The 72,089-nt window shown below is 43.5% G+C and overlaps 1 protein-coding gene across 1 annotated transcript; it reads right to left on the reverse strand.

The window, feature by feature from the left end:
* Positions 1-23,949: 23,949 nt before the first annotated feature.
* On the reverse strand, positions 23,950-56,145 carry BATF3 (basic leucine zipper ATF-like transcription factor 3). Its single transcript, XM_077485746.1, has 3 exons — positions 55,548-56,145; positions 30,267-30,371; positions 23,950-24,928 (listed from the first exon to the last, which is right to left on the reverse strand). Exons 1-3 carry the CDS (start codon positions 55,632-55,634, stop codon positions 24,740-24,742), a joined length of 381 nt encoding a protein of 126 aa, XP_077341872.1. The 5' UTR covers positions 55,635-56,145; the 3' UTR covers positions 23,950-24,739.
* Between the last annotated feature and the right edge of the window lie 15,944 nt (positions 56,146-72,089).

A 72,089-nucleotide genomic window follows, 5' to 3' on the forward strand; every position in this document is an offset into this window, starting at 1 on the left:
CTGCCCTATACCCACCCCTTCTCCAGAAGCACTGTGGAAAAAAATATTTTAAAATTATTTAAATTATGTCTCCCACTGAGCTGTTGTATTCTGACAGCCCCCCCCCCCCCCCCAGAACACTCCCATCAGTGCTCTCTGTCATTGGCTGAGAGTGTTGATCGGCAGTCGTTCGGCTGCTGCCTTTTCAGCATTCGGCTGGCTTCTGTCGGACAGACCGACATACACGCGGCTGGAGGTTGACCGTTTTTTGGGGGGTTTTTAACCGACAAATGTCTGCTGACATTCTGCCTGTGTGTACGGGGCTGTACATTACATTGTTAATGGTAGATCTAATGGAGATTGTACAATCAGACTGTACGGCCACCCTAACATAGGGAAGGATTACAGGCGATTTAATTTAGAAAGTATATATTATTTCCCAGCATATACAAATATGCATTTTTTTTATTTCGATTGCCACAAAGCACATGTTTATGTCCCTCTAATATTGCAATCATTCATGACTCATCAGTCATTGTATTGCTGACCAAGAGATACTACAGACCACTTCTTCTTCTGCTCTCCTCTTTTCTTTTATTATAAATGGTTTAATTTTCTTGCATTGCAAAATTCCTTATCTATAAACATAGTGTGAAGTGTCATCTTCTGGGAAGGTATAATGTGACTCTTCTTTCTATAATTGTATGTCCAAGCAGATTTCAATTGGGGTGGTCATTACCAAATGACACTATTGAGTAAAAATGTAACTCATGCTTACCACATAAAAATATAAATCCTGTTCACAGGCTTTTTCATGTCCTCATCCGACCTAAGCCTAGGTAGACAAGATCACATGGTGTCTGGAAACCAAAGTCATTGTGGGTGCCTGATCCTGTTCCAGCCTTTTGTTTTCAATTAGACAATTTCTAAAATAAGAGGAACAGCAAAGAGCATCCACAGATAATAGGATCCGAATCCAGCTGAAAGGTGATAAGGTCAGTTAGCCACATGGGGAGTGTGTGGGTTTTGTTTCAACTGATAGAAATTAATTGAGGGAAATAAGAAGCATGTTCATTGTGAAGGGCCAGGAATCAGAGCCTGTATGTGAGACTATAAGAAAGAACGGGTTTTATGTGTGCCTTGCAAAAGTATCCCCCCCCCCCCCCTGGCATTTTTCGTGTTTTGTTACCTCACGCCGTGGAATTAACATGGACTGTTTGAGGATTTGCATCATTGAATTTATAGAACATGCCCACAACTTTTTATTTTTTTATTGTGATGCAAACAGCAAATAGGACAAAATAACAGAAAAAGTCAATGCGCATAACTATTTACCCCCCTAAAGTCAATACTTTGTATAGCCACCTTTTGCGGCTATCACAGCTCCAAGTCGCTTTGGATAAGTCTCTATGAGCTTGCCACATATTACCACTGGGATTTTTGCCCATTCCTCCTTGCAAAACTGCTCCCGCTCCTTCAAGTTGGATGGTTTGCGCTTGTGAACAGCAATCTTTAAGTCTGACCACAGATTTTCTATTGGATTGAGGTCTGGGCTTTGACTAGGCCATTCCAACACATTTACATATTTCCCCTTAAACCACTCAAGTGTTGCTTTAGCAGTGTGTTTGGGGTCATTGCCCTGCTGGAAGGTGCACCTCCATCCTAGCCTCCAATCACACATAGAGTGGTACGGGTTTTGCTCAAGAATATCCCTGTATTTAGCACCATCCATCTTTCCCTCATCTCCGACCAGTTTCCCAGTCCCGACTGCTTAAAAACATCCCCACATTAAGATGCTGCCCCCACCATGTTTCACTGTGGGGATGGTGTTCTTTGGGTGATGTGAAGTGTTGGGTTTGTGCCAGACATAGCGTTTTCTTTGATGGCCAAAAAGGTAAATTTTAGTCTCATCAGACCAGAGCCCCTTCCTCCATACATTTTGAGAGTCTCCCACATGCCTTTTTTCGCAAACTCAAAACGTGCCATTTTGTTTTTGCTGAAAGTAATGGCTTTCTTCTGGCCACTCTGCCATAAAGCCCAACTCTATGGAGTGTACGGCTTATTATCATCCTATGTACAGATACTTCAGTCTCGGCTGTGGAACTCTGCAGCTCCTCCAGGGTTACCTTAGGTCTCTGTGCTGCCTCTCTGATTAATGCCCTCCTTGGTGAGTGAGCTTTGGTGTCTCTTGGCAGGTTTTCTGTTGTGCCATTTTCTTTTTCTAAGATTTGTATATTTTTTTTATAACCTTACCCTGACTTGTACTTCTCAACAATATTGTCCCTTACTTGTTTGGAGAGTTCTTGTTGTCTTCATGGCAGTGTTTGGTTAGTGGTGCCTCCTGCTTAGGTGTTGCAGCCTCTGGGGCCTTTCAAAAAGGTGTGTATATGTAATGACAGATGATGTGACACTTAGATTGCACATGGGTGGACATCATTTTCACTAATTATGTGCCTCCCATCACTGCTCCAAAGATGCTGCTAGCGGGACTTCTGGGGATCCTAATGTAAGTAGGGAAGCTCTCTGAGGATCCTGATGTTAGGGGAGGCTCTCTGGGGACCCTGATGTAAGAGGGGGGGCCCTCTGGGGACCCTGATGCAAAGGCAGGCTCTCTGGGGACCCTGATGTGAGGGGGAGCTCTCTGGGGACCCTGATGTAAGGAGGGGCTCTCTGAGGACCCTGATGTATGGGGGGGCTCTCTGGGGACCCTGATGTAAGGGGGGACTCTCTGGGGATCCTAATGTAAGTCACCATGCATTCTAGCCCTTTCCCGCCTGCGCTATAGCTGAAAGATGACTACAGTGCAGGCCTTAATTGCCGGGAGGGCATCAAAAGACATCCTCCTGTGTCTTAGCTGCTTGCACACACCCCGCAGGGTCAATGAGACTCGGGTAATCTCAGATCGGTGTAGGGGGAAAATCCAGCCCCTTACCACATGATGAGCTGTCAGCCAATGACAGCTGATCACATGATGTAAACAGAAGATTGGTAATTGGCTTTTTTTCTGCTCACGCTGACAGCGTGACCAGAAAAAAAAAGCAGATCACCGGCTTCTGTCAAAGGGACATCGGCCCCCGAACAATGAGAGCCATCGCTGCCTCATCTGTGTCCACCATTGGAACCTTTCAGTGCATATCAATGCCACCAATCAGTGCCCACCAGTGCCACCTACCAGTACCCACCAGTGCCACCTATCAATGTCCACCAGTGCCACCTACCAGTACCCACCAGTGCCACCTATCAATGCCCATCAGTGCTGCCAATCAGTGTCCATCAGTGCCACCTATCAGTGCTGCCCATCAGTGTCGCCTACCAGTGCCCTTCAGTGCCACCTATCAATGCTTTTCAGTGCCCATTCATGCCCCCTCTAAGTGCCACCTATCAGTGCCCACCAGTGCCACCTATCAGTGTTCATCAGTGCTGCCTTATCAGTGCAGCATATCAGTGCACATCAGTGCAGCCTCATCAGACCAATGAAGGAGAAAAATTACCTGTTTGCAAAATTTTATGACAAACTATAAAACTGTTTTGTTTTCGTTTTTTCAAAATTTTCTGTATTTTATATATGTCCCTCTTTCTTCCTCATTTGTCCCTCATTTTCATCTGATCTATATAGATGTATATAAAGTCAAAATGTGGTTCCCAGTGATAAACTTTTCATCAGATTTTTAAATTGCTGTATTTGTAGATTCCAAAAGCCAAAATAAAGGAATATAGTGGTAAAAAAAAGCACTCGTGGGTTTAACCACTCTTATTTTTTGTACAATTCTCCTTTAAGGGGGTGTGGCAAGGGGTGTGTCCTATGCCTGCATACTTTTGCTGATAGGTGTCCCTCATTTCCATCTCAAAACGTTGGGTGGTATTCATGTAGCAGTGCCCCCCGTCACAATGTGTTTTTTTTTTTTTTGTATGTGCATCCACACATTTCACCCTGTTTGTCAGACATCCATTTTGGCACACTTTCCCAGACAATGAACAGTTTCTTGCTTGTTTTTTGTTGTTTTTATTAGGGGATTAAACTTGGATGGGGAAGGGGACATGGGATGCCCAGATAACGAACCAATGAAATCAATGTTGGTTGAGTCTAAATTTGACAGTCTCTTCCACTGCACATCTCCTCCAGCACACTACTTGAGATTACTTGCTTCACTTCACTGTCCAAATCTAGGTTCCTGTCACCATTAGCATATAGTTAGGTCTCACTCTGAATAAGTCCTAACGTTTTTCTAATAGCCCTTTACAGGCAGGGGTCTGCAGACCCCTTTTGTGGTAGCAACCCTTTTAGTTGAGAAGAATGAATGTGCTGACACTTGGTGGACTACTGATCCCAGCACGTCCAATGAAAATCATGCCAGCCCTCGTGGCCCTAATGACAGTTATAGGACACTATTCATCCTCCCGCTGACCACATGTACGCTATCTTTTTTTCTTTTACTCCCACTAACCACTAAGCCTGAGGCAATTTTTATGTCCACTGACACTGGGGCATTTTATACTCCATCTAGCCACAGTTTGCCCCCCCCCCACCCCCAGGACTAAAGGACAGTAAACTGGCTCTTTTTTAGAAAGCTTGTAGAACCCTGTTTTTACCGGTAGGGGATGCACAGGTGCTGCATGCCACAAGGTGATCATACAACACCGTTGAATAAAAAATGACCATACAAACAACCAACATAAAATCTACATACATTAAAATGTTCCCAGACCGGCACCAGCTCGATCAGCCTGCACAATGCCACTGGCAATCAAAACCTCGCTCCAGAGGACCGGTCGCCCCGCCATTACCTTGTAGGACCCGGGGTGCGTTGCACCAACATTTCCTGATGATGCCTCTATAGGCGAAATGCAAAGAGATAGGGTTGCTGTCTGTTGTTGTCTGTTGCTGTGGATAACCATTTACATCATAACTGGTCTTCTGTGGAATGCACCCCAGGTCCCACAAAGTAACGACGGGGCGAGCGGTCCTCTGGAGTGAAGTTTATATTGCCAATTGGCATTGTGCGGGCTGAACGAGCTGGTGCCAGTCATGGCACATTTTAATGTAAACAGATTTTATGTTGGTTGCTTTTATGGTCATTTTTTATTAAACGGTGTTGTACAATCACCTTGTTATTTGTTCATTTCCTGCCAATTGGGGCCACTTGTCTGATAGGAGAGCAGCGCCATTGGAAAAGCTTTTGAATCACCATTGTAGAAATTACAGATTAGATGAATACATTTTATATATATCGATAAAAGGCTTAATTGGTACGAGTGACCTTGAGGCTCTGGTGAGTGCATTTATATTGTCGCACATGGTAGAGCACTTGTTCTTATTTGGAGAAGAGCACAATACAAGTCCTTAGTATTGTTTTTTCACACAGTATAGTGGATGGGCTGTAAAGACTGAGAGAAAATTATTGTGGACTATATTGGTTTTGTGAGGTTTTTTTTTTACATTTTCATTTTTCAATTTTTGCATCTTGTATGGTACTTACTCAGGAAAAAGTATATGCACTTGGAAAATATATTTTGAATGTACCGCTGATGTGGGGTTCATTATCGGCATATTATTATGGTATGTCAACCTGCTTTAGTGGATTTTACCTGAAATGAAAAATGTACTATGGAGAAGGGGGGATCACAATAATGAGAGGAAAACAGGTAGGATGAAAAGGAGATAAGGGGTCCCGAAGGTAGGTTACCCCCAGAGGGTAATTGTATATCTACCTGTTATAATGTTGACTACCACGGTAACAGTACTTGATCTTTGAAGTCTGGTGGTGAACAGTGTTTAATCCATGGTTTCCATAGACTATTAAACTTAGTTAAACAGTTTTTATCTAATGCCTCGTACACACGGGCGGACTGTATGGCGTACTTAGTCCGTCGAAACACATTTCAGCGGACAGTCCGCTCGTGTGTGGGCTTCAGCGGACTTTTTCAGCGTGCAGTCCGGCGTACTAAGTATTTCGGATTTTTCGAAATTCTGTCCGTCGTACTTTGGTTTCAGCGGACAATCCGCTCATCAGTAGGCTAGTTCGACGGACTAAGAATGGCGCATGCTCAGAAAGGATTTACATGGCGGAAGGGTGCTTTGCTGTGTATTGGACTTCCTATTTCTAGTCCCGTCGTACGTGCTGTACACGTCATCGCGCAAGCTTTCGACGGACTGTTTGTGCATCCGTGTGTGGTCAAGTCCGTTCAGTCGAAAGTATGACGGACTGTCCGTCAGATTGTATGACGGACTAAGTACGCCATACAGTCCGCTCGTGTGTACGCGGCATAAAGCTTCCATCTTTGCGTGTAACAGAGATTGGTTCATGCAATGTTTGGTTTCGGCTATATTCAGGGTAGGCATTTTCCAAGCTTTAGCTATAGTTTGTTTAGCGGCTGTTAAGAGCTGTATTAATAATTTAAACTGTTTCCTTTGTATAAACTCCGGCCTTAGGTTTCGAAGGGCCAAAGCTGGGTCTGGAGAAATAGTGCTTTCGAACATATCTGAGGCCAGCCTAAAAATATATTTCCAAAATTCTTGAACCCACTGGGCATCTCCACCAAATATGAAAATGTGTGCCCAGCTCTGAACAGCCACGGAAACAAGAAGCCAAATATTCCGGAACATATTTCGAAATTCTAGCGGGGACTAAGTACCAACATGTTAGTACTTTATATACGGTCTCTACTGCTGGTACATTTGGTGAGGAAGATTTTGTGATTGACCATATTTCGGACCATTCTACTGTATCAATAGCATGACCCAAATTGTGGGGATGCATCTGATTTATTGAGCAATTGGGAATAGAGTGTTGAGATCCTTCCCTTACAATCATAATTTTTTTTTTTTTTTATGTATTCCAGTTATACTAGCGATCATACATAACATTTACATATAAGGTAGACTTTTGCTTAGCTAAGATTAGTATTTATCTACTGCATGGTTATGTTTTGTTTCCATCTTTAACCACTTCAGCCCCGGAAGATTTTACCCCCTTTTTGACCAGAGCACTTTTTACAATTTGGCACTGCGTCGCTTTAACTGACAATGGCACAGTCATGCAATGCTGTACCCAAATGAAATTTATGTATTTTTCCCCCCACAAATAGAGCTTTCTTTTGGTAGTATTTGATCACCTCTGCAGTTTTTATTTTTTGCACCATTAAACAAAAAAAGAGCGACAATTTTGAAAAGAAAAAACAATATTTTTTTACTTTTTGCTATAATAAATATTTCCAAAAATGTTTTTTTTTTTTTAATTTCTTCATCAGTTTAGGCCAATATATATTCTACATATATTTGGTAAAAAAAAAAACCGCACTAAGCATATATATATTGATGGGCTTGTGCAAAAGTTATAGCGTTTACAAACTATGGGAAAAGAGTTATGGCATTTTTATGCCATTTTTATTATTTATTTATTTATAGAGCTATAAAAATGCACTCATTACTGTGTAAATGTCACTGATAGGGAAGGGTTTAACACTAGGGGGTAATCAAGGGGTTAAATGTGTGTTCCCTGGATGTGTTCTAAATGTATGGGGGATAGGACTGACTGGGGGAGGAGACAAATCGTTGTTCCCACTTCGTAGGAACAAACAATATGTCTCCCCTCCCCTGACAGAACAGGGATTTGTGTGCTTACACACACAAATCCCCATGCTGTCTCTCGTGTCTGCGATCGTGGGGGTCCGTCGGGAATCGCGATTGCCGGCCACACCCATCGGGTCCTCCGCGGCACGGCAAGTTCTTTTGATGACATGACATTGAGTTTATTTTGAGCATTGAGTGGAAGAGGGTTAAATTATCCAGCACATAGTAAGGTTTATGTCTATTTCGCTAAGTAACAGCGCCTGACTTTACCATTTCACTTTTTTTGTTGGTGTGGTTCACACTTAAAGGGGCAGCGGTTTTAAACACACAGAACTAATTTAAGTTGGCACCTTTTTTCACTATAAGACTTGTGTCACTAGTGAGACCCTGGCAGATGGTGAGAGTCTACCAAAGGGGAAAAGATTGGCATCAAATAGAACTTAGTGTATTAGTTCTTGCCATGGCTTTTCATACATGGGGGAAAGAGAGGGGACATTTTAAAGCTGTTGTTTCTTGTAAAAAGTATGTTATGTGACAACGATTCTACATCACAGTTCAGCTTTTAGTCAGGCTTCAGTGGTAAAGATCGATCTTTTCAGTTTGACAGATCCAGGCTGAATCTTTAAAACTGCTCTTTAAGAAGAAAATTTTGTAGACAAAAAATAAAAATAAAGTAAATCTGTCAAGACAGAAATATTGCTGCCGCTGCAGCCTTCACTGGGGATTCTCCGCTAAGTCCTTAGAGCCCCAGGAATGGCTGAGGGCCACATACAGTCCTTAACCATTTGTTCTGCCATCTACTAGATATTCCTATTTTATCTTATCTAGGTGCTCACTCACAACCATGAGCCCACAGTCTTCAACCACCTCCGGTTATATGTCTGCAGGCATTAACAGCTTTCCATAGCTTGACATTTTATTTTAAAGTGAATGTAAACTCTAACAATGAACTTTTCTTATTTGATCTCTATTTTTTCTGTTAAACATGCCATTGAAAGAATTTTTGGTATATCAGTTAGATAAGTGCAAAAATTACCTGTTGATCCTGCCAGATATCTTGCAGATAATAACTTCATGTGTTCTCTATCAGTACTGAATTCAGTTCCATTGCTCCCAGCTATCTCTGTAGACTACAGGACTTTCTTATGTTTTGCAGAAGAGGACAATGGAAGGTGTTCCATAGTCCTTTCCTGACAAAACTACTCCGCCCATACAGTGAGTGAGTGGTGTTGTGGCATCATCCTAGCATAGGAAGTAAAAAAAAAAAGTGAAAAAAGCCTGAAAACAGGAAGGCTAATGCAGTCTCTACATCTAAGGATTAGTAAATTGTAATATTTTACCTTTTTTTTTTGTTTAGATATACTTTATATTTTATAATTATGCTTTTCAGACTATCAAAATAGCTGAAATTGTAAATCGTTTATCTTTTTATTTCTAAATCTTATTATTTGGGTGTAGATATACTTTATTACTATTTATTATTATTATACAGGATTTATATAACGCTGACAGTTTGCGCAGCGCTTTACAACATTAGGGCAGACAGTATAATTACAATACAATTCAATACAGAGGGGAATCAGAGAGCCCTGCTCGTTAGAGCTTACAATCTAGGAGGGAGGGTCAAGTTATACAAAAGGGTAATAGCTGTGGGGGATAAGCTGATGGAGAAAATAGAAGTGCAGTTGTTAGATGGAGGCAGGATAAGCTTCTCTGAAGAGGAAAGTTTTCAGGGATTGCCTAAAAGTGGATAAATTTGGAGACAGTCTGACAGATTGGGGTAGGGAATTCCATAGGATGGGTGAGGCTCGGGAGAAGTCATGGGGGTGGATATGGGAGGTGGCGATGAAGGAGCTAGAGAGGAGGAGGTCTTAGGAGGAACGAAGAGGGAGATTAGGTTGGTATTTTGAGACTAGGCTAGCTGGGGGCAGAGTTGTGGATGGCTTTGTAACTTATTGTTAGTACTTTGAATTTAATTTGTTGGGCGAGTGGCAGCCAATGGATGGATTGGCAGAGAGGGGTAGCAGACACTGAGCGGTTGGTAAGGTGGAGGAGTCTGGCAGCAGCATTCATAATGGACTGAAGGGGGCATAGTCTATTTAAAGGTAAGCCAATGAGGAGGACGTTGCAGGAGTCAAGGCGAGAGATAACCAGGGAGTGAATGAGGAGCTTTGTGGTTAGAAAGGGACGAAGGACATTGAGGTGACAGGCGTCCAGGATAACACCTAGCACCCTGACATGTGGGGATGGGTGGATGGTTGTGCCATTGCTCTTGACAGTCAGGGGAAGAGGCACGTTGGGGAGGAAATATTATAAGCTCTGTGTTGGACAAGTTGAGTTTGAGGAAGTGGTGTGACATCCATACAGATCTGTCTGTTAGTAAGTTAGAGATGCGTGAGGAGACTGATATAGTGAGTTGAGGGGTGGAGAGATAGATTTGTGTGTCGTCAGCGTAGAAATGATATTGAAAGCCATGAGTGGCTATCAGCTGACCCAGGGAAGAGGTGTAGATTGAACATAAGAGAGGTCCAAGAACAGAACTTTGGGGGACCCCGACAGAGAGGGGAAGAGGAGTGGAGGAAGTAGAATTGTAAGTGACACTGAAGGTGCGTTGGGATAGGTAGGATGAGAGCCACTGAAGAGCACAGTCACGGAGACCAAGGGAGTAACTTTTTTGAGGAGCCGTGTCAAAGGCAGCTGAAAGGTCCAGAATTAGGAGTACCGAATTGTGTCCATTGGTTTTTGCAGTTAGTAGGTCATTTCTGAGTTTTAAAAGAGCAGTTTCTGTGGAGTGTTGAGGGTGAAATCCAGATTGAAGGATCTAAAAGGTTATTCTTAATGAGGTTGTAAACCAGGTGTTCAAGGAGTTTAGAGGAAAAGGGGAGCAAGGAGATAGGGTGTAGATTGTTAAAATTGGTAGGGGCCAAGGGCGGCTTTTTAAGTATGGGGTTTTAAAGAGGAGTAGTAAGACTGACTGCTTAAGGGCTCATGCACACAGCTTCAAGGGGGATGTACAGCACACATAAGCATCCAGAACCCCTGTAAAAACTTCCTAGGGGCCAATAGCTGCCCATAGAGGTCAATTATAAGATGTGGCCGTATATGGGTGTGCACCAGCACCTAAGTACAGCACATGCACAGACTAATGCCCTGAACGCAGAATATTTTACACATCCAGTCCGCGTTTGGTTGATGTGTTTTAATGTAAATTGGGCTGGCTCTCTGGCAGTGCTCTGTAACTCAACATAAGACTGGCTGTAGGGACCATAAAAATCATCATGATGTTCATTAGGACATATCTTCCAACTTCCTGAGGTGGGAAAGAAGGGCACATTAATGTAAGAAGTATATAGGCAAAGAATGCATCTGTGTTAGCTCTGCAGTTATGGCATAAAAATTACTGATTAAAGCGATTGTAAACCACTGAACATTTCTTTTTTTGTACCTGCAAGGTAATGTCATAATGTGCTAGTATGCATTGCATACTAGCACATTATAGTAAATTTAGCTTAAAAAAAGCTCTTCCAGCACGGAGATGTCCACGCTGCAGGTGCTCTCATCTTCACCCGTCTTGCTTACGAATTCTCTGACTCCGGCTCTGTGACTGGCCAAAGCCGCAATGACATCACACCTGTGCATGCGCGTGGTAGCCACTGCTCACGGCACAGGGCTATGAGGAAATAGCATGGTGGTTGTTCCTTCAGAGCACATGCACCTATGATGTCACTGGCTGCTTGTACAGTAAATATCTCCTTAACGGTGCACATTTAGGAGATATTCACACTGCCTATTGGCATAGTTCCCAACTGTCCTTGATTTGGAGGGACTGTCTCTGATTTGGAGCAATGTCCCTCTGTCCTCCTCATTTGTCCCTCATTTTTGTCTGATCTATATGGTATATAAAATGCACTTTTTATCTTTCAAAAAGTGTTTGCCAGTGCTAAACCTTTCATCTGAAATCTAAATTGCTGCATTTGTAAATTTCAAAAGCCAATATAAATGAATTGTAGTGGTTAAAAAAAAAAGCCCTTGTGGGTTTAACTAATATTTTTTCTAGGTTAATTTTCCTTTAAGGGGGCGTGGCAGGGGCGTGTCCTATGCCTACATGCTTTTGCTAGTAGGTGTCCCTCATTCCCATCTCAAAAAAGTTGGGAGGTATGCTATAAGCATGGGTGTCTGCAGGTAGGGGCAAGGGGGGGCAAGTGCCCCCCCCCCCCCCCGGAATCAGGGATCAGATCAGGAGCGATGACCCCCATCACACCTCTCTGTCACCCCCTCTATCTCTATCTCACCCCTCTGTCTTTTTCACCCCCTCTCTCTCTGTCACCCCCTCTGTCTCTTTCTGTCACCCCCCCCCCCTCTCTCTCACTGTCACCCCCCACATGTATGCAGTTTCTGACAGTCTCTTGTGCCATGTTCACAGTCTCTTGAGCCATGTATGCAGTTTCTGACAGTCTCATGGGCTATGTATGCAGTCTCTGGTCATCTCTTGTGCCATGTCCGCAGCCTCTTACAGTCTCTTGAGCCATGTATGCAGTCACTGACAGTCTCTTGAGCCATGTATGCAGTTTCTGACAGTCTCTTGGGCTATGTATGCAGTCTCTGGTCATCTCTTGAGCCATGTATGCAGTCACTGACAGTCTCTTGGGCTATGTTCGCAGTCTGACAGTCTCTTGGGCCATGTTCGCAGTCTGACAGTCTCTTGGGCCATGTCTGCAGTCTCTGACAGTCTCTTGGGCCATGTCTGCAGTCTCTGACAGTCTCTTGGGCCATGTCTGCAGTCTCTGTCCATCACCTGTACTACGTCTGCAGTCTATAACCGTGATAATGTGATAATGACATTGTCGAAAAGGGTCAGAGCATGGGTGACCTTAAAAGGATGCCCCTCCCTGAAAAAAGTTCTGCGGACGCCCATGGCTATAAGTAAGCATTATTATACTGTAGGCTTACCTATAGATACAAACATGCGATGGAAGTTTACTTCCACTTTAAAGGGTGGCATTTTTTTACCACTACTTCTCCTTTATACTGGGTTTTCAAAAGGTTTATTGTAGTATACCACTTTTGATTGTCAAATAGTACATGAAACCCAAAAGAACCACAAAATAAAGAGAAGAAGGCCTTTCACATGTCAGCCCAGTGGAGAGAGCATAATTTTGTGTTTGAAATTCAAGACAAGTGACCAGTTGGAGAAGGAATCTATAACGGGATTTCTTGCTCTCATCTTTTTAACAACAAGGAGATGTTTAGTCTCAAATATTTATGGGGGAGACCATAAATAAGCCAGTTCTTTCGTAATCCTCTGTAGTGTCTGTAATTTGGAGAACAGGAATACCGCACATGAATTGTGACATACACTCAGCTACCACTTTATTAGGTACACCTTGCTAGTACCCTTTTGCCTTCAGAACTGCCTTAATTTTTCATGGAATAGATTCAAGGTGTTGGAAACATTCCTCAGAGATTTTGATCCATAGTGACATGATAGCATCATACAGTTGTTGCAGATTTGTCGGCTGCACCTCCATGATGCGAATTTCCCGTTCCAACACATCCCAAAGGTAAGGTGACCAGATTTTTAAAATGAAATCTGGCGACATTTTTTTTACTAGTAATGGCAGCAATCACTCATAGCGGGACTGCGATATTGCGGTGGACAAATCGGACACTAGTATGTACTGCCAGTGTACTAATGACACTGGCTGGGAAGGGGATAACATCTAGGGCAATCAATGGGTTAAATGTGTGCCTAACAAGTGTTTTCTCACTGTGGGGGAGGTGTTTTTACTAATTGGCTGATTGGCTCTGAGACCCAGAAATGCAGGATCATGTATATAAGTGATCCTGCGCAGCGCGATCGCCCTGTAGCAGTAAATCAACTATCAGGCGATCAGAAACTGGTTAAGATCATCAGCATTATGATAACTCACAGGCAGCGGGCACTCTATCATGGCTCTGGCTGGCTCTGTCACAGTGTGTCACATAACATGACTGCTGGGTGCTGATTTTGTTAACTTATGACCAATAAGTGCCCCCCGCTGCCTGTGAGTTCTGATACCATCCATTATGCCAGAGAGACAGACAAAATGTAATCTATTCACCGACACCCCCAAAGCACACCTGTTGAAGCCTTGAAGGCACTGGCAGCCCCACGATTGGATCTGCTTCCCCTCTATTCCTGCTGCTGGACATCATCAGTTGAGCTCAGTTGAGCCCATTGCAGCTGCCACCTGCCTCACAGCCTCTCAGGTCTCACTCTCCGGGCCCCGGCTACTACTGGGTGGGGAGCGGAGGAAAATGACTCTGCCAGGGAAGGCAAGGAGATAAGGAGATAAGCAGGCAGGCGGCTGGCTAGGATTTGAGCCGAGGCAGAAGAACATGTGAGCGGAGCTGAATGGGCATGTGCCGGAAACTGAAGAAATAGTCCATCCACTCCGACCAGCACATCATCATCAGAAAGGGACACAGATAATGGAAAAAATACACCTCCCTAAGCTAGTAGGAGCAGGGGGTGTAATTCCGATTTTTTTTTTTATTCTGCACTGACTGTCTTTGAAAATTGTCCCAACTCCTGTTGAAGTCAAATCCGGGGACAGACTTGGTACGGGGACAGTGCCCTCAATCCGAGGACTGTCTCCTGAAACCGGGGACATCTGGTCACCCTACCCAAAGGCGCTCTATTGTATTGAGATCTGGTGACTGTGGAGGCCATTGGAGTCCAGTGACCTCATTGTCATGTTCAAGAAACCAGTGGTGAGATGATTTGAGATTTGTGACATGGTGCATTATCCTGCTTTCAGGGTGCTTTGCAGGCGCTATTTTTAACTGTGATAGGAGGTCTGCCTCCCCCTCCTCCCTCTGGTTGGGGGGCCTATAGCATACTCCCTGTATTACTCTCCTCTTGGTTTCCTCCCTTTGTAGTTCTACCCATAAGGATTCCTCCTCCTCCCTTGCTCCATTAGTGATGTTGTTCCTCACATATTTTTGCACATCATTTGTAATATATAGGCATACTCTTCCCAATTTTTTACCCTCCCTATTTCTTCGATATAGGCAATACCTTTGAATGATTTCCAGCCAATCATGACAGCTATTGAACCAAGTATCTGAAATTCCCACAAAATAAAAATCCTCCTTATCCATTAGCAGCTCTAGTTCTCCCATCTTGCCCGCCTGTTCGAATTGTAGCCTCAGTTTCCTGTTCTTGTGGTCTTCTGCTGCGGTAGCCCATTTGTTTCAAGGTTCAATGTGTTGCGTGTTCAGAGATGGTATTCAATAGATAGATATCGAGAGGTATGGTCCCCCTATATTATATATAGGGAACAAAATTCTTAAAGTGGTTGTAAACCCTTACAAATCACTTTGACCTACAGGTAAGCCTAGATTAAGGCTTACCTGTAGGTCCAAGAAATATCCCCTAAACCTATACGGTTTAGGAGATATTTACAAAAAGACAGGCACAGCTGTCTACGGCGCATGCGTCGTAGACAGCAGCGCGCAAGCGCACTGAGCAGGCCGCATATCACTGCGATATGACCCTCATGTCAACTCCCGTGCACATGCGCGGGAGTGACGCCATCGCGGCTCCGGTGAATCATACATAGCATACATGGCAGCGGCGAAGATGAAGATGGAGGACCGCTTTGGGGGCTTCATTCTCAGGTAAGTTATTCATAATGAGCTAGTATCATACTAGCTAGCATACTAGCTCATTATGCCTTTGCCTTGCAGGTTGCATTTTTTTTTTTTTATTGCCTTTACTTCATCTTTAAAAGTAATAAATCTTGTACTTAAGAATGCCTATGCAAGACGTGGGGGGGGGGGGGGGGGTATGGGTGAACGAGAGAGAGAGGGGATGATTTGGAGAGACAGAGTACAATCATTTTTGTGTTTTTCATATATATATATATATATATTTTTTTTTATTTATTTATTTATTTATTTATTTATTTATTTTTTTTGAGAGAGACCTCTTGGAGAGGAATATTAGGGGAGTCCCTGGCCAAGGGATAAGGGAAAAAAAAACAAGGGAAGAATAAAGTGTCTTTCTATCTTTTTCTCTGGGGTATATCTGAAGAAAGGATGAACCAGTGGCAGAATTTTTTTTATATATTATTATTTATATTATATATAATATTTATATATTATAATTATAATTATTAATTTATTTTTTTCATTGATGTATGTGTTAAAGAGGGAAGATGCTAAATATAAGATAAGATGTATGGATATTCTGATGTATAACTATAAATCTATCCTTGTGAAAAGAAAAAATAAAGAATTTATAAAAAAAGAAAAAAAAAAAAAAAAGAGATGGTATTCTGCATACCTTGGTTGCAATGGATGGTTATTTTAGTTCTTTTTTGCACATCCATACAATATTGTTGAGCCCAAGGAGGACAACTTAAGCCCCGTACACACGAGCGGACATTTCAACATCCAAAGTCTGACGGAATTATTCCGGCAGACTATTCGATCGTGTGTGGGCTGCAACGGACTTTTGATTCGCAAAAGTCTGACAGACTTTAGAAAATAGAACATGCTTCAAATTTTTCAGACGGAACTCCGCCGGACCCAGTTCCTACCGAAAAATTCGCTCGTGTGTATGCTATTCCGACGGACTAAAACCGACGCTAGGGCAGCTATTGGCTACTGGCTATGAACTTCCTTATTCGAGTCCAGTCGTACGTCATCACGTTCGAATCCGTCGGAGTTTGGTGTGATTGTGTGTGGCCAAGTCCGCTCATTCGGAAAGTCCGTCAGAACTCTGTCAGAACTCCGGCAGAACTCCGGCAGAACTCCTTCGGAAGTCTGTCGAACATAAGTCTGGTCGTGTGTACGCGGCATTAGGAGGACACAAGGGCAGAGGAATTTGTCAAATGAGGTACAGTCTTTCCAAATGGGGAGCAGTTGGGAGCTATAATTAAAGCTCTAAATTCATGTAAAAAAAATAACAAGATAAAAATGAATAGCGCAATAAAACATAAAACAGTTAAACCAGATTTTGGTGCAATATTCAACCTCAATGAAAGTGGCAGATGGATTAGAAAGTATGTAAAGTATGTAAATACAACTATATTAGCTGAATAAACAGGGCATGTACCACCATGTTTGCTTAGGGCGTGTACCACCATGTGTGCTCAGGGCATGTACCACCATGTGTGCTCAGGGCATGTACCACCATGTTTGCTTAGGGCATGTATCACCATGTTTCCTTAGGGTGTGTACCACCATGTGTGCTCAGGGCATGTACCACCATGTTTGCTTAGGGCGTGTACCACCATGTGTGCTCAGGGCATGTACCACCATGTTTGATTGGAGCGTGTACCACCATGTGTGCTCAGGGCATGCACCACCATGTGTGCTCAAGGCATGTACCACCATGTTTGCTCAGGTGCTTATTATTCTACAATCATTGCATTCATCTGAACTGAGTAATGTATAGTATAAACATTTCATTTTTAAAGTAAATTATATTTTGCCTTTTTTTGGTTCCTTCTTTCTTCATCATCAACATGCTAATGACTTTTTAAAATAAGATCTTTCTGTTTTCATTTAAAACCTTATTTTAGATTCAGTGACATCATCATTGGGACTCTTTGCCTCTGCATGCAATGCAGGCAGATAATGACTGATGGGAGAGGCCAGCAGGGTGTTGATGTCATAGCTTTCTGAAGACATCTCAGCTTCCTGCCTCTGTACTCCTCTCAAGAGCCCTCAGTCCTGATGCAAGCAGTGGGCCAACTCTTGGGAGGTGTTGTGCAAATATTAACATATTAACATGCCTGCATGCATACCTCCCAACATTTTGAGATGGGAATGAGGGAAACCTACTTGCAAACGTATGTAGGCATAGGACACGCCCGCAACACACACCCTTAAAGGAGAATTAACCAAAAAAAGATTAATTAAATCCAGAAGGACTTTTTCTTACCACTCCTATTCGAAATTGGATGAAAGGTTTAGTATTGGGAAACAATTTTGAAAGATAAAAAGCGCATTTTGGATGCAACTATATGGATCAGACCAAAATGAGGGACAATGAGGGGCAAAGAGGGACAGAGGGACATTGCTCTAAATCAGGGACAGTTGGGAGCTATACTCGATGGTTAGATGTCAGTGTGGAGGAGAGGACGTTCCTAACAGGTTGTATTTGCATTCAGACCATCCTAGGTAATGTCCATGTGTGATGTTAAAAGAACTGAAATCCAATAAATGAAAGGCGTGGGCCAGGGACAGCCAGGCAGGACAAGAAAATGCTGGATAACCTCCAGCCAGATAATGACTTGCTGCAACTTCTAATGCATGCTGTGAGGCACTCGCAGTGTGCAGTGCAATAAAAGTAAGCAATTTCAGTGCAATAGAGGAGCCTGTACAGTTGCACAAGACTGAGGGGATGTCTGGAGTTAAACCTTAACTAATTACCAGGGTAGTGGTGGTGCTTCCTGTCTGTGGTTTTCTGGACAAGAATAGCAATACTTGAATGATGTACATGGTTATTCTTGTAAGCTTGTGCTTGGTTGTGGTTCCATTCTGTGGCCTGGGACCATGCTGCTATTGGGTGCATGCATAGATGGGGCTCTTTATGCCCCCTCCCTACTGCTGTGAAGCTTGGGTAAAACCATCATCGATCTGAAATAAACAGGTCATTTACATTTCAAACAGGGAAGTTCCTGAAATGTCATCACTTTGTGGTTGATTCAAGGAAGCTCTCTTGGTGTTGGACTTCAATACTATGGTTCAAGCTTTCCAGTGAACCATCACATCTATTCCTTCCACTGCTCTGCTTCTATATGACCAGACTGCTAAAAGTTCAGTATTGGAAATGCTTCCTAAAGTACATTTATATGGCCAAAATTATGCGGACAGCCTTTCAAATTATTGAGTTCAGGTGTTTCCGGTGAAGGGCCACGGCTAATGCTACATCATACAAAGACATTGTAGATAATGATACACTTCCAAACTTGTGGTAACAATTTGGGGAAGACCCTTTTCTGTTCCAGCATGACTGTGCCTCTGTACACAAAGCCAGCTCTATAAAGACATGGTTTGGTGATTTTGGTGTGGAGGAACTTGTGTGGCCCGCAAAGAGCTCTTACTTCAACCATACTCAACACTATACTAAAAAGCGCGTGACCTGTTTGGACCCCAATGCAACATAAGCATGCCTCCATCCCTATAATGATAAAAGAAAAATTAAAGTGGATTGTGGGACTTTAAATGAGGCATGGATATGTATTTGAAATGGTCTGGGATACCTGAAATATTATTCATTGTCACTGTCCCTGCAGGAAAATCTGTATACCCATAAAGAATTGCTAATCAATCCAATAAATTAAATACAAATACTGAATAGTAGGTATATATAATGTATCATAATATATAATACATGGATCATGCAACAAGAAGCATAATTAATTGTAGTAATAATCATATTGACATATTTAATGTATATAATGGATAGACATAATTGGTACAAGCAATCACAATTAAAAAATTGAATGGACATACAGAACAGGTGAACATGGTTATCCTAATAAATATAACAATAAATTAATAAAAGAAATTCATGATTGTAGCAAACTTGGCTTGGCATCCCTGAGTATGGACTCTACGCGTTTCATGGCGATTTCAGCCAATCATCAGGAGTGGGATGCATCAAAAAAAAAAAAAAAAATCGCTAAATAGAGAGATTAAATAAATGAATAAATTGGTCGGTCACAGTCTCAAATGAAAAATTATTGCTTTCTAAAAGAGAGCAGGTGTTGAATGTAAATGCATTACCTTTGGCCACGTTCAGATAAGTCACCCAGCAGACCCAAAAAGGGAATAGGATGGTGGCACTGAATGAACCGTCTCCCCCGGGGTTGAGGCAGGGACACATCCCCCTCACCCTAAGCCATAGCTCTCCAAGGAACCTGGAGGAATGGAGAAGGGGCAGTGGGAAACAGCGGCCAACGGGAGAAGCGAACAGCCACACCACAATGCCAGAGTATGAGGTATGCACATATGGGCCACAGATCAGAATCTAAAAGAGTAAATAAATAAAATAAATGAAAAAATAAATATAGTGAAATAAAATAAATTAAAAATAAAAATTGGATGATGAAAGCTATGATGAATAATGACGTTTTAAGGGAGGAAAAAAAAAAAACGTGTTGTAAAATGTGTGTGAAGTAAGAGGAATTGCAAAAAACAACACTGTCCACCTAGGCTTAAACACCTATCAAGAAGTGACTAGGTGATAAACATTACAAATAGGTGAGTGTATATATAATGAAATAAACTAAGTAGTAAGTGATAGAAAAAAGGGTTAAATAGCCTATATATACAAAAAAGTCTAAGTGTTATGCAAGCATGTGTCTAGATTGATCCTTAAATAGGACCTCCTAATTACCTAGAGTGTAGATCAGAGCCCATAGAACCTCTCCTCCTGATGGAATGTGTGAAGTGAGCTGCTGGCCTGACCCTGCCTTTGTATCCACAGATATGGGGCGGGTCACCGCCAACGTCATGCGATTGGACAGAGTGGACAACCACCCGCGGTGCAGAGACCACAGCTGTAGTCCATCCCGTCCATATAGCCTAGCTAGATGGAAAAAGCACTGCCACACAAACCGGCATCAAGCAAGATGCCGAGCATGCAGTGTGCTGGCATGACGCCGAAGCATCAAGGTCCCACTCTGCACCCATCATCTAACAGGGATGGGCAGGGGAGAGGGAGCTGGATGCCTCCCAACCCCAGGAGAGAAAGACCAAAATAAACAGGACCACCCATCCAGTGGGCTGGACGAGCCAAAGGGCATGAAAGGAGGAAGCTGATTAGCTGAAATATCAGAACATTAATAAAAAGAGACTTTCATATAATGACCCGTTAATGAAAAGAGAAATATTAATATAGATCCTAATGATAATACAAACTAGTGGGGGGAGATGCCAAAAATATAAATTAACTCAGAAATCTAAAAACTGAGGGTATACAATCATTTGGATATATTGGGTTTTTGTATTTCCATAGCAGGTCACAAGGGGAATGGGTGTCTTCCACCCTGGTATATGTATACTAAAAAGCGCGTGACCTGTTTGGACCCCAATGCAACATAAGCATGCCTCCATCCCTATAATGATAAATATAATTTATTTTATTTATTTACTCTTTTAGATTCTGATCTGTGGCCCATATGTGCATACCTCATACTCTGGCATTGTGGTGTGGCTGTTCGCTTCTCCCGTTGGCTGCTGTTTCCCACTGCCCCTTCTCCATTCTTCCAGGTTCCTTGGAGAGCTATGGCTTAGGGTGAGGGGGATGTGTCCCCGCCTCAACCCCGGGGGAGACGGTTCATTCAGTGCCACCATCCTATTCCCTTTTTGGGTCTGCTGGGTGACTTATCTGAACGTGGCCAAAGGTAATGCATTTACATTCAACACCTGCTCTCTTTTAGAAAGCAATAATTTTTCATTTGAGACTGTGACCGACCAATTTATTCATTTATTTAATCTCTCTATTTAGCGATTTTTTTTTTATGCATCCCACTCCTGATGATTGGCTGAAATCGCCATGAAACGCGTAGAGTCCATACTCAGGGATGCCAAGCCAAGTTTGCTACAATCATGAATTTCTTTTATTAATTTATTGTTATATTTATTAGGATAACCATGTTCACCTGTTCTGTATGTCCATTCAATTTTTTAATTGTGATTGCTTGTACCAATTATGTCTATCCATTATATACATTAAATATGTCAATATGATTATTACTACAATTAATTATGCTTCTTGTTGCATGATCCATGTATTATATATTATGATACATTATATATACCTACTATTCAGTATTTGTATTTAATTTATTGGATTGATTAGCAATTCTTTATGGGTATACAGATTTTCCCGCAGGGACAGTGACAATGAATAATATTTCAGGTATCCCAGACCATTTCAAATACATATCCATGCCTCATTTAAAGTCCCACAAACCACTTTCATTTTTCATACTCAACACTAAATGGAATGAACTGGAATGAGTCAAGTCTTCTCTTCCAATCTTACAATTGCTCCTTTGACTTTTTAGGCACGAATTCCCACACACTTCAAAATCTTGTGGAAAGTTTTCCCAGAGGAATGGAGGTTCTTAAATTCACAAAAGTGTGTGTGTGTGTGTGTATGTCTGTGTGTCTGTGTGTGTGTGTGTGTGTGTGGAGTAACTTCATATGAATATCAATTGTTGGGAATGGGGTTGTAAAAGTGTGAAGGTTCAGTTTCTACTAATGTTTGGCTGTATAGTGTATAGCTAAAGCCATATTCTTTAGAATTTGATAATAATAATAGACTAGGGAGTGGTTAAAACCCCATAAGGCTTTTTTTGTGTGTGTCTGTGTACCAATTAGAGGATGTAGGCAAAACTGCAGGGGTGCGGCTGGTGTCGGTTTAGCTGTGCTGGGAAGTGAAGTACATCACTTCCCCTTGTCTTTCAGTAATACACAGTATTACATGACTGCTGCTCACTTCTGCCACTAGAAGGAGCCCATCATAGAGCCAATGTTTCCTCTGCATTGGAATACAGACACCATCTTGGGAGAGCCTGTGTCTAGATTTGGCAGCTATTTTTGGACAAGGATGTGTATAAACAAAGCAATTTTCGTCATCAGGGGCCCCAGGTTCGGATGTATATATAGGTACAGGAACCTGTTTGGTAGGTTCAGGCAGGCTCTGGAATGGATGCACATAGACAGTTGGGGTTGAGTGGAAGCCCAAGAAATTCTGAGAAGTCTAGGAGTTGGGTACCCTTTGGGAAGGGAACTGAAGACTTTTAATCTGAACTTGTGTTGCTGTCAAATTTATCTTACTGTTGAGAAATGGAATCCAAAAACCTCTAATGCCCTGTACACATGGTCAGACTTTCCGACAACAAAATTCGTCTGATTTTGGCCCAAACTTGTTTAGCATACACACGGTCGCACAAAGTTGTCGGAAAATCCGATTGTTCTGAACGTAGAACACGTATGACGGGACTATAAACGGGCCAGTAGCCAATAGCGTTCGTCTCGTAATTTATTCTGAGCATGTGTGGCACTTTGTCCGTTAGAATTGGTTAAACACAATAGAAATTTAAACGATCAGATTTTGTTGTCGGAAAATTTTAGATCCAGCTCTCAAACTTTGTGTGTTGAAAATTCAGATGGAAAAAGTCAGATGGAGCCCCCACATGATCAGATTTTCCGACAACACGATCCGATCGCACATTTTCCATGGAAAGTCCGACCGTGTGTACGGAGCATTAGGTTTACAGTACTTTATGACTGTTGGGATAAAAACTGCTGAAAAGGAATAGCTGGGGTGTATTCTTTCCTTGTTACTTCCACTACCCAGTTGGTAACCATTACAGAGATTTCTCTTAATTTTAAGTCCTGGAAACAACAGGAAGTGAGGGCAAATCTCTCAGAATTTACCCATTGAAAGATTTCCCCTCACTTCCTGTTTTATTGACAGATTTAAAATGTGTGAAAGCTTGTAACTGGACAGTGAAGGATCAGCAAAAGACCAATGAGGTCATCTTTTTCCTATTCTCTCATCATTATGTTCTTTTTCTAGCACACATGACTCCTGATTGGCTCTAAGTACCGCTTCTTTTTCTCCTAGTTTGTGCTTTTTTTTTTTACTTCTGGATAAAGTTTAATGACTTACATTTCCTCCTAGGTAGATTTTCCATCACTTCCTGCACAGACAGAAAGGCGCAGACAACAAGGAAAGCCTTGTCAGATGTTCTAAGGCTCAAGTCACATCTCTGCAGTTTGCTTTTGATCCGTTTTTTTTGCAGTGCCCTTTGCTGTGCATTTTTGCACATGCAATTTTACAGAGATTTTGCCACGAGTTGCACTTTGTATTTTTTATGCTTTTTTTTTTGGCCAGATTAAAGAACGCAAAATGCAAATCGTGGTAAAATCGTGGCAGAAACGCACTACATGCTTTTCTGCAGCTTCTCTATTGAAGTCTATTTAACCAAAAAAAAAGCACAGAATTAAAAAAAAAGTCTGTGACCCTTTCCAGAAACGCACCTGAAAAAAGCATAGATGTGAATGTGTCCAATAAGAAACCATGTTAAATGGACTGTAGTGCATTTCAGCAAAAAGCACCAAAAAACGCATAGGTATGAACCATAACTCTTCCCTGCGCTACTAAAAATGTCTGTGTCCCTGTTGACAGGAAGTAGTGATAAATCTCTTCAATAGAGACACAGACAACAGATTTGAGCCTTCCCTGCATTAAAAAAAAAAAAAAAAAAAAACTTGTTTGATTTTGGGTTTTAATTGTAATTACAATTTTTTTTTTGCCTGAAAGTTATCTACAGATTTGCCTAAAAGTTGAAACAAATTGAAAACGGAAACGGAAGAATCCTCTCTAAGGTTTTTAGAAAAAATATTTATTAATAACAAAAAACATTTAAAAAAATGTAACAGTAATCATAATTCATATTTTTAGGTAGGGTGGATTACGATTTGTAAACACCAGACATACAGTGGGCAGTAGTAGTAAAGAATGTCCAGAGATGTCGGGGGGGGGGGTAATACAGAATCTTCAGGTACCATCCTGATTCTTCTAATCTCACGTGCAGGTGATAGCTGCCACTTAGTAAATCCCATTGGGTTGTTCAATTGACTTAAAGTTGGACTCCAGGCAAACAATTACATAGACGGTACTATACATATAAGAGATATCTTCTATGATAAAGTGATTTGTATTTCTGTCCATCTAGTCCTGATATGTATATAGCCTGGTAGAGGGGAGGAGATCTGATCTTTCTCTGCTGCAGTTTCACTTTCACTTACACTCCCACTGTGTGGTAAAAAAAATGAAGCAGCACTGTTAAAGTTGTATCTCTGACACTCTATCGTCTCCTCCAATCAGCATGTCCCTTCCATTGCAACGCACTGGCTCCTTAGGCTGCTTCTCCTTCCCTCAGTCCAAGCTCTGCTGTGAAGGGACTGCAGAAGGCTGATACCAAGTCAAATTCGGGTAGTTACACCACATGTATTAAAAACAAAAACAGACATATTAATAAATACGGAGTGCATTCATTTGTGTCTTTTATATCTGTCTTGAGTTGGGCTTCAAGATACTCTGGAAAGAAGATCTGGTGGATTCCATTAGTTGGGCTGGGAAAATCTTAGTTTATTTCCAAACAGTAGTGGTCACCGGGGCAAGCAGCCAGACAGGGCATCTGCCACTCTGGGCACAGTCACAAAGTTCACCGGGCAGCGTAAGTATGGACATATCTGTTCATGGTCCTTCAAAGCTTGGCTCAAGTTTTTCAGGTCCTCTGTGAGTTTTCCAATCTCCCTCTTAAGAGAGGAATTCTCCTGTTCCAGGCATTCATATTCCTGCAGAAGGAAAACATAAAGATGAAGACCTTGCTGGGAGGGAAGACCATTTCCTACACACAGCAGATTTCCTTTCTAGTAATGCCAAAGAAGAGTAACCACTAACTGATATAAATAAGCTTCTTCTAGACTGAATTTAAGAGTGTAAAGGTTACGCAACACAGATAGTAAAACTTTAGTAATTTTTTTTTAAATGTTTTGTGTAATTGGTCTTTTCCCCTTTTCCTTCTGTTTAGCCGTATTTAGTACAATAGTCACTAGACAATCCCAGCCTTTACAAAACTGCTTTCATTTCAAGGAGCGGGACCAGGAAGCTGGCCGCAGCATCCTTAACCACTTCGGCCCCAGAAGATTTTACCCCCTTCCTGACCAGAGCACATTCTTCAATTTGGCACTGCGTCGCTTTAACTGACAATTGCACGGTCGTTCGATGCTGTACCCAAACTAAATCTGCGTCCTTTTTTCCCACAAATAGAGCTTTCTTTTGGTGATATTTGATCACATCTGCGGTTTTTATTTTTTGCGCTATAAACAAAAAAAAGTGCCCATTTTGAAAAAAACAACAACAATATTTTTTACTTTTATAAATACCCCCAATTTAAAAAAAATAACAATAATTTCTTCATCAGTTTAGGCCAATATATATTCTTCTACATATTTTTGGTAAAAAAAATGCAATAAGCATATATTGATTGGTTTGCGCAAAAGTTGTAGTGTCTACAAACGATGGGAAAGATTTCTGGCATTTTTATTATTATTATTATTATTTTTTTACTAGTAATGGCGGTAATCTGCAATTTTTAGTGGTACTGCGACATTGCAACGAACAGATCGGAGACTTTTGACACTTTTTTGGGACCATTGGCATTTATACAGCGATCAGTGCTATAAAAATGCACTGATTACTGTGTAAATGTCACTGGCAGGGAAGGGGTTAACACTAGGGGGCGCTCAAGCGGTTACTTGTGTGTTCCAACTGTATGGGGATAGGATTGACTAGGAGAGGATACATATAGTTTTTCCTACTTAGTAGGAACAAATGATATGGCTCCTCTTCCCTGACAACACAGGTATTTGTGTGTTTACACACAAATACCCATGCCAGCGCTTGTGCATGCGATCGCGTGTGGCTATTGGCGATCGTGCCCGCTGGCCAAGCGCAGTGGGTTTCCTGCCATGCAGTGGGCACGCATACCCTCTGGTGGCCAAAAAGGGGAAAGATGTACCCGTACGGGATTTCGCCCAGGGGAGGCATTCTGCCACAGTATATTGGCCGGTCGGGAAGCGGTTAACAAACGATGAGTCATCACCTGTCAATGGGCTTCCCCGTGACCTGGTGGCACCACCTCCTTGTGATGCCACCAATCCAGCATGCACTGTTCCATGATGTCAAGGGGCGGTGCCACGAGGTGACGTCGCCAGGTGGCCACGCCCTTACCTATATAAGAACCATCAAACGGCGGAGCCTGCAGTAGGCGGCCAGTATTTAAGGATGCCCACATACTCCCACAACCACCGGCCAAGGTTGTCCCCTTGTCCCCAGAGCAGGGCCCCCCGCCCCAAAGCACCCAACCCCCTATGTTGAGGGCATAGGGTTCAACTTAAAATCCATACCAAAGTCGGGTCTGGTATGGACTGGGGGTGAGGGGCCCATGCCTTTTTTTTTTTTTTGGACTGGTGCGCCGGAAATTGAAACCACAAGTCAATTTTAAATGTAATTTTTCTTTACGAATGTCATTTTTATGTAGGTTAGGCAGGATAGGTGGGGGGGGGGGGGGGTTTAAGAATAGTTATGGTTAGGGTTTTCTTCTATTTTAAATATTATTCCAAGGGTTTCTCCAGGAAAAGAGTTGAGAAAGGCAGCAATATATATAAAGCCGAATGTTAGTATTTGCCCTTAATGTTCCTTCGATGATTGGTTGTAACCTATTCTTGGTATAACTCTACTATTCTTATAACAGTGATTAATCATTATTGCATCAGACCAAATTTAGGGACAATGTAGGAGGATTAGATTCAAAAAGAGGGACAATCCTTACAAATAAGGGACTGCTGCAAGCCATTTTATGCAAACAGCAAAAAAAAAAAAAGAATAAAAAAACCTAAAAAGGGCTCTAAACCTTCACCACTCTATCCAAAAAAAATAAAAAAGTTTTGGATAGAGTTGGCCTTTTAACTCTGAAAGTGGTCAGGTTTACTTTAATTCTTCCTAGAATTGCAGATTGCAGACCTGAGTTTGCTTGCACCGCTATTGCACCACTACAGCTATTGAGGAAGCTATTGGGATCCCAGGCATATTGGGAAATACTGGAGCTTCGGCTCAGAACCCAACCTATTGTTGGGACATAGATGGTTTTATTTTTCAGTTTTATTTTCATCTTCACTTCCCAACTGACTGGGGCAAACTGCCAACAGTGATTGTGTGATTTGCAGAGCAGATATCACACGTGTGCCTGCATAGACTTCTGCAAGAAAAAAAAGAACCTCTCACCCCATAAAATACATTATACAGACTGCTTCCTATTAAAGGAAGTATAGATTTATTTATTAAAGTACAGGAAGCAACAATTTCTATCTAATGGATAGAGTCTCAGCCCTTATACACACAGTCGGACATTCCGACAACAAAAATCCGTCGGATTTTGTCCGACGGATTTTGGCCGAAATTTGTGTTGCATACATACAGTCGGACAAAGTTGTCGGAAAATCCGATCGTACGTAACGTGACGACGTTATTTCGTTACGACAGGACTACGTTCAGGCTAGTAGCCAATAGCTTTGGTCTAGGAATTTGATCTGAGCATGCGTGGCACTTTGTTCGATCGGAATTCTCTACACACAATCGGACAAAGTCCGATCAGATCATGTTGTCCGAAAGTTTTATAGCCAAGCTCTCAAACTTGGTCCGTCGGATATTCCGACAGAAACAGTCCGATGGAGCCCACACACTGTCGGATTATCCGACAACACGGTCCTATCGGACATTGTCCATCGGAATATCCGACCATGTGTACATCATACCTCATTGACGCGGAACATACTACAGCATACACCCATGCAAGCTCCATGTTTACCCCCACACATGTTCAGTGCACCCACATGCAGACAGTCCCATTCATGTCAATTAGGATGCTTTAGAGGCATAACTAGAACCTTTAGGGCCTTGTGCACGCAACCACAAAGAGCTCCCCCCTAGCTCCTGGCCGGGGCCTTTCCTACTAATCCTGGGGCCCTTTACTCCCATTGTGGGACCCTTTATTATGGTCCTGCTGCGGGTCACCTTCCTGCAATCCCCCCACAGTGGCAGAACGCCAGTAACCAGTGGCAAGTGCGACCTTTGTGACCCTGGTAGTTCCGCCACTGGTGTCTGTAGAACAATGGAAAGAGAGTGGTGTCAGTAGTTTTATATTTTTGTTGCTTTATTTTTTTTATTTTTTTTATTTTTATAACTTTTTTTTTACATAATTTTTAGGACCTCTTTGTGGAGATTTGAAATATCAGGGGGCTAAACAGACCTCTGATGTCTCAGACAGAGAAAGGGGCTGAGGCCAAATTCATCAGTCCCTTTCTCTGCAGCCTCAGCTGCACAGAATGAATGAACAGGAATAGCTCTGAATAGCTCTGTAGAAAGCTTTCCGTTCTTTCATAAATGGAATCATAGTAAACACACTTTTCTATGCTGCAGTGATGAATCAATCACTGACTCTAATCATTAAGACAAAGAAGGAGACGGAAAATAACTAATTTACTGGCCCCTTCCCCACTTTTAAATCAGATTCCCTGCAGCAGCTGGCAGGGGGTGGGAGGGGTATACCCGGCAGCAGCGAGGGGGACCAGGGAAGCACACAGGGGCCCGCAGCAGCAATTCAATGGAAGGGAAGCAGCAGGAGTGGCGTGTAAAGGAACCAATGCCCTCCATTTCCCTCCTGCAGCCGCTGAATGCCCAGTCTACCTAGAGGGATGGGTTCCTCTACATACAGTTGCACAGGAGGACCACATGGGCCCCCTGGAGCATGGGGCTGGGGCAAAATGGCAACCCCTGCATATATGAATGCCACATGAACAAAACCACTGCTCCAAATCTGGCATCCAAGCAAGTGTGGGTGCACGGCCGGAATGCACACTGCATGTGTTCAGGGCTGTGCACCTGCATGGTTCTCAAGTTGGGAGCAGTGGCTTTGTCCATGCAGCTGCTGCACCCTATTTGACATGAATGTGACTGCCTGCATAGTGATTTATGAAACATCTTTGCATGCCCATATAGGCAAACAGGGCCCTTGCATGGGCGTACACTGTAGTATGCCCCATGTGAATGAGGCCTTAGGTAGAGCGGTGAAGGTTGGGTCCTCTGTTTCTTTCTGTCCTTTGTGTCCCAGTTTGGGGAATTTACCCCCTGTCCCAGCGACCACTGTCACCAGAACAAAAAGTAAATGGAATCTGAACATTCTGCATCTTTCATCTGAGCAGGTGGTGACGGTAAAATCTCCCAGAGAGGACGACAGTGAAAAGATGGGTCTTCACATTCAGGAGATTCCCTCTCACTTCCTGTTGTGTCTGCAAGACAGGGAATGATGGTACATCTTCGAGAAGGGGACACAGAATAAACTTCTTTGAATAGAAAGCCAGCACCCAACCAGTGGACCTCAAGATTTTATTGGGGTCATATTGCAAAAACCCCATGTAAATATACAAAGTAAACCATAACACACCATAACACACCATGTTTTGGGAATCAACAAGGTCTGTCACCTTGAGAAAGGGGTCCACCGTGGCTCCGAAACATCTGTGTTATGGGTTACATATCTGCACATTGTTTTTACAATATGACCCCAATAAAATCTTGAAGTCCACTGGTTGAGTGCTGACTTTCTCTTCAAATGGTTATTGGCGGTGTCACTGTCATCCATGCGATCCGACTAAGAAAACCGAAGAGTGCAGTGCTGGATGGATTTATGATAAAGCAATACAATTCTGGCAGAGGTTCTAACCCTTTCTTTTTTTATTAAAAACAGCTTGAGCTTGAGGGACATTGATTGTTTGTAGAAAAGACAATATAAATGGCATTTTGCTGTGTTCCAAGCCTAAGCAGACAAACGTACAGCTTCCCCCAGAAACAATCTAGCCATTACACACAGTGTGATTCCATCCACTCCACCATTCACAAAATGATTTGCCTAGAAACTATCTTTCTGCTGCAGATAACTGAATTTTAACTTCAGTGCAGGTACTGCTGAGGGTCAGTGTCAGAAAAAGATCTACCATGTTCACATAACCTGACATTACGGACGTTTATTATTATTATTATTTCTTTTTTATGGACCATTCAATTCAGACTTACCTCATGTAACTTGTCCGCCTTTTGAGTCTGTTTCCGGCGACTTCTCTGGGCGGCCACTCTGTTTTTTTCCCTTCTTCGTACTTTTCTGTTGCTTACGTCAGGGCTCTGGACGAAAAAGAGACAGTGTTAAAAACAAAAGTCTAAATTTAAAGCTGAACTCTATGCAAACATCTGAGTCCACAGGTTAAGCCCATATACAAGAGCTGTTTTAGCTGGCAATGGATTTGTGTTTCTGTCCATCGAGCCCTGAGATTTACACAGCTCTGCTGCACAGCACAGCCCTGTCTAGAAGAGTAGGGGACCTGATTTTACAGGTCTCCTCTCCACCCCCACCATGTAACTTGTCAATGGACAGAGAAGCAGCAGACTGATAAGCTCATCTCGTATTCACTCTGCTCTCTCCTCTTATCAGCATGGCTTCTTTTGCACTGCAACACTACTGATTGGCTGTGTGTGCTTCTTCTCCTTTGTTCTCTGAGCTCTGCTGTACAGACTGTCTAGAAGACGGCACAAGGCTGTTACCAAGTCAGATTTAAGTTCTGCTAGCACTAAAGAAAATAAATGTAATAGTGTATTGGCTCCTTGTGCTGCTTCTCCCTTAAGTTCTCTGAGCTCTGCTGTACAGACTGTCGAGAAGACTGCACAAGTCTCATAACAAATCAGATTTAGGTATTGCTTGTATTTAAAAAATACATGAAATTGTGTATGAGTGGTGTAGTGGTACTCCTGCCCTCTAGTTGCCTGAAGGTGACCTCTAGAGTCAAGGGCAGCTAACATTCCTCCTCAGGGTGCAGGTCACTGGGCATGGTGGGTGTAATGGAAACATGGGCGCCAATGAGTGGTAACAGTAAGTTGGCATCCTAAAACCATCAGTGAAACAGATGACATCAAAATGGAAATGTAATAGAAGAAATATTCTTGTGAAAAGAACCGCCACTAATTTGACTAAGGCTTACCGGGGTATAAGCCCCTTTAAGTCCATTGATTCCGGTAGCCTTCAATGAAATTGGTGGCGGTTCTTCTCACAAGAATATTTCTTCTATTACATTTCCATTTTGATATCAAAAGAGATTTTATTGTCTCTTAAGAACTGGAGCAGAGAAGGTTTAGGGCCAGGACACCCTTAGGCAAATGTAATAGCAATTGGCAGACTCTGCAGACCAAAAATAGTAATAGGCAGGCAGCTATACAGTAGAAGGCCTTTAAGCTGAATGTAGCACACTGTATTTTATAGAACTGCTGTCTCCTATGGCAACTGAACTTTCAAAAGTCAATATAGATCTGCAAACGTAGCTCCCAGTATCCCATTGTAGATCTTCTCTCACATCTCACAGTATCCCACTGTAGATCTTCACACTGAGCTCCCAGTCTCTCACTAGACTTCCAAGGTCCCAGCCAACACTGGATCCCGAGCTCTTTCACAGCTAACCCACTGTATGCTTCTCAAGCTTCACCCATGCTACCCACTGGGTCCCTGATTTGACTCTGCTGAAGCTTTCCCACTTCCCCAGCTAGTGAAAAGGGCTGCTCTGTTACTTCTTCAGACCTCAAGCACTGGCTTCTAATAACAGGAGTGGTTGTCTCTTGCTGGCAACTGCTTCCCCTTTACCTCTGACATTGATCCTCATTTGCCTCTGGGAACAAGAGTGGTCATACCTTATGGAAACTGCTTCTCCTTCACCTCTGGCAACATTTGGTTCTCCATATGGCTAAACTTCTGTAACTTGGTTAGGCTCCCAACCTGTAGCCCCAACCCCACGTTGCTTCTCACAGTCCTGGATAGGCCTCAGACAGTCTAGCCGTCGGGTGCTCCCAGATAGGCCCCAGGCTTCTGGCCTAGCAACCAGGACCAATACAACACACGTCCACCCAGACAGCCAGCCAGGTGGCACAGAACCCCGATCACGTGACTCCTCCCAAATAAATAGGCTCTCCCAGCAGTACATGGGGCCAAAGAGACTTCTACCAATTCACTGGGACAACCTATCCAATCCTCACCCAAATTCACTATGCCCTTATCATTCTAATACCACAGGCGGCAATGCTACCTAGTAACAGATGAGAGAAGTTCACTAAATTCAAGTTTAGGGCAAAAGTCAATGGACCACCCTAAAATTAGCCAGGCTAGTTACCACCTAGCAGACTGAATTTATGAGCAGCCCTGTTTACGATCAGGGTGCTACAGTGATTATGTATCTGTTTAAAGTCCATCTTTGAAGAAAATTACCATAAAACCATAAAAAAAAGCTTTGTAAATAACAAATTAGGTTTTGGATAGAAGGGAAGGCTTTCTTTGATGTCTGTGTTCCCATAAGGGAAATGTTTCCTCACTTCCTCTCTCAAGTTGCACCATTCCTTTGATTGGGAAGACAGGAGAAATCAACCCAGTGAGTTCATATATAGAAATAAAAAAAGTGACACAGATCCTAATTGTTCCTGCTCTACTAAATAAAAACAATCTTAATTGCTTTCTTTGCCCCTATTGGAAAGCTCTTCACCCACTTGTCTCTGATGGCACCAGTCATTGGGACAAAAAGCTATCCTGTTGGGGTAAAGACAGCCAATAATCTCAAGAGGTTTACCGATAGCTCTGGTTCCCAGTGGAAAAAAAATGTTCCTGCAGAATTAAATACCTTTGAATGTGTTAAGCATTAAACAAGCAGGTCATATATACTGAAGATTCTACAAGAACACTCTGGAGAGGAACCACAAAAACAGGAACGGCGTAACAAACCTAAGGAAGACTGAGATCAATTCCAAATAAAGAGCCAACACGTTTCAGGAGATAGAGGCCCCTTTACCAGGCCTGGAGATGTATTTATACAAGTGGGAGATGGGAATAAATGGTGGAGTGAATAAATATTTCAGTGTCCATAGACAAGTGCCAAAGCAGCTGGAGCAATCCATTTGCTTGGAAGGGATCTCACTATTTTAATGAAACGGTTGGGTTTGGCACTCCATTTTTGTTTCTGTAGCAAATAAAACCCAACAGGTTCTAGCCCTTCCCTGAGCTACACAAAGCTAAAAATTCTTCAACTTTAAGGGCTCATTCACAAGAGCATATATGTATTTTCACAGGTTCTTGCTGGCAGAGCTAACAGAAGATCCTTCATAAAATACGTGCCTAAAGTACTCACGCTCAGACATGCTCAGATGCATGTACACGCACAATTCTAACAACTTTCCACATATAATCGTGTAAGCGTTTACATGTGTTTATACTTATACTGGCATAAAATGTGCAACTTCCACTCATCGGAACCCTCCCCCCCTCCGGTGTCACAGTTGGCACCTTTCAGGGGGAAGGGGGGTGCAGATACCTGTCTGAGACAGGTATTTGCACCCACTTCCGGGCATAGACTCCCACGGGAGTCTATGCTGTTTCCTGTCCCGCCGCGCTGTCTGCTGGGACACACACGGGTCCCAGAGACGGCGCGGACCATTCCTAGTGTGCTTCGCGACTCGCGCAAGCGCAGTAGGGAACCGGGAAGTGAAGCCGCAATGCTTCACTTCCTGATTCCCTCACCTAGAATGGCGGTGCAGCACCCGAGAGCCGAGCGATCGATCGGCCTCGGCTGCCGACATCGCTGGACCCTGGGACAGGTGAGTGTCCATTTATTAAAAGTCAGCAGCTGTAGTATGTGTTTATACTTACACTGGCATAAAATCTGCAGAGATGTAAGACCCCCGCATGCATCTGTGTCCTACTTTATTTGTATGCCGATAAATGCAACGCACACTCTCCTTTCTAGATGCAGTTGTATGTATGGCCTCATTGATTCCTATAGTGCTGCATTTAGATGCATACAAATCTATACACTGTATGCATCTAAATTTTAAACGCAGTATTTTAAACTCTGGTGTAAATGAGACCAGCAGGTAACTTCTGACTTAATAAAATGATTCCTGTTTACATTTCTGCAATTGCCTTATATGAAAATAGGGTACAACACACTGCCACAATCAGTTTATTTGTTGTTGTTGTTTTTGGTTTTGTTGATCATCTTTGGGGAACTCACATATTTCTAATATACATTTCCTAACTTCTGAAACTTTGTTGAAGGAACAGAAACCTTCTTATAGAAGCCTCGTGATCAGTGCAACTTCAAATTGTTATCAATTTATATTATGTAACTATTTAAAACATCACATTTCAATCTATGTTATTAATTGTGAGCAGTTGCCAGGAAAAAAGTTTGTGAAGCCTTAAAAGAGAAGTAAAGCCAAAGCTTGTTTGGCTGTACTTCCCCTATGGATCACAGGAGTGCACTTCATTCTGCACCCCTGTGACCTGTTTTCAGCAGACGGCGGGCTGAAGTCCGCTTTTGGTTAATGTCACAGTGCCGGTTCAGGCTCGGACAAGATCGCAATAATGAAGTCAGGATCCACCCACATGCCTGGACCGACATCCGGCTCAGCCTCTCAGCGAGCCGCTGAGAGCCCGAGCCGCTGCTCCCTCCCATATATGGTAGCACTGTCCCAAGGTAACCAGAATCGGGATCAGACTTTTCAATTTAATTTGGTCAGTAACGGGAGTAAACGTCCCCAAGATCATCTGAAATCCCTCTTTCGGAAACTGGATAATGAAATCCCTATAAAAGGCTGAAATTTTGAGTTTGATTAAAAATGCGAGATGCTGGAATCAGTCGTCGGTGGCATAGCTCCCAACTGTCCCTGATTTGGAACAAAGTCCCTCTGTCCCTCTTTCCTCCTCATTTGTACCTCATTTCTGCCTGAGCTATATAATTGTATATAGAATGCATTATTTATCTTTCAAAAAAGTGTTTCAAAGTGCTAAACCTTTCATCCAATTTCTAAATGGCTGCATTTGTAAATTGCAAAAGCCAATATAATGGAATATTTGTGGTAAAAAAAATAAAAGCACTTGCAGGTTTAACCACTTCAGCCCCGAAAGAATTTACCCCCTTCCTGACCAGAGCACTTTTTGTGATTCGGCACTGAGTCGCTTTAACTGACAATTGCGCGGTCGTGCGATGTGACTTCCAAACAAAATTGACGTCCTTTTTTTCCCACAAATAGAGCTTTCTTTTGGTGGTATTTGATCACCCTTGCGGGTTTTATTTTTTGCGCTATAAACAAAAACAGTGACAGTTTTGAAGAAAAACGCATTATTTTTTACATTTTGCTATAATAAATATCCCCCAAAAATATATAAAAAAACATTTTTTCCCCAGTTTAGGCCGATACATATTCTTCTACATATTTTTGGTTAAAAAAAAAATCGCAATAAGCGTTTATTGATTGGATTGCGCAAAAGTTATATCGTTTAAAAAATAGGGGATAATTTTATGGCATTTTTATTCATTTACATTTTTTTTTTTTTTACTAGTAATGGTGGCAATCAGTCATTTTGTATTGCGACATTATGGCAGACACATCGGACATTTTTGACACATTTTTGGGACCATTGTCATTCATACAGCAATCAGTGCACAAATGCACTGATTCCTGTGTAAATGACAGTGGCAGTGAAGGGGTTAATGACTAGGGGGCAGTGTAAGGGTTAAGTGTGCCCTGGGGATTGTTTCTAACTGTGGGGGGCGTGGCTGTGTATGACACGTCACTGATCTCTGCAGGGAGCAGAGATCAGTGCCACTGTCACTAGGCAGAACGGGGAGATGCTTGTTTACATTAGCATCTCCCTGTTCTTCCTCAACTTGAGGCGATCGCTGGTATCCCCGACCCGACTCACGGAGCTTGTCGCGGTTACCTCTTAAAGTGCCACGTACAGGTACGTGATTCTGCCTGTACGAGTCCTTCTGCCGACTATATTGGCGTGAGGCGGTTAATTAAACTTTTTTTAAATGTAATTCTCCTTTTAAAAAGTATGCCTACATACTTTTGCTAAAAGGTGTCCCTTGTTCCCATCTCAGAAAGTTGGGAGGTATGGTCAGTGGCATTTAATTATGTTAAACATAAATTAAATCGGGCTATGATCAATGATAAACTCTCATAGTTACATGGTTAGTCAGGTTGAAAAAAGACACAAGTCCATCTAGTTCAACCAATAAAGAAAATAAAAAAGTCATACAATCTGATACACACAATCCTATACCCACAGTTGATCCAGAGGAAGGCAAAAAACCCAGCAAAGCCTGATCCAAATTGCTACAGCAGGGGAAAAAATTTCTTCCTGATCATGTACCGTCCAAATTACCAAACCTTGTTCAACAAGACGTGGGATCCTTGGATTCAATTCTCTGTATGCCCATGGACTAGTGAGGCTTCAGGAAAGCCTCTTTTATTGATTCTGGTAACTTTCCTTTCTTTACTATGCTTCACTTTTCTTCAGTTCTCTTCCTTCCCCTTCTACTCTTATTTTTTTTGCAAATGATGTGCAGTAACAACTCTTGTTCTCAACATGCCTATAATTATCCTCTATATTGAGCACATTACATCTGAGCGCTGCATAAAGAATGTTTTTGACAACATTGCTTTTACTGTATTATGATATGGCGCTCGCTTATTGCAACCAAACAGCCACTATGGTAATTATGTTCGCTCACTGCTATATTCCTATTCCAGAGGTGCCTGTAAGATTGTAATGTTTCTCCCATCAGGAGATTTTTCTTTCTTAAATTTGCGAATGAAATGATTGAAAGATAAAGTGTACATAAACCCTAACAATTAAAGTGTTACTAAACCCTGGACCCAGCATTCACTATAGCTGGTCTCCCACGGTACATAGGATAATATGGAAATGTAATTATTTTAGTAAATGTAAACAGCTAAATACCTTTTCTCATTAGCAGTATACGGCAGTCTTGTGACTTCTATCAGTGCCTGGTTAAAGCTTGTAGGAGGAGTTTTCATTTTCCCATAATTGTCCTATGAGGCTGCGGGACCCCTGACCCTCTGGACAGTGCTGATTGGCCGTGTGTTGATCACACGCACTCTACCAAGAAAAGAAAAAAACTCTCTAGCAATGCACACCAAACTGAGCATGTGCAGAGTGTTCCCAAGGCATCTATCAGCAGATAGATTGGGGACTGTGGTAGAGGGGAGGATCAGAGAAGAGAGGATTAAACTGCCTTTTTACACAATGCAGAGGATTAACCCTTTAGGTTCCACAGAGAGTATAACAAGCATGCTTTACTGTGTATACAGACTGATTTTACTAATGTGGGTTTAGTAACATTTTAAGGACTGCAATATACAGTATCTCACAAAAGTGAGTACACCCTTCACATTTTTGTAGCAAAGTTTCATCTCTTCAGTGTTGTCACATGAAAAGATATAATAAAATATTTACAATGTAAAGTAGTGAGTGTACAGCTTGTATAACAGTGTAAATTTGCTGTCCCCTCGAAATAACTCATAAATAGTGAGTACACCCCTAAGGGAAAATGTCCAAATTGAGCCCAATTAGCCATTTTCCCTGTCATGTGACTCGTTAGTGTTACAAGGTCTCAAGTGTGAATGCGGAGAAGGTGTGTTAAATTTGGTGTTATCACTCTCACTCTCTCATACTGGTCACTGGAAGTTCAACATGGCACCTCATGGCAAAGAACTCTGAGAATCCGAAAAATAAATTGTTGCTCTACATAAAGATGGCCTAGGCCAGTGATGGCGAACCTTGGCACCCCAGATGTTTTGGAACTACATTTCCCATGATGCTCCACTACACTGCAGAGTGCATGAGCATCATGGGAAATGTAGTTCCAAAACATCTGGGGTGCCAAGGTTTGCCATCACTGGCCTAGGCTATAAGAAGATTGCCAAGACCCTGAAACTGAGCTGCAGCATGGTGGTCAACATTCAGTGGTTTAACAGGACAGGTTTCATTCAGAACAGGCCTTGCCATGGTCGACCAAAGAAGCTGAGTGCGCGTGCAAGGGTTGAAGAGGTGGGGGGTCAGCCTTTTAGTGCTCAGACCACACTCTGCACACTGCATCAAATTGGTCTGCATGGCTGTCGTCCCAGAAGGAAGCCTCTTCTAAAGATGATGCACAAGAAAGCCTGCAAACAGTGTACTGAAGACAAACAGACTAAGGACATGGATTACTGGAACCATGGCCTTGTGTCTAGTAAATTTTCTGCGGACAACGGTCTGTTGTCAGACTTTCATATTGTGTGTACACAAGTCCGTCACATAATAGTCCAAAGTACAAACACGCATGCTCGGAATCAATGTTCACTAAACACGACATTAGCAGAAGGTGCTCAAAGGGTGGTGCTCAAGAGCTGAAATTCCATGTAGGACGTCACTACGTTCGTGTTTGTTGGCCGACAATTGTGTACCGTTTGTATGCAAGACTAGTTCCCGGTGCACAGCCCTTCAGACAAAAGGCTGATGCTTTGTTGGCCAACAATCCGATGTATGTGTATGAGGCTATATACAAGCTGTAACTACTTTACATTGTAGCAAAGTGTCATTTCTTCAGTGTTGTCACATGAAAAGATATAATAAAATATTTATAAAAATGTGAAGGGTGTACTCACTTTTGTGAGATGCTGTATACAAATTTTGATCTTGGGTTTAAATAAACTACCTTGACCTTCACTGTTACCCTCCATTTAAAGTGGTATTAAACGAAAAATGTAATATATTGAAGTTTGCCAATCATTAGATGTGGTGGATGCATTTTTTTTTAGGCTTTGCCCCCTCTGTTTTCACCTGGTGATCTGGCCAGTAACACAACTCCTGTATTAAAGTGCCCCCCACTCTGGATGAATAAGCACAAGGGGGACCTTTTGACAGTAGTATTGTCAGTCTGGGAGGAGGGGAGTGTTAGATGTACTAGCATATTTAGATACACTAACAAACTAAAGCCAACCCCCAACTAACACCGCAGTTACACAAGCAGTTACAGCAAACAGTTTGCTTTTCCTCTGGAATAAATGTTGTACATGACCATTGTAAGCCCCCGCCAGTGTGCCTGGGCACACCCTAATCGCCCTGTGCGGTGCCGATTCCCCCTACTTTCTGACACCCCCTGTCTCTCCCCTGCAGTGCTGCCAGCTTCCCTCCTCTCCTCTCCTGCAGCGGGGGATGTTTCCAATGGAGAACAGGGGAAGAGGCCAATAAATATTTAATTTATTGGCCTCTTCCTTTTCTGAATGAATACAGTGAGTGATCTGTACCGATTGCTCCTGTGTTCATTCTTAACTGAAGCATAGTAAACTATGTTTACAATACTTCAGTTTGTGAACGAACAGGAAGCTCTGTCCTTTAGACCCTTGCTATTTCACCAAAGCCCCCCCACTGGGCTCCTAAAAAAATGTAAAACAAATAAAAAATAATCTTGTAAAACATAATAAAAAAAAAGAAAATTATAAAAAATATTTTAAAAATAATAAACGACAGCTTTTGCCTAAACCAATCAATATACACATATTGGAATTTTTTTTTACCAGAAATATGTATCAAAGTACATATTGCCCTAAATTAGATTTTTTTCATTTTTATTTATTGGATATGTTTTTATAGCAGAAAGTAAAATATTATGTTTGTTTTCAAAATATTTTTTTTTTGTTTATAGTGCAAAAATTCAAAAACGCAGAGGTGATCATATACCACCAAGAGAAAGCTCTATTTGTGGGAAAAAGGACATCATTCTTTGGGCACAGTGTCGCATGACCACGTGATTATCAGTTAAAGTAACACAGTGCCGTATCGCAAAAAAATGGCCTGGTCACGAAGGGGGGTAAATCTTCCAGAGGTCTAGTGGTTAAAGTGGTATTACCTTTGTTCTAAAAAAATTCAGCAGAACATTTAAACCATGCAATAATATTACTCAACAACACAACTCTCAGTTGCAACAATAAATGTTTCAAATAAATCTCACTGCCAAATACCAGCACCAAAATGTGTTCTAATCACAATGAATCCTTATGGCCAAATTCAGAGCAAAGTTTAAAGAGGTGGCAAAGAGAACAAAAATCTCAAATATTTCTAACCAAAGAATGATCTCCTAAACCTTACATCTAAAGCCGCATACACACGGGCGGATTGTATGGCGTACTTAGTCCGCCGAAACACATTTCAGCGGACAGTCCGCTCGTGTGTGGGCTTCAGCTGACTTTTTCAGCGTGCAGTCTGGCGTACTAAGTATTTCGGAATTTCCGTAATATTGTCCGTCCAACTTTGGTTTCAGCGGACAATCCGCTCGTGAGTAGGCAAGTTCGACGGACTAAGAATGGCGCATGCTCAGAAAGGATTTACACGAAGGTTGCATTGCAGTGTATTGGACTTCCTATTTATAGTCCCGTCGTACGTGCTGTACACGTCATCGCGCAAGCTTTCAACGGACTGTTTGGCTATCCGTGTGTGGTCAAGTCCGTTCATTCGAAAGTATGACGGACTGTCCGTCGGATTGTATGACGGACTAAGTAGGCCATACAGTCCGCCCGTGTGTACGCGGCCTTAGAACCCCAAAAAAGGTACAGTAGGGGTTCTCAGGAAAAATACAAAACTGCAGAAATACACAAGAGAAGATTAACATAAACATAATAAATGGAAAGTTTCATTCAGACAAATTTTCAGTTGTAGATCTATACCATCATTAGATCCTGCGTGGTTTCAGCTGAAATTCAACACTCTCATAAAATGACTCGATAGCCGGACTTTTCTGAAGAAAACTGCCATTTACCTGGAGATAATAACTGTTTTCTTAGGAGGCAGACGTTTCTTACTGTCTGTGCGGGGAGGGACTGTCCCTGATATCGGCCAGACATATCTTAACGTCAGATAATTCACAGAACTCGTGTCACAGGAGGAAGATCAAGAGATTCATGGACGAGATAAGCGCGGCGTTTGGCAAATGATGAGTTGTGCAGAGGCCTTCAAAATTCTATGAAATCATTGTCTGCTAATCAGGTTCCATCACATAAGATAATTAAATGAAACTTATAAATAGACTAGTATACAAAAAAAAGTTCATAAAAATAAGGCATCAAAATGATCTACAGGTCCATTAAATGTGTTGTAAAGGTTTTTTTTTTTTTTTAAATAACAAACATGTTATACTTACCTCCTCTGTGCAAGGGTTTTACACACAGCGGCCCCGATCCTCCTCTTCTGGGGTCCCCCAGTGGAGCTCCTGGCTCCTCCTCTTCTCGAATGCCCCCACGGAAAGCCGTTTTGCATGGGGGCACTCGTTGCGGGCACGCTCCCCGAGTTCTGCTGCTGCGTCCATTGACACAGACTGCGGGACTCTGCCCTGCCCCCGCCTCACTGGATTTTATTGACAGCAGCAGGAGCCAAAGGATCCTGTTTCTATCAATCTATCCAAAGAGGACCCGAGACAATGGCTGGAGCTGCTGTGCTCATCCCCATCGTTGGAACAATGGGGTTCAGGTAAGTAAAAGGGGGGTTCTGGGGGGCTGCTGCACTACAGAAGGTTTTTCACATTAATGCATAGCATGCATTAAAGCGGGGTTCCACCCTAAAGTGGAACTTCCGCTCATCGGAACCCTACCCCCCTCTGGTGTCACAGTTGGCACCTTTCAGGGGGAAGGGGGGTACAGATACCTGTCTAAGACAGGTACTTGCACCCACTTCCGGGCATAGCCTCCCACGGGAGTCTAGGCTGTTTCCTGTCCCACCGCACTGTCTGCTGGGACACACACGGGTCCCAGAGACAGCGCGGACCATTCCTAGTGCGCTGCGTGACTCACGCGTGCGCAGTAGGGAACCGGGAAGTGAAGCCACAATGCTTCACTTCCTGATTCCCTCACCTAGAATGGCAGCGGCAGCAGCCGAGAGCCGATCAATCGATCGGTCTTGGCTGCCGACATCGCTGGACCCCGGGACAGGTGAGTATCCATTTATTAAAAGTCAGCAGCTGTAGTATTTATAGCTGCTGGCTTTTAATATTTTTTTTTTGTAGGTGGAATCCCTCTTTAAGGTGAAAAACCTTGAGGGTTTACAACCCCTTTAAAGTGTTTGTAAACCCTTACAACACACTTTTTGCTACAGGTAAGCCTATATAATAAAGCTTACCTGTAGCTACCCCGGATATCTCCTTAACCTGCACGGTTTAGGAGATATCCCCTGTATTTGCATGTGCCAACGTCATCGGCACATGCGCACTGAAGCAACGGTGTGAATGGTCTCTTGGGAGTCAATGCAGCAGCATTGTTTTGCTGACCCCCCAAGATGCAAGGCTTGTGACAGGGGTGAGGCACACTCAGGTCCACCAACGCAAATCCCACTCCTCTTGGTCAGCCAAAGCCAGCCAACAAGTACTATGTCAGGGGTTCTCCCAAACAGAGACCCCCCCCCCCCCCCCCCCCCCCCCAAGGTACACATCATCCCACTAGACTTCAGGGTAGGCCCACACCCTTCACCTGAGTGAAGAAGAAAACACAAATATAGTCGCAGAGGTTAGGCCCGGTAACAAAAATTGCCACAGTTTTGGCCAAAAGGCCTAGCCCATGTGGTGACATGGGCTGTTTTCATTCTCACAGTGTGGTCCTAAACCCATAGTGATGAACACCCCTGGGTTATCATTTCCAGGGGGCACTTTACACCGCAGGCTCTCTGCCTCCCTAACCCCAGACTAGACAAGGCACTCAAATCAAGAGCAACTAAGCCCCTTGGAACCCTATATGCCAGGGAAATACTCCTGACCAACGCCTTATGTGGTGCATGCTCAGTACGGTTTCTTTCCCAACAGAAAAATCCCTCAGGACCTCCATCATACCAGCAGGGTCAATATACAGCCAGCCATAAGGCCAGAATGATGGCGGAGCACCGCTACTAGACACTGATAAGAACGGATACTACACTTGATCTCAGCCAACAGGTAGGTAGCTGTAGTTCAGCAGGCAGGGCTGATAACCCTGGTTGGGATTTCAGTGCAGCAGAGGAACTGTGCTTTCAGCCTAAACAGGATGTTAGAAGCTCACAGGATTTCTGACAGATTATTCTAAACTTGAAACACTTTAAAAAGGATATCATATGGGGCAATGTACATGCATTATAGAGAAGTACTCAATATTATTTTTGTCCATGGCCTTGGCATGCACTTTAACCCAACTAAACTAAAGAGAAATTGAGAGAATTTGCATTCCGTAAAAAAGTTCTCTATAATTTAGAGCTATCTATATGTAGGTTGACTGAAGTATCATTTTGTAGGATTATAATCATAAATTGGGATGACTGGATAGTTTATTAGATCCCTTAACAGTTGCATACATTCCAGTAAATTTTAATGATAGCTATTTTTGTATTAACCAGGTTGGTTTTATGTGCAGGATATAGCAACAAGGAGAACGATGGTACAACTAGAGGCCCCATGCATATGTGGAACCCAACATCCTGATTTTAAAACATTTTAAGCTCAACTAATAAAGCCTTATACAAAGATATAGATCTTTAGTTCACCCATGTGACTTTAATTTTCAAATATCAGGATTCTGGTATTTTAGCTTTGTTAACTGCATTTTTTCTCTCCTTGTTTCCTTATTGGCCCAATGGAAAAATAAATACCATGCAATACAAAAATTTGGCTTTTGAGCTGCTACTTTTAGATAATGATGATTAAACTCAGAGGGGTGGAGTGAAACGCGTTGGAACCATGGCTTGGTGGGAGCTCAGGCTGACACTACCATTCATTCCAATACCAGTGGATCTGCAATAATGTGCAGCTTCAAGGGATCCATCCTTTGCTCATCTGTTCGTCCGAGACAATATTTAAACTTATATCAGTTACTAACTAACAGGGTGCCCCTTAATGAGGCAAACAAACAGGAAGCACATTGACCTTTTTAGTGTTCTGTCAGCATTCAGCCTTTTCACCCAGCAGCAGGCTCATACAGCAGCTAGAAGAGAGAGAGAGAGCATCTAGCATCAGTCATCTCATATATTTAAAGGCCTGTGGGTTAATGGCTATTTAGTGACGTCTGGCTATCAGGTAAAACATGGACCTAGGGCATGGACCCAAAGCTCCACAAAACCTCCGGGCTCCAGATTTCAGTCCAGAACTTATTATGATCTGAGAAAACACAAAATGTATTTCCTCCATAACAAAGCTCTTCGCAGTATGTAAGATAAGACCTAGATAATACATAATCATCCATAATTCTCCCAACCAGTACCTTACAACCTGTACAGCGATGCTCAGGCTGGGAAGGTCAGCAGTCTGAGCCAATCAGGTGTTTGTTTGTTTTTTGCAGTTTATTGCAGTTATTGTTTGTGACCTTGTGTGCACTAGGCTGTCTATTAGCTTTTCCCTTTTAACCACTTAAGGACCGCCTCATGCCGATGTACGCCAGCAGAATGGCACGGCTGGGCACAAGCACGTACAGGTACATTGCCCTTTAAGAGCCCAGCCGTGGGATGCGCGCGCGCCGCCGCCGCCGCACTCGCGACCCGGTCCTGAGCTCCGTGACCGTAGCCATGGGACCCGCGGACCTGATCGGTGCCGGTGTCCCGCAATTGGGTCACAGAGCTGAAGAACGGGGAGAGGTAAGTGTAAACAAACCTCTCCTCGTGCTTCCTAGTGAGCTTGTCATTGTTCCCTGTTATAGGGAACGACGATCAGTGATGTCACACGCCAAGCCACGCCCCCTACACTAAAAAAACACACATTAGGTCACACTTAACCCCTACACTGCCCCCTAGTGTTAACCCCTTCACTGCCAGTGACATTTTTATAGTAATCAATGCATTTTTAATCGCACTGATCGCTGTATTAATGCCAATGGTCCCAAAAATGTGTCAAAATTGCCCGACGTGTCCGCCATAATGTCGCAGTCACAATAAAAATCGCTGATCACCGTCATTGCTAGTAAAAAAATTATTATTAATAAAAATGCCATAAAACTATCCCCTATTTTGTAGACGATATAACTTTTGTGCAAATCAATTCAAAAACGCTTATTGCAATATTTTTTACCAAAAATATGTAGAAGAATACTTATCGGCCTAAACTGAGGAAAAAAAATTTTTTTTATATATTTTTGGGGCATATTTATATAGCAAAAAGTAAAAAATTTTGAATTTTTTTTCAAAATTGTCGCTCTATTTTTTGTTTATAGCGCAAAAAATAAAAACCGCAGAGGTGATCATATACCACCAAAAGAAAGCTCTATTTGTGAGGAAAAAAGGACATGGATTTTGTTTGGGAGCCACGTCGCACGACTGCGCAAATTGTCAGTTAAAGCGACACAGTGCCAAATCGCAAAACGGGGCCTGGTCCTTTAGCTGCAAAATGGTCCGGGGCTTAAGTGGTTAATAAACGTCCTCCAGACCAGGCCGAGAGGGAGGGAGCAAATCCTCTTAGAAAACTGAATTTGTGTTTCAGTTCAGACTGCTCAGAAATGAAGATAACATCATTATTTTACTCAGTTAACTTGCCCTATTTCCCCTAGTAGAGGTTCAAACTTAGGATTGTATAGTTGCTGTCACATATATGTCTATCTGTTAAACCATTCCTATAGTTCATGTATGGCAAAATCTGCAACACCATACTATAGATAGTAAATGCTGTAAAAATTTTCTACAAGCAAAATTTGTAACAATCCATAGGCTTTATATCACTAAACAAGATGCTGCCACTCATTTAGGGCCCCTTTACTACTTTGTGGTGCATTAATGCAAGTTATGTTGTGTGGTAAAGTGTCATTAACCACTTAAGCCCCGGACCAATTTGCAGCCAAAGGACCAAGCCCCTCTTTGCGATTCAGCACTCCGTCGCTTTAACTGTCAGTTGCACGGTCGTGCGACTTGGCTCCCAAACAAAATTGGCGTATTTTTTTTCCCACAAATAGAGATTTCTTTTGGTGGTATTTGATCACCTCTGTGGTTTTTATTTTTTGCGCTATAAACAAAAATAGAGCGACAATTTTGAAAAAAATTCAATATTTTTTACTTTTCGCTATAATAAATATCCCCAAAAAATATATAAAAAAACATTTTTTTCCTCAGTTTAGGCTGATACAAATTCTTCTACATATTTTTGGTAAAAAAAAAATCGCAATTTGCGATTATTGATTGGTTTGCGCAAAAGTTATAGCGTTTACAAAATAGTGGATAGTTTTATAGCATTTTTATGAATTTTTTTTTTTTACTAGTAATGGCAGGCGATCAGCGATTTTTATTGTGACTGCGACATTATGGCAGACACATCGGACATTTTTTACACATTTTTTTGGGACCATTGTCATTTATACAGCAATCAGTGCTATTAAAATGCACTGATTCCTGTGTAAATGACACTGGAAGTGAAGGAGTTAACCACTAGGGGCGAGGAGGGGTTATGTGTGACGTTATGTGTTTTTTTTTTATTGTAGGGGGCGTGGCCTGGCATGTGACGTCACTGATCGTCTTTCCCTATAACAGGGAACAGACGATCGGTGACAGCCACAGTAGGAAGCACGGGGAGAGGTTTGTTTACACAGACCTCACCTCGTTCTTCAGCTCTGTGACCCGATCAAGAGACACCAGTGGCAATCGGGTCCCATGGCCACAGAGCTACGGATCGACGGCTGGGCACTTAAAGAGCCACATACAGGTACGTGATTGTGCCGTGCCATTCTGCCGACGTATATGTGCAGGAGGCGGTCCTTAAGTGGTTAAACCCACAACATAAAAAACTATCGATAAATGGTGTATTACATGTTGTTCATCTTCACACAGTCACTATGAGATTCGTTTTCTGTTTCTGCTAAAAGCCTGGTCGATTCTGCTGCTCTCGATCTTCCCCTCCTGTCCATGTCACCACTGCAGTTGCAGATTTTGCAGAGCAGTGTTGGCAGCTCTGCACATGCTCAATTTTCAGTGTATTTCTACCCTGAGCATTTATGCCCTATCACACCCGAGCAGCCCATGTGACTATAGAGTCACACATGTGGGTGTATACACAGTGGTAAATGACAGCTCACATCCTCCCCCTTCCTCCACACCCACTAACAAGCTAAACAAAATGGGGAGGGAATATTACATGTAGATTGATGAAGGCTTCACCTCCCTCTTATTCTAACACACGTTATTCTAACACACGTGACACAGCCTGTGATGGGCAGAAATCCACCCACACCATGTTATTGCCAATATATATATATATATATGTATATATATATACAGTGGTGTGAAAAAGTGTTTGCCCCCTTCCTCATTTCCTGTTCCTTTGCATGTTTGTCACACTTAAGTGTTTCGGAACATCAAACCAATTTAAACAATAGTCAAGGACAACACAAGTAAACACAAAATGCAATTTGTAAATGAAGGTGTTTATTATTAAAGGTGAAAAAAAATCCAAACCATCATGGCCCTGTGTGAAAAAGTGATTGCCCCCCTTGTTAAAACATACTATAACTGTGGTTGTCCACACCTGAGTTCAATTTCTCTAGCCACACCCAGGCCTGATTATTGCCACACCTGTTCACAATCAAGGCATCACTTAAATAGGAGCTGCTTGACACAGTAAGGTCCACCAGAAGATCCTTAAAAGCTACACATCATGCCGAGACCCAAAGAAATTCAGGAACAATTGAGAAAGAAAGTAATTGAGATCTATCAGTCTGGAAAGGGTTATAAAGCCATTTCCAAAGCTTTGGGAATCCAGCGAACCACAGTGAGAGCCATTATCCACAAATGGCGAAGACATGGAACAGTGGTGAACCTTCCCAGGAGTGGCCAGCCGCCCAAAATTACCCCAAGAGCGCAGCGACGACTCATCCAAGAGGTCACAAAAGACCCCACAACAACGTCCAAGGAACTGCAGGCCTCACTTGCCTCAGTTAAGGTCAGCGTTCATGCCTCCACCATCAGGAAAAGACTGGGCAAAAATGGCCTGCATGGCAGAGTTCCAAGGAGAAAACCACTGCTGAGCAAAAAGAACATCAAAGCTCGTCTCAATTTCTCCACAACACATCTTGATGATCCCCAAGACTTTTGGGACAACATTCTGTGGACCGATGAGACAAAAGTGGAACTCTTTGGAAGGTGTGTGTCCAAGTATATCTGGCGTAGAAGGAACACTGCATTTCATAAAAAGAACATTATACCAACCGTAAAATATGGTGGTGGTAGTGTGATGGTCTGGGGCTGTTTTGCTGCTTCAGGACCTGGAAGACTTGCCGTGATAAAAGGAACTATGAATTCTGCTGTCTACCAAGAGATCCTGAAGGAGAATGTCCGACCATCTGTTCGTGTACTCAAGCTGAAACGAACTTGGGTTCTGCAGCAGGACAATGATCCTAAACACACCAGCAAGTCCACCACCGAATGGCTGAAGAAAAACAAAATGAAGACTTTGGAGTGGCCTAGCCAAAGTCCTGACCTGAATCCTATTGAGATGTTGTGGTATGACCTTAAAAAGGCCGTTCATGCTCAAAAACCCTCTAATGTAACTGAATTAGGACAATTCTGCAAAGATGAGTGGGCCAAAATTCCTCCAGGACGCTGTAAAAGCCTCATTGCACGTTATCGCAAACGCTTGGTTGCAGTTGTTGCTGCTAAGGGTGGCCCAACCAGTTATTAGGTTTAGGGGGCAATCACTTTTTCACACAGGGCCATGATGGTTTGGATTTTTTTTCACCTTTAATAATAAACACCTTCATTTACAAATTGCATTTTGTGTTTACTTGTGTTGTCCTTGACTATTGTTTAAATTGGTTTGATGTTCCGAAACATAAGTGTGACAAACATGCAAAGGAACAGGAAATGAGGAAGGGGGAAACACTTTTTCACACCACTGTATATATATATATATATATATATATATATATATATATATATATATATATATATTTGTATGACAATTTAAAACAGTTTATTGATATTATTTATTTATTTATTTTTACTGTACTTAGTAGCTGTTTTTTTGAAAAAACTTGTGATCAGCAGCAGAGGACTAGAAGCTCCTCCTGCTATTGTTTCCCTATAGACAGGCTGGGAAAGAGCTGGGTCATGTGACGGCTGTATATTGATTCGGAAAAAAAGTACTTAGATTTTTTTTTTATTATTAAAATAATTACAGTGCCATCATCCACATACAGAAAAAAAAAGGATGGTATACATTAAACAGTGTGTGTTTAATATCACTTTAGCATACACTGTGTTAAACTGGTTGTATACACCACTTTGTGATTTCTACCTACAGGTAAGCCCAGTGGCGGCCAATGGAATTTTTTTTTGGGGTAGGGGGGCGGCAAAAAGTATGCCACCCCCCCCCCCACACACACACACACACCCTCAGTCGGTCAGTAGCACTTACCCCATTCACCAACGGCTTCCCCTGCTCTGTGGCGGTGGCCTCCTGTTCTCCTGCTCTCCACAGGTCATCAGGGCGGCCGCTTACATTTCCTCCCTCCTCCTCGGCAGCCAATAGGGAGTCATCTCTTTTCATCTGATCAGAAAACGGGTCTCACACCTGGGTGAGATTGGAGCGCATTCTCTGCAACCCGAGCCCACCCTATTTTGAAGCCTATTAGAGCCCCTGGCTCTAATCAGGTACTTCAGAAGAAATGCTGGCCACTGTAATTCATGCGCGCGGTGCCCTGAAAGGGGCTGGATGCATGTATGGGAGGTGACCGCAACGGCCGTGGATAGATTCATGCTATGCATAAATCTATCCATTGCATATAGGGGGTGGTGTGGAGAGAGGGGGCGGTGCCCGGGTGCCCCTAATGGATGGGCCGCCACTGATTAAGCCTATAATAAGGCTTACCTGTAGATAAAATGAATATCTCCTAAACATACACCGTTTAGGAGATATTCATCCTGCATGCAGAGACTGACGTCAGTGGCAGGTCCGGCATATCGCTCCGGAACTTCAGAGCTGCTTGCTGGAAACCGTAGGCTCCTGTGCGGGAGTGATATCATCTCACAAACCCAGAAGTAACGATGGGGAAACGATTTTGGCCCCCTCAGCGGTGACCGGGCGACGCTGCAGGGGCTTCGTTCTGTGTAAGTATTTCATAATGAGCTAGTATGCAATGCACACTAGGTCATTATGCCTTTTTCTTACAGGTTTTTTTTTTTTTTTTGGGCATACATCCGCTTGAGAATAGCTCATTGAAATAAATGGACTTCCTCCTCCCTGTCTTGTACTATTATTTTGATATACTGTAGTGCTGTTATCGTACAACAACTCATCCCAACCTAGAGCAATGCAATGTTAAAATACTTCTTTATTTGCTGCGTCTGTAAAGGTGTTCCTCAATATTTACTCTCACTTTCTTTAGTTCCTTGGTTTAAAAATAGCTGCACGCTTTTTACTTTGTGGTTGTGGGATCTCATTTGACAGTAAGATGCATGCAGCTCAGATACATTTCTGCAAAATGAGCAAGCCATGTGACCAGGCTGTGAGGAAAGCAGATAGCGTTCTGGGGGGCAACAATAGAGGGATCCCCAGCAGGAGGAGAAGGATCCCCTATATGGATCTTAAGATATCACAAGAGGGATCAGAGGGACCAGAAAGAGGAAGAAGGTCCTGATTCCTCTACATAGATCTTTAGTTATTACTAGAGGAATCACCAGCAGCAGAAAGGAGGTCCTGATTGTCCTACATAGATCTTTAGTTATCACTACAGGAATCATCAGCAGGAGAATAGGTATTACTAGAGGGATCACCAATAAGAGGAAGGAGGTCCTGGTTACCTTTTACTCATTCACATAGGGGGGAATCTGTGGACCCCCTTATTAAAGAGGCTTCCAGTTTCTGATAAGCCTCCCGCCTGCAGACCCCCACAATCACCCAGGGTTGTGGGTAAGAGGCCCTTGTCCTCATCAACATGGGGACAAGGTGCTTTGGGGGGGGAGGCTCACTGCCACAAAGTAACCCCCCCATGTTGAGAGTATGTGGCCTGGTATGGTTCAGGAGGGGGCGCTCGCTCGTCGCCCCTTCTTTCTTGGCCTGCCAGGCTGCATGCTCAGATAAGGGTCTAGGGAGGGGACCACACGCTATTTTCTTTTTCATTTTGGCATCGGGTTCCCCTCAAAATCCACACCAGACCTAAAGAATTTTGGGGGGACCCCATGCTGTTTTTTTTTTTAATTGGCAAGGGATATCCTATAAAACCTCTACCAGACCAAAAAGGCCTAGTGTGGATTAGGTTGGGACCCCCACACAGATTTTGCTTTTGAAACATTCCATTGTTTACATTCAGCTGTCAGCCGGGAATTCCTCTGGCAGCTGATAACTCATTGGTTGTTAAAGCGGGATTCCACCCTAAAGTGGAACCTCCGCTGATCGGAACCCCCCCCCCCCCTCCGGTGTCACAATTGACACCTTTCAGGGGGGAGGGGGGTGGAGATACCTGTCAAAGACAGGTATTTTCACCCACTTCCGGGCATAGACTCCCACGGGAGTCTACGCCATTTCCTGCCCTGCCGTGCTGTCTGCTGGGACACACACGGGTCCCAGTGACAGCGCGGAGATTTCCTATTGCGCGGCGCAACTCGCGCATGCGCAGTAGCGAAGCGGGAAGTGAAGCCGATTCGCTTCACTTCCTGATTCCCTCACCTAGAATGGCGGCGGCAGCAGCCGAGGCCCGAGCGGTCGATCGGCCTCGGCTGCCGGCATCACTGGAACCCGGGACAGGTGATTGTCCATTTATTAAAAGTCAGCAGCTGTAGTATTTATAGCTGCTGGCTTTTAATATTTTTTTTTTTGGCGGAATCCCTCTTTAAGGTCACGCTACTTAGTAGTGCTTAGGAGCCTGTAGAAGCTTTCAGTGTTTTTCTGCCATTATTTAACATTATTTGCTTCTAGAAGCAGAAAAAAAAGCTAAACGTTGCTGCTAGGATTTTTTTTAAGCTAGTGTGCATGGAGCCTGAAAAACACTCCCCTAACATTTCTAGCTGTGGCCATGTTGAGTAAGGGCAGTTGATACATGTAGCATTTACTTCCTAATATCAATTTGCCCTTAGCTCAGGCATGCAGGCAGGAGGATGTGTTTAGCTTAAAAAAAGCCCCTCCTCACTTCCTTATAATAGATGAAAGGAAAATAAATGCCCAATAAGACATAATTTTGGCCTAGGCCAAAAACCAGGAAGCAACTGAAGAAATGTAAAAAAAATAAATAAATTAGAGCAAGCAAATATAATATATTTTCCTATATATTTACTAGTGCTAGCAGGAAAAGCAATAAAATTTGGTAATGTTGATTGTGAGAGTTTAGTTCCGTTTTTATATGTGCACATTTCTGTGAGGTGTCAATATAAGCTATTTTTATATTTTTATTTCACAGAAGCATCCTGACACAGACACAAACATGTGCACACAATATGTTTTATACATCAAATGCATGCCAATACACTTGCACTTAAAAACTACAAAATTACATTGGACAAGAAATATATATATATGTATGTATATATGTATATATGCTGTGGCACCTAGTGGCTAAAGTCAGTAATTCATTGAAGTACTCATTCTCAATTTGTCATTTGATTTTCATTCATTTGTAATTGGTTGTAACTTGTTTAGATAATTTGTTTAATGTTTATATTTTATTTATTTTATACTTAGATATTGGGAGATTTTCCTGTGAGCCTTGTACAGTGTACAGTTTTCTCATACTGGATGGTTTAGTTGGGGAGTAGAGGCTGTCCACTTAGCTAAGTGTATGTTCACTTTTCAAAGAAAATTTTAGTAAATAGGGTGAAACTACATTCACTTAGAATACCCATTCATGTGCAAGTAAAATGATACAGACACAATTTTTCCTAGCGCAGGATTGGGTAATTGAATTTAAGACAACTTCACATTATTTACAAAAAAAAAACATTTTCAAAGTTAGTATCTCCTTTTCAAAGTGAACAGTTACCCCTCTAGTTAGTCAGCTCTACTGTTTTGGATACAGAATGGCATTCGATTCATTGTCATTTCAGTGTATGTTCGATTTAAAGCAGTATTAAACCCAAAAGCAAACATTTATTATTTTGCAGCTTACCAATTCTTAGATGTGATGGCTGCATCAGTCTCTTTCTACTATTTTCACCTGGTGATCTGGCCAGTAAGTCTGTTGTGTTTCAACACAACAAGCTATCTTGCAGAGATAGCAGTTAGAGGGATGAGACAAACTATTTACCACTGACAGGGGTGCTCACAATTATCAGGTTTTTTTTTAAATTTATGTATTTTTTTTGTATCCCAAAAGGAAAAAAACAGTTTGTTCTAATGCCATGTACACATGACCGGACTTTTCGATGGACTAGGTCCGACGGAAGGAATCCCCCAGAAATTACGATCGTGTATGGGCTCCAGCGGACTTTTTTTCCCCAAAAGTCTTATGGACCTAGAAATAAAACATGTTTCAAATCTTTCCAATGGACTCAAGTCCGGTCAAAAAATCTGTTCGTCTGTATGCTGGTCGGACGGACAAAAACCGACGCTAGGGCAGCTATTGGCTACTGGCTATGAACTTTCTTACTCTAGTCCGGTCGTACCTCATCACGTTCACATCTGTCAGACTTTGGTGTGCTTGCGTGGGGCCAAGTCCGTTTGTTCCTAAAGTCAGTCGGAACTCCCCCGAAAGTCCGTTGGGAAGACCGTTGGACCTAGTCCGTCAAAAAGTCCAGTTGTGTGTACGCGGCATTAGTGATAATAAAATGTGATAATAAAATATTATCTGGAGTTTCTTTAGTGTATCTAAATCTGCTCTTGTGGTCCTTCATCCAGAGTGGGGGTTCTCTAATACAGGAGGTGTGTTACTTCTGGGGGAGAAGAAGCTGCAGGGGCTGCTCTAGCAGCACGGAGGAACCAGTGGGAGTGGAGGATGTAAACTCCTTGTGGAGTATGGGGGATGCTCCAGTGGTCTAAGGTCCTTTGATATCATCAAGCCTGTAGCTGTACTGGATGTGAGGACGCCGTAGGACAGTCCGCTGGCGAAACGCACATGTTTGTACCTGCCAAAACACATGGTCCCGCAGCACTGTGCATTTTGGGTTTGAAAAATCGCAGTTGTACCTATTCTGCTAATTTAACGTGCAGAGGGCGTATTAAATTGTGAAATATTTATTTGGTTGCCCTAAAATGCCATTTGGGAATGTGCGGATATGCACAAAAAAACACGTATGCACCTTGTGGTGTGAATGAGCACTTAAAGTTTGTGTTTACATATAAGTCACATATTTTGAATATTATATTTCTATTCAAAGTCAATCAAGCAAACAGACAGTTCAAAAATGTGTCATTAGAAGGTTTTTCAAAAATTCTACAAAATCAGAGGCAGCGGGAACAGGGCAGGGCACAAGCTGGCCATAGACAGAAGCATTTTCCATGTTTACAGCTGTTAAGATGGGAGAAGGAAGAATAATCAGCTGGCTTTGTCATTGAAACAATAGTGACTAGCCAAAGATAAGCAACCTTGGCTTACGTAAAAAAAAAAAGTCCACGATTGGATATCTGCTGGTGTCCATAATCACACTTGATTTACTAAAACTGGTGCACTCGGAACTTGGTGCAACTCTGCATGGCAGCCAATCATATTTTAGCTACAAGACGAGGGTGCGTATCCCACTGCACAGAAGCCAACTGGTCTTAAAACCTAACTTTTATTAGCTCACAAATAAAATATTGCAAAAGTGTGCGAAAAAATGTATCAAGTTTTTACTTGAAGGGGTCTCCTCGAAAAAAATTAAAGATGAGCGATTACCGTCGTGGTCCCAATCTGGCCTGAGGTCTTTAATACTGCAAATAGCTTCCCTGCTCCTAGTCTGAAAAGGCTCTCTCTGGCAGTATAGTAGATCTATCTGATCTGCTGGCTTTGTGGCAAACTGTCTATCTGCGGGAGGCTACTTTAATACCCTACCTGTCAATACGATAGATAACCCGACAGATGCCTATAAACTGTTTATAGTCTGATAAAATAGATATCTTTCAGCAGTTCTACAGCTCAGCTCAGATAATTATATCATTAGTTCTATCTGTAGTATCTGCTTAGTTTCTTCTATCAAATCTACAGCTCTACTCCAGGCAGCTTCTAACTTCAGCTCCTTCAATTAAGCTTTGACAATAAAACCTGGAAGCTGATTGGTTTCTATGCACCAAAATTTGCACTCTCCAGTAATTTTACAATGTTGGTAACCAAAATATGATGCTGCGACTTTAAAACATGAGCTAATAGAACTTGCTCCGTATTTATTTCGGAAACTTGGAATTATCAGACGATAACCCAATAATAAAAGTGCTTGCAAAAATAAAATATGATAAACAAATAACATATTAATAATAATAACCATCGATAACAACTAACGGAAAACAATATAATAAATAAGTGACAGGGTTCTGTACCAGAATGAATATAATCAGCACCAACAAGAGCACTACAAAAGGCCACTGGAAGTATAAGTAAACGTCATACCTGTGATAGAGTGTCAGCCTCTGACCCGGATGTGTCGGGTGCACTCCTGGAGAGGGAGCTGATGGACGGTGGTGATCTCTGTGACATTCTGTCTAGATTAAGCAGCTGAGAGTTGATAGTGCATACATTAGATGACTGCAGGGACCAGTCAGGGGGTGGGAGGAGACAGAGGTGGTACCTGCAGTCAGTCGATGGGACGCAGACTCCGAGGTTGCTGAGATTAAGGAAAAGTTTAAAAAACAAAGTCTTTATCCAGCTAGAGCACAATGGCAGAACATCGCTTGCAGTCCAGGAAGCCCACCAACACCACAAGACCCAAGGTTAAGTCCGTTCAACAGGATGTTGGTGCTGCCAAAGAAGGTTTGAGACGAATGAAGCTTTGGTAGCCGGAAGCACCAGAGCCAAACACAAGGTGGTCAATCTTACATGTCTGTCGGTGGGCCTGACAAGCAGGTGAAGAGAAGTGAGCAGCTCTTTGTGAGCCCCCGTCCTTTATCAGAGCGACTGCCTCTACTTCTTCTTGGAATGGGCCTGTAGCTCATTTCAAGTAAGTCACGTGAAGGTCCTTTGAAACTCAGAGGAAACCACAGCTCAGAGTGACAAGGAACTGAGAGATCGCTGCCGTCGGCTGCCACTGTCACTTTAACTTGTGAATTTATGATTTTCCCCGCCGTATGGCTGTAAGAGAAAACATGCACAGAAAGTCCAGATCTACAAGGAGCAGGTCCAATGAGCACACTGCCTTTGGTAAATGATTATGTCAGGGGAAATTACACCGTCTGCTGGTGTGTTCCAATACTTCCCATAATGTGCTTACTTTTAGCAGCAAGAGGAGTAATGTCGATATGAATTCAGATTAGTCAGACAAGCAAAAGGGTGAAATCTTATGGGTAACATAAGTGTCACCACAGGGATAGAGGTAAATTCCTCTGTGTTATGGTGCAAAAAGTAAGCCGTCATCCTGAAATATGTACTCATTATCAACAATGGCTATCCAGACACAAAGACGATATTCAGAGTCTCATACTTTCCCATGGACACTTATGGCAATATCCTTTATTCCATTTAACAGATTTTTACCACCCATTTACCATTCTGGTTTTGTATTCTTTGTATTCAGGTGCATCTCATAAAATTTGAATATCATCAAAAAGTTAATTTATTTCAATATTTCAATTTCAAAAAGTGAAACTCATATATTCTATATAGATGCATTACACACAGAGAAAACACAAAATTCAGTATCTCAGAAAATTTGAATATTACATAAGACCAATAAAACAAAAGGATTTTAATACAGAAATGTTAGCTTACTGAAAAGTATGTCCATGTACAGTATAGTATGCACTCAGCACTTGTTCGGGGCTCCTTTTGCATGAATTACTGCATCAATGTGGGGTGGCATGGACGAGAGCAGCCTGTGGAACTGCTGAGGTGATTTGGAAGCCCAGGTTGCTTTGTGTCTCCCATCTTCCTCTTGACAATACCCCACAGATTTCCTCTGAGGTTTAGGTCAGGCGAGTTTACTGGCCAATCAAGCACAGGGATACCATGATCATTAAACCAGGTATTGGTACTTTTGGCAGTGTGGGCAGGTGCCAAGTCCAGCTGGAAAATGAAATCAGCATCTCCATAAAGCTGGTCAGCAGAGGGAAGCATGAAATGCTCTAGAATGTCCTGGTAGAGGGTTGCGCTGATTTTGGACTTGATAAAACACAGTGGACCAACACCAGCAGATGACATGGCTCCTCAAATCCTCACAGACTGTGGGAAATTTTGCATTTCATTTGGAAATCAAGATCCCAGAGTCTGGAGGAAGAGTGAAGAGGCACAGAATCCAAGTTGCATGATTTTGGGAGCCATATCATCTATATATATAGTATAATAATGAGGTTATGACGTATTTAAGTAACTAATATATTTTTATTTAATTTTTATTTAATTTAAGTAATGTTAAATATATTGTAGCACTGACTCCCGAAGGAGCGGCTGATTTAATTGGGCTTACCGTTACCTTCTTGACCTCGTGTGCGTCTAGGGGTTTCCCGAGGTAGATGGCCCAAGAACTGTCGAGACTGACGCCATATCCACTTAAGGAATTGGGCTGCAGATCTGAGCACTTACAGGCTGACCCCTCACCCCTTCAACCTCTGCAGCAGTCATAAGTCTATTTCTCAAAGACAACCTCTGGATATGACGCCAAACACATGCATTCAACTTCTTTAGTTGACCATGTTCTGAGTGGAACCTGTCCTGTCCTTAGGGTTAGAGTGTTTAGGTGGAAAAGTCCAGGTACTCTTAGTACTAAGTCAAATAGGAAAAAGTCTCTCACACTAGGAAATCCAGAAAATAGCCATTCACAGCTGGATCCTCACCCTTATCGGACCAGGCCTAGCAGCCAACAGGATGTTTAAATCAGACCAAGTCTCTGCCACAGACTTGTTGTAGAACACTTGAATAAGTAGGTAGCATGGTGAGTTTTTTAAGTTGCCATTTTTTCTCACAATTCTTTGCAAAATGAAGATTTTTTAGATTTTTTTATTTTTTTTACAAAATTGTCATATTATCAAGTTATTTCTCACACACAGCATATGCATACAACTAGTGATGGACGAACTTCCGACGGGACGTTTCGCGAAAGCGAAATGCGAACGGACCCAAACGTTCGCGAAACCGAACGTTCGCCGCGGGCCCCATTGACTTCAATGGGAGGCGAACTTTGCAAACCTTCATGTCGAATTTGCGGCCACGTGGTAATTATTAGGGGGTAAAACGTAGTCCCACCATCTGGACAATGACATAATACATGTATGAGGTGAATTTGGGATCGATAACTACAAGCATTTTTATTTTATTTGGGAAATTGTTCTAACAATTCAGGACTATGGAGCTAATGAAGGCAATGGAGGAGAGGGAAGGTCAGGGACCAGGGTAGGCAAAGAAGAGGGTGCAGGAGATGATCACCAGCAGCGTGACATACCGGAATGACACATGCACCGTGATAGAGGCATCTGACAGCAGCACCGTAATACAGAGCACTGACAGCAGCACCGTGACATACAGCGCTGACAGCAGCACCGTGACATACAGCGCTGACAGCAGCACCGTGACATACAGCGCTGACAGCAGCACCGTGACATACAGCGCTGACAGCAGCACCGTGACATACAGCGCTGACAGCAGCACCGTGACATACAGCGCTGACAGCAGCACCGTGACATACAGCGCTGACAGCAGCACCGTGACATACAGCACTGACAGCAGCACCGTAAGCAGCCCCAGGAGGAAGTCAGCACAGCACAGGGATGGTGTGATCCCCTCATAATAAGAACCCCCAGGAGGAAGTCAGCACAGCACAGGGATAGTGTGATCCCTTCATAATAAGAACCCCCAGGAGGAAGTCAGCACAGCACAGGGATATCATAAGCAGCCCCAGTAGAAATATGACACCGCTCAACCTCTTCAAAGAGGAGGGTAGGGGCATATAGTACGGTGTGCTTTTTTGGGTCAAGGAAGTGAGCAGACTGTACGTCAGTCCCTATACCGCTGAAGGACTGCTGCAGTATAGGGCAGCGGTCAGCAGTGGTGCACGTCAACCCTATCTATTGTGGACCTATAGCGGTCCTTACAGAACAGCAGACTGTACCGCACTCAAGCCTATGTACCGTAGCACCCTATACCAAGTTACCAGTCCTTATAAGAACTTTTGTGGACCAAGCAGGTTGTGTATTAGTGTTTAGCAGACTGTACGTCAGTCCCTATACCGCTGAAGGACTGCTGCAGTATAGGGCAGCGGTCAGCAGTGGTGCACGTCAACCCTATCTATTGTGGACCGATAGCGGTCCTTACAGAACAGCAGACTGTACCGCACTCAAGCCTATGTACCGTAGCACCCTATACCAAGTTACCAGTCCTTATAAGAACTTTTGTGGACCAAGCAGGTTGTGTATTAGTGTTTAGCAGACTGTACGTCAGTCCCTATACCGCTGAAGGACTGCTGCAGTATAGGGCAGCGGTCAGCAGTGGTGCACGTCAACCCTATCTATTGTGGACCGATAGCGGTCCTTACAGAACAGCAGACTGTACCGCACTCAAGCCTATGTACCGTAGCACCCTATACCAAGTTACCAGTCCTTATAAGAACTTTTGTGGACCAAGCAGGTTGTGTATTAGTGTTTAGCAGACTGTACGTCAGTCCCTATACCGCTGAAGGACTGCTGCAGTATAGGGCAGCGGTCAGCAGTGGTGCACGTCAACCCTATCTATTGTGGACCGATAGCGGTCCTTACAGAACAGCAGACTGTACCGCACTCAAGCCTATGTACCGTAGCACCCTATACCAAGTTACCAGTCCTTATAAGAACTTTTGTGGACCAAGCAGGTTGTGTATTAGTGTTTAGCAGACTGTACGTCAGTCCCTATACCGCTGAAGGACTGCTGCAGTATAGGGCAGCGGTCAGCAGTGGTGCACGTCAACCCTATCTATTGTGGACCGATAGCGGTCCTTACAGAACAGCAGACTGTACCGCACTCAAGCCTATGTACCGTAGCACCCTATACCAAGTTACCAGTCCTTATAAGAACTTTTGTGGACCAAGCAGGTTGTGTATTAGTGTTTAGCAGACTGTACGTCAGTCCCTATACCGCTGAAGGACTGCTGCAGTATAGGGCAGCGGTCAGCAGTGGTGCACGTCAACCCTATCTATTGTGGACCGATAGCGGTCCTTACAGAACAGCAGACTGTACCGCACTCAAGCCTATGTACCGTAGCACCCTATACCAAGTTACCAGTCCTTATAAGAACTTTTGTGGAACAAGCAGGTTGTGTGTTAGTGATTAGCAGACTGTACGTCAGTCCCTATACCGCTGAAGGACTGCTGCAGTATAGGGCAGCGGTCAGCAGTGGTGCACGTCAACCCTATCTATTGTGGACCGATAGCGGTCCTTACAGAACAGCAGACTGTACCGCACTCAAGCCTATGTACCGTAGCACCCTATACCAAGTTACCAGTCCTTATAAGAACTTTTGTGGAACAAGTGAGTTGTGAATGTTTAGCAGACTGCAGCAGAAGGGCAGCAGTCAAGTATAATATCCTTTCTATATTTGGAAGAAAGAATATTATACATGTACAAGCCTATTACTGTACCACTGATACCAGTCCTGAAAAGAACCTTTGTGGAACTAATAATAACAGCAAGTCTTTAAAATTACCCTCACTGCCTGACAACACTGCTTCCTTCCTGTCCCTATACAAATTGGCAAAAAAAGAGAACGATTAGTGGTTACTGGAACAGCTCTTTTGTGGACCTTGATAGTAACAGCTAATGATGATGATGATGATGATGATGATGAAAGACTAATCTGGCTGTCCCTGTAGCATACACCGTCCTTTCCCTTTCTCTAAACTAACAAAAGACACTCAGGCTGCTGCAAGAATCAGCAGCACAGCAAACCTATCAACACCTAACACCTATACCAGTCCTGAAAAGAACTTTTGTGTACCAAATAGCTAGTGGTTTATCTCTCCCTACTCCACACAGGAACCTGTCCCTATCGTAACAGAAGAAAGAATGTAAAATGGCCACCGGATCGGGTGTATTTATAGGTTAGGGGGAATGTCCAAGTGTCCATGTGCTGTCATGTCTCAATTGGCTGTCCTGTATCACATGATAAACGTGTCACCAAAGGTTAAAGTTCTTGTATACATTAAACACGTAAGTCCGCCGCGGCGAACGACGGAAAAAGGCGTTCGAACGTGCGGACCGCGAATGTCGGAAATTCGCCGCGAAACGACCGCCGGGCGAAACGTTCGTCCATCACTACATACAACAAATTAAACCCCAAAATACATTCTGCTACTCTTCCCGAGTACGGCGATACCACATGTGTGAGACTTTTACACAGCCTGGCCACATACAGAGCACCAACATTGAAGTGGCACCTTCAGACGTTCTACGAGCAGGAATGACACATCTCATTTCACAACCACCTATTACATTTTTGAAGGCCAGGACAATGGAATTGCCCACAAAATGACCCCATTTTGGAAAGCAAACACCCCAATGTATAATCTATGAGACCTAATGAGTCTTTTGAACGGTTCATTTTTTTCCAGAAGTTTTTGGAAAATGTGGAAAAAAATGAAAACGCATTTTTTTTTACACAAAGTTGTTAATTTATAAGATATTTCTAACACACAGCATGTATATAGCAAAAATTACACCCCAAAACACATTCTGCTACTCCTCCCGAATATGGCGATACCACATGTGTAGGACTTTTACACAGCCTGGTCACATAGAGAGGCCGAACATTGAAGTATAGTGATGGACGAACTTCCGACGGGACGTTTCGCGAAAGCGAAATGCGAACGGACCCAAACGTTCGCGAAACCGAACGTTCGCCGCGGGCCCCATTGACTTCAATGGGAGGCGAACTTTGCAAACCTTCATGTCGAATTTGCGGCCACGTGGTAATTATTAGGGGGTAAAACGTAGTCCCACCATCTGGACAATGACATAATACATGTATGAGGTGAATTTGGGATCGATAACTACAAGCATTTTTATTTTATTTGGGAAATTGTTCTAACAATTCAGGACTATGGAGCTAATGAAGGCAATGGAGGAGAGGGAAGGTCAGGGACCAGGGTAGGCAAAGAAGAGGGTGCAGGAGATGATCACCAGCAGCGTGACATACCGGAATGACACATGCACCGTGATAGAGGCATCTGACAGCAGCACCGTAATACAGAGCACTGACAGCAGCACCGTGACATACAGCGCTGACAGCAGCACCGTGACATACAGCGCTGACAGCAGCACCGTGACATACAGCGCTGACAGCAGCACCGTGACATACAGCGCTGACAGCAGCACCGTGACATACAGCGCTGACAGCAGCACCGTGACATACAGCGCTGACAGCAGCACCGTGACATACAGCGCTGACAGCAGCACCGTGACATACAGCGCTGACAGCAGCACCGTGACATACAGCGCTGACAGCAGCACCGTGACATACAGCGCTGACAGCAGCACCGTGACATACAGCACTGACAGCAGCACCGTAAGCAGCCCCAGGAGGAAGTCAGCACAGCACAGGGATGGTGTGATCCCCTCATAATAAGAACCCCCAGGAGGAAGTCAGCACAGCACAGGGATAGTGTGATCCCTTCATAATAAGAACCCCCAGGAGGAAGTCAGCACAGCACAGGGATATCATAAGCAGCCCCAGTAGAAATATGACACCGCTCAACCTCTTCAAAGAGGAGGGTAGGGGCATATAGTACGGTGTGCTTTTTTGGGTCAAGGAAGTGAGCCAAATGAATTAAGAAGGTCTGTGTGCTTGATTAAAAAAATAGTTTATAGACATATACATGGTCTACTGGTCACATGTGTTGAATTCCTCCGAGATCCATGCCTCATTCATTTTTAGAAATGTGAGGTAGTTAACACTGTGGTGAGCTAGGCGAGTACGCTTATCGGTCACAATCCCCCCTGCTGCGCTGAACGTCCTTTCGGACAGGACACTGGATGAGGGGCAAGCCAACAGTTCGATTGCAAATTGGGCAAGCTCTGGCCAGAGGTCAAGCCTGCCCACCCAGTAGTCTAGGGGTTCATCACTCCTCAGAGCGTCCACATCGGCCGTTAACCCAATGTAGTCGGACACCTGACGGTCTAGGCGTTCCCTGATGCTGGATCCGGATGACACCTGTCGATGGGTCGGCTGAAAGAATGACCTCATATCCGAAGTCACCAACACATCTTCAAACCGGCCTCTTCTTGCAGGCGCTGTTGGATTGGTACCCGCAAATCCTTCTCTGGGAGTGGGAATTGCTCCTCTGCCAGCGCACGCAAAAGCAGAATGCAGCATTTCTCGAAGCAAGGCCTGGAAGTGCTGCATTCTGACAGCCCTCTGCGACGGCGGTAACATTTCCGCCATTTTGTGTTTGTACCGGGGGTCTAAGTACGTTGCCACCCAGTACTGGTCCTTGACCCTCATGCTTTTTATACGGGGGTCCCTATTAAAACACTGGAGCATGAAGGCCCCCATTTGCACTAAAGTGGAAGCGGTGTGGTGGCCTGGCTCCTGCTCATCATCCAGGATAATGTCGTCCTCTTCATTCTCCTCTCCCCATCCTCGCACAACAGGGATCCCAGAAAGGTTTAAAGCATGCTCTTCTTGCTCCTGCTCATCCGCCCCGGCACCATCCTCCTCTGACTCCTCATCAGACTCCTGTTGTTGACTTGTCTCAGATAGAGTAGCCCCCCCTGGGAATTCATCCAGCATTGCGACTTCCTCATCTTCCCGCTCCTGCTCCTCCACAGCCTGATCAATGACACGACGCAATGCACGCTCCAGAAAGAAGGCATAAGGTACCATGTCACTGATGGCGCCATGGCTGCGACTGACCAGTTTGGTGATCTCCTCAAATGGCCGCAGAAGTCTGCATGTGTCGCGCATGAGCAGCCACTGGCGCGGTGAAAAAAAACCCAGCTCCCCAGAACCGTTTCTTTCGCAGAGTTCATACAGGTAGACGTTAACTGCACGTTTCTGCTGGAGCAGCCTATCAAGCATATAGAAGGTTGAGTTCCATCGCGTCGGGCAATCGCAAATAAGACGTCTGACCGGCAGATGGTGTCGCCGCTGAATGTCAGCAAGGCGAGCCATGGCCGTGTAAGATCTTCTGAAATGGGCCGAGATTTTCCTTGCCTGCCGCAAGATGTCCTGGACCCCAGGGTATTTGACAAGGAATCGCTGCACGACCAAGTTTAAGACGTGTGCCATGCACGGCACGTGCGTGATTTTGCCCTGTTTCAATGCGCTAAGCAGATTGGCACCGTTGTCACACACCACTTTACCAACTGTCAAATTGAGCGGTGTTAGCCACTCATCTGCCTGTGAACGCAAAGCTGAAAGGAGTGCCGGGCCAGTGTGGCTCTTTGCTTCCAGGCACAACAGACGCAGCACGGCATGGCAACGTCTCACCTGGCATGTGGAATAGGTTCTGGGGAGCTTGGGCGGTGCAGTGGAAGAGACGCTAGCAGCGGAAAAGGAGGAGGCAGCTGAGGAGGAGAGGGAGGAGGATGGAGTAGGAGGAGGAGAAGAAGAGTCAGGCCTGCATGCAATCCGTGGCGGTAAAACCAAATCTACACGGGTGCCACGGGTTACATGCTTGACGGCCGTCAGAAGGTTCACCCAGTGGGCAGTAAAACTGATATACCTTCCCTGCCCGTGTTTGCTAGACCACGTGTCTGTGGTCAGATGTATCTTGGCACCGACACTGTGTGCCAGAGATACATTCACTTGCCGCTGAACATGGCCATATAGCTCTGGGATGCCCTTCTCTGAGAAATACTTCCTTCCTGGGACCTTCCATTGTGGTGTTCCAATGGCCACAAATTTGCGAAAGGCCTCCGAGTCCACCAGTTTATATGGCAGTAGTTGGCGGGCTATGAGTTCTGACAAGCCAGCCGCCAACCGTTGGGCAAGAGGGTTATCCGGCGTCATCATTTTTTTACGCTCAAACATTAGGCCCACGGAAGCCTGCCTTTTTGCAGAAAAATGTGAGCTTGGCGTGATGGAAGGTGGAGTGGAGGACAATTGTGAGGAGAGAGGAGAAGGAGAAGTAGAAGACGAGGCTGGACGGTGAGAGCCTGCAGTGTGGCTTTGTGTGTTCCGTTGCTCCCACTGGGCTCGGTGATGGCTGCTCATGTGCCTTCTTAAGGCGGTCGTCCCTAGGTGAGTATTGGGCTTACCGCGACTAACGCGTTGACTGCAAAGATTGCAGATGGCAACGCTATTGTCAGCAGCGGACACGTTAAAAAAAGCCCACACTGCGGAGCCATGTGCCGGTGTCCTGGGAGCGCCAGATGTGACCGTACATGGTCGATGACTCGCTCCTGATACATTTGCAGTCTGCTTTGTCCCTGCTGTGCAATGTAAGTCATTGCTGCTTCTCCTCCCTATCTGCTGGTCCATATCTCCCTCTGAACTCCCCTCCTCTTCCTCTCTTGTGGGCACCCACGTGACATCACTAGACACGTCATCATCAACGTCACCTTCCCCACCACTATAAGTAGAGATCTCGGAGTAGGCAGCAACACCGGGGACCAACCTCCTCCTTGGGCTGATCTGGGTACTGTCGTCAGACTGCTGAGTAGCGCTTGTTGCTACCTCCTCTTCCTGATCCAATACCAAGAGTGGCTGCGCATCAGAAATGTCCTCTTGATATGGATCGGAAAATAATTCCAGTGACTCAAGCGGAAGGTATGTGGTGGTGGTGGTGGTGGTCGTGTTGTTGGTGGTAGTGTCTTTGGGGGTGCACATAGCAGAGAGTGAAGAAGAGGGTGCAGATCGAGAGGATGAGGAGGGTGCAGAAGAGTAAGGCTGAGCGAGCCACTCAACCAAGTCTGGTGCATCCTTTAAAGTAATTGAACGCACCTTCTGCAACTTCCCACTTTGGCTCAAGCCTGTTGCTCCTGCCCTACCCCTACCACCCCTGCGGAAGGGCCTGCCTCTTCCTCTGCCTGTCATTTTTTAAATGACCCTGTGACAAAACTCTTAGTCCCTATACCGATGAAGGACTGCTGCAGTATAGGGCAGCGGTCAGCAGTGGTGCACGTCAACCCTATCTATTGTGGACCGATAGCGGTCCTTACAGAACAGCAGACTGTACCGCACTCAAGCCTATGTACCGTAGCACCCTATACCAAGTTACCAGTCCTTATAAGAACTTTTGTGGACCAAGCAGGTTGTGTATTAGTGTTTAGCAGACTGTACGTCAGTCCCTATACCGCTGAAGGACTGCTGCAGTATAGGGCAGCGGTCAGCAGTGGTGCACGTCAACCCTATCTATTGTGGACCGATAGCGGTCCTTACAGAACAGCAGACTGTACCGCACTCAAGCCTATGTACCGTAGCACCCTATACCAAGTTACCAGTCCTTATAAGAACTTTTGTGGAACAAGCAGGTTGTGTGTTAGTGATTAGCAGACTGTACGTCAGTCCCTATACCGCTGAAGGACTGCTGCAGTATAGGTGAGCGGTCAGCAGTGGTGCACGTCAACCCTATCTATTGTGGACCTATAGCGGTCCTTACAGAACAGCAGACTGTACCGCACTCAAGCCTATGTACCGTAGCACCCTATACCAAGTTACCAGTCCTTATAAGAACTTTTGTGGACCAAGCAGGTTGTGTATTAGTGTTTAGCAGACTGTACGTCAGTCCCTATACCGCTGAAGGACTGCTGCAGTATAGGGCAGCGGTCAGCAGTGGTGCACGTCAACCCTATCTATTGTGGACCGATAGCGGTCCTTACAGAACAGCAGACTGTACCGCACTCAAGCCTATGTACCGTAGCACCCTATACCAAGTTACCAGTCCTTATAAGAACTTTTGTGGAACAAGCAGGTTGTGTGTTAGTGATTAGCAGACTGTACGTCAGTCCCTATACCGCTGAAGGACTGCTGCAGTATAGGTGAGCGGTCAGCAGTGGTGCACGTCAACCCTATCTATTGTGGACCTATAGCGGTCCTTACAGAACAGCAGACTGTACCGCACTCAAGCCTATGTACCGTAGCACCCTATACCAAGTTACCAGTCCTTATAAGAACTTTTGTGGACCAAGCAGGTTGTGTATTAGTGTTTAGCAGACTGTACGTCAGTCCCTATACCGCTGAAGGACTGCTGCAGTATAGGGCAGCGGTCAGCAGTGGTGCACGTCAACCCTATCTATTGTGGACCGATAGCGGTCCTTACAGAACAGCAGACTGTACCGCACTCAAGCCTATGTACCGTAGCACCCTATACCAAGTTACCAGTCCTTATAAGAACTTTTGTGGACCAAGCAGGTTGTGTATTAGTGTTTAGCAGACTGTACGTCAGTCCCTATACCGCTGAAGGACTGCTGCAGTATAGGGCAGCGGTCAGCAGTGGTGCACGTCAACCCTATCTATTGTGGACCGATAGCGGTCCTTACAGAACAGCAGACTGTACCGCACTCAAGCCTATGTACCGTAGCACCCTATACCAAGTTACCAGTCCTTATAAGAACTTTTGTGGACCAAGCAGGTTGTGTGTTAGTGTTTAGCAGACTGTACGTCAGTCCCTATACCGCTGAAGGACTGCTGCAGTATAGGGCAGCGGTCAGCAGTGGTGCACGTCAACCCTATCTATTGTGGACCGATAGCGGTCCTTACAGAACAGCAGACTGTACCGCACTCAAGCCTATGTACCGTAGCACCCTATACCAAGTTACCAGTCCTTATAAGAACTTTTGTGGACCAAGCAGGTTGTGTATTAGTGTTTAGCAGACTGTACGTCAGTCCCTATACCGCTGAAGGACTGCTGCAGTATAGGGCAGCGGTCAGCAGTGGTGCACGTCAACCCTATCTATTGTGGACCGATAGCGGTCCTTACAGAACAGCAGACTGTACCGCACTCAAGCCTATGTACCGTAGCACCCTATACCAAGTTACCAGTCCTTATAAGAACTTTTGTGGACCAAGCAGGTTGTGTATTAGTGTTTAGCAGACTGTACGTCAGTCCCTATACCGCTGAAGGACTGCTGCAGTATAGGGCAGCGGTCAGCAGTGGTGCACGTCAACCCTATCTATTGTGGACCGATAGCGGTCCTTACAGAACAGCAGACTGTACCGCACTCAAGCCTATGTACCGTAGCACCCTATACCAAGTTACCAGTCCTTATAAGAACTTTTGTGGAACAAGCAGGTTGTGTGTTAGTGATTAGCAGACTGTACGTCAGTCCCTATACCGCTGAAGGACTGCTGCAGTATAGGGCAGCGGTCAGCAGTGGTGCACGTCAACCCTATCTATTGTGGACCGATAGCGGTCCTTACAGAACAGCAGACTGTACCGCACTCAAGCCTATGTACCGTAGCACCCTATACCAAGTTACCAGTCCTTATAAGAACTTTTGTGGAACAAGTGAGTTGTGAATGTTTAGCAGACTGCAGCAGAAGGGCAGCAGTCAAGTATAATATCCTTTCTATATTTGGAAGAAAGAATATTATACATGTACAAGCCTATTACTGTACCACTGATACCAGTCCTGAAAAGAACCTTTGTGGAACTAATAATAACAGCAAGTCTTTAAAATTACCCTCACTGCCTGACAACACTGCTTCCTTCCTGTCCCTATACAAATTGGCAAAAAAAGAGAACGATTAGTGGTTACTGGAACAGCTCTTTTGTGGACCTTGATAGTAACAGCTAATGATGATGATGATGATGATGATGATGAAAGACTAATCTGGCTGTCCCTGTAGCATACACCGTCCTTTCCCTTTCTCTAAACTAACAAAAGACACTCAGGCTGCTGCAAGAATCAGCAGCACAGCAAACCTATCAACACCTAACACCTATACCAGTCCTGAAAAGAACTTTTGTGTACCAAATAGCTAGTGGTTTATCTCTCCCTACTCCACACAGGAACCTGTCCCTATCGTAACAGAAGAAAGAATGTAAAATGGCCACCGGATCGGGTGTATTTATAGGTTAGGGGGAATGTCCAAGTGTCCATGTGCTGTCATGTCTCAATTGGCTGTCCTGTATCACATGATAAACGTGTCACCAAAGGTTAAAGTTCTTGTATACATTAAACACGTAAGTCCGCCGCGGCGAACGACGGAAAAAGGCGTTCGAACGTGCGGACCGCGAATGTCGGAAATTCGCCGCGAAACGACCGCCGGGCGAAACGTTCGTCCATCACTATTGAAGTAGTACCTTCAGGCGTTCTAGGAGCATAAATGACACATCTCATTTCATTCCTACCCATCACACTTTTGAAGGTCCTGGAGCACCAGGACAGTGAAATTACCCACAAAATGACCCCATTTTGGAAAGTAAACACCCCAACATATATATTCTATGAGGCATGGGCTGCAAATAGGTACTCGGGTACTCTGATGGGCTGCAGATAGGTACTCGGGTACTCTGATGGGCTGGTGACAGGTACTTGAGTACTCTGATGGCCTGGTGACAGGTACTCGGGTACTCTGACGGCCTGGTGACAGGTACTCGGGTACTCTGATGGCCTGGTGACAGGTACTTGGGTACTCTGATGGCTACAGCACTGTCCTGATTATCAGTGCAGTCCCACCAGTGCTGCCAATTAGTTCCCACCAGTGCTGCCAATCAGTACCCATCAGTGCTGCCAATCAATGCCCATTAGTGCCTCCTCATTAGTGTCACCTATCAGTGCCACCTATCAGTGCTGCCTATAAGTGCTGCCTATCAATATCCCTCAGTGCCACCTATCAGAAGCCATCAGTGCAACCTATCAGAGCCTATCGGTGCTCATCAGTGCAGCCTCAACATTGCCCATCAGTGAAGGAGAAACATTACCTGTTTGCAAAATTGTATAACAAACTATGAAAACATTTTTTTTCACAATTTTCTGTCTTTTTTCGTTTGTTTAACAAAAAAATAAAAAACCAAGTGGTGATCAAATACCACCAAAAGAAAGCTCTTTTTGTGTGAAAAAAAATGATAAAAATGTAATTTGGGTACACTGTTGTATGACCGCGCAATTGTCATTCAAAGTGTGACAGTGCTGAAAGCTGAAAATTGGCCTGGGCATGAAGGAGGTAAAAGTCCAAGAAAGGAAAGTGGTTAAAAAAGAATTCTCACACATAGCAGATACAATCAGGCAAGTAGATAAATCAACACAGTCATCACCCTGGCGGGTATGATTCCGTCACTGCTGTAGCTCTTCCCAACATGTTTCATCCAATGGGACGTCATCCGGGGGGTATAGTTGACCTATTATATTGAATATCTGTTGGTGTCAGCAGAAGGAATGGTGCCTCACTATTGGTGTCCATGGGAGGAAAAGTTCCCAAAGGCCGCAGTTTGGAGACCACTGCTAAAGACCATGGTTTATCGTTATCTTCCTGCAGTACATTTCTCTGTGGTTCTCAGCATTTGGTCACATGCCATCCTAAAGTCACAAAGGAGGTCAGTATTGAAAGGCTTCCTTCTGCCAGTTGCTGTGATCACAGTGGAGATCAGGTAAATGTGGAATTCCCAGCATGTGCCATTTAACTCCAGATCCTGCTCTGAATATTGAAATATCTCCACTGAGGAGCACCAGATGAGACCATCTTATTACTCACCCAGGAGACAAATGCCCACCTGCCCCCATCTTAGTCCTCTGATGCAACAACAGGAAAGATCTGACATGCTTTGTAATAGGCCATTCTTTCTCAACCAGGGTTCCGCAGTTGTATGGACCATCACGTTAACATACCTCCCAACATTTTGAAATTGAAATGAGGGGCACCTATTAGAAAAGGTATATAGGCATAGAACACACCCCCTTCCACGCCCTCTTGGGTGAAAAGTTTTTTGAAAGATAAAGCAAGTAAATTTTATACACAACTACCGGTATATAAATCAGACCAAAATGAGGGACAAATGAGCAGGACAGAGGGACATTGTTCCAAATCAGGGACAGTCCCTCAAAATCAGGGACAGTTGGGAGCTATGCGTTAATGTACCATTAGCTGTATATACACTAATAATTAGCAGGAGTTCCCAGAGACTAGAAAATTATTTCTAGGGTTCCCCCATGTTAAAAAGATTGAAAATTGCTGTAATAGACAGTGTAACTTTGTGTGATGTGCCCTCTAGTGGCAAATATGAAACACACACCGAGATTTTTTACCAAGAAGTATTACTCCCAGAGCTGCAGCATAATTAAATTTGAAGACCAGCTTTTTCGGGCACTTCTTGTTTAAAATCTGTATTTTTTGATAAAAAATTACTTATAACCTCCAAACATTATATATATATATATATTTATTTTTTTAGCAGACACCCTAGGGCAGTGATGGCGAACCTTGGCACCCCAGATGTTTTGGAACTACATTTCCCATGATGCTCCACTACACTGTAGAGTGCATGAGCATCATGGGAAATGTAGTTCCAAAACATCTGGGGTGCCAAGGTTCGCCATCACTGCCCTAGGGAATAAAATGGCGATTATTGCAATTTTCTATGTCACACGGTATTTGTGCAGCGGTTTTTCAAAAGTAATTTTTTTTTTTTGGAGAAAATACACTTAGTGATTTAAAAGATGATGTTACACCAAGTAAATAGATACCTAACATGTCATGCTTTAATATTGCGCACGCTCGCGAAATAGCAACAAACTACGGTACTTAATTTTTAAAGGTTACCTGTTTAGAATTACAGAAGAGGTCTAGTGCTAGACTTTTTGCCCTCGCTCTAATGTTTGCGGCAATACTTCACATGTGTGCTGCGAAAACCATTTACCTATGCTTCTGAGCACGAGCACAGAGGGATATGGGGGTTTTACTTCTTTTTATTATTCATTTTATTTTTTTATGATCTATTTTTACACTGTCCCTTTAATTATTTTTTTAAAATCACTTTTATTCCTAGTACAAGGAATGTAAACATCCTTTGTAATAGAAATAAGGATGACAGGTTCTTGTTATGGAGAGATCTAGAGTAAAAAGAAAAGTTTTTTTTTTGATCTTCTGCTTTAAAA

The sequence above is a fragment of the Lithobates pipiens genome, unplaced genomic scaffold (assembly GCF_037356315.1).
Source record: "Lithobates pipiens isolate NorthernLeopardFrog02 unplaced genomic scaffold, aLitPip1_a1.2 Scaffold_18, whole genome shotgun sequence".
Classification (NCBI taxonomy): domain Eukaryota; kingdom Metazoa; phylum Chordata; class Amphibia; order Anura; family Ranidae; genus Lithobates; species Lithobates pipiens.

Bases quoted from the DNA above. Each gene is read 5' to 3' on its own strand.
- BATF3 (XM_077485746.1), bottom strand. From the start codon at position 55,634: ATGTCACAGAGATCACCACCGTCCATCAGCTCCCTCTCCAGGAGTGCA. The intron at 30,372-55,547 runs GTATGACGTTTA...TTTTTCGTCCAG, and splicing joins AGGCTGACACTCTATCACAG to AGCCCTGACGTAAGCAACAG. The intron at 24,929-30,266 runs GTAAGTCTGAAT...TTCCTTCTGCAG, and splicing joins AGGCGGACAAGTTACATGAG to GAATATGAATGCCTGGAACA.